Raw genomic sequence first — 72,089 nt, 5'->3', positions numbered from 1 at the left:
AACTTTTTCGAAACTTTTTCAATCTTCACGCAATACATGAGCGTGAGCCATGGATATAGCACTATAGGTGGAATAAAATGGTGGTTGTGGAGAGGATAAAAAGAGGGGAAGATAGTCTCACATCAACTAGGCGTATCAACGGGCTATGGAGATGCCCATCAATAGATATCAATGTGAGTGAGTAGGGATTGCCATGCAACGGATGCACTAGAGCTATAAATGTATGAAAGCTCAACAAAAGAAACTAGTGGGTGTGCATCCAACTTGCTTGCTCACGAAGACCTAGGGCAATTTGAGGAAGCCCGTCATTGGAATATACAAGCGAAGTTCTATAATGTAAAATTCCCAGTAGTATATGAAAGTGACTACATATGAGACTCTCTATATGAAGAACATGGTGCTACTTTGAAGCACAATATATGAGACTTGCTATATCATGGTGCTTGTCGGTGTCAAAACCGGCGGATCTCGGGTAGGGGGTCCCGAACTGTGCGTTTCGGCCGGATGGTAACAGGAGGCAGGGGACACGATGTTTTACCCAGGTTCGGGCCCTCTTGATGGAGGTAAAACCCTACGTCCTGCTTGATTAATATTGATGATATGGGTAGTACAAGAGTAGATCTACTACGAGATCAGAGAGACTAAACCCTAGAAGCTAGCCTATGGTATGATTGCATGTTATGGTTGTTGTTGTCCTACGGACTAAAACCCTCCGGTTTATATAGACACCGGAGAGGGTTAGGGTCACACATGGTCGGTTACAAAGGAGGAAATATCCATATTCGTATTGCCTAGCTTGCCTTCCACGCCAAGTAGAGTCCCATCCGGACACGAGACGAAGTCTTCAATCTTGTATCTTCATAGTCTAACAGTCCGGCCAATGGAGATAGTCCGGCTGTTCGGAGACCCCCTAATCCAGGACTCCCTCAGTGCTACTTTGAAGCACAAGTGTGGAAAAAAATATAGTAGCATTGCCCCTTTTTATTTATTTTCTTTTTTTGGGCCTTCTTTTTTCTTTGGCCTTTCTCTTTTTTTGGGGACAATGCTCTATTGAATGATGATCATCACACTTTTATTTATTTACAACTCAATTCTAAAACAAAGTATGACTCTATATGGATGCCTCCGGCGGTGTACCGGGATATGCAATGAATCAAGAGTGACAAGTATGAAGAAATTATGAACAGTGGATTTGCCACAAATACTATGTCGACTACATGATCATGCTAAGCAATATGACAATGATGAATGTGTCATGATGAACTAGATGGTGGAAAGTTGCATGGCAATATATCTCGGAATGGCTATGGAAATGCCATAATAGGTAGGTATGGTGGCTGTTTTGAGGAAGGTATATGGTAGGTGTATGATACCTGAGGGAGTCCTGGATTAGGGGGTGTTCGGGTAGCCGGACTATACCTTCAGCCGGACTCCTGGACTATGAACATACAAGATTGAAGACTTTGTCCCGTGTCCGGATGGGACTTTCCTTGGCGTGGAAGGCAAGCTTGGCGATGCGGATATTCAAGATCTCCTACCATTATAACCGACTTTATGTAACCCTAACCCTATCCGGTGTCTATATAAACTGGAGGGTTGTAGTCCGTAGGCAATCAACTCCATACACAACAATCATACCATAGGCTAGCTTCTAGGGTTTAGCCTCCTTGATCTCGTGGTAGATCTACTCTTGTACTACCCATATCATCAATATTAATCAAGTAGGACGTAGGGTTTTACCTCCATCAAGAGGGCCCGAACCTGGGTAAAACATCGTGTTCCCTACCTCCTGTTACCATCCTGCCTAGACGCACAGTTTGGGACCCACTACCCGAGATCCGCCGGATTTGACACCGACATTGGTGCTTTCATTGAGAGTTCCTCTGTGTCGTCGCCTTTAGGCCCGATGGCTCCTTTGATCATCAACAACGATGCGGTCCAGGGTGAGACTTCGCTCCCCGGACAGATCTTCGTCTTCGGCGGCTTCGATCTGCGGGCCAATTCGCTCGGCCACCTGGAGCAGATCGAAAGCTACGCCCCTGGCCATCAAGTCAGGTTTGGGAGCTTAAACTACACGGCTGACATCCGCGGAGACTTGATCTTCGACGGGCTCGAGCCACGGCCAAGTGCGCCGCACTATCTCGAGGGGCATGATCTAGCTCTGCCCCCGGACAGTGTCCTGGAGGCCGCACACGCATCGGTTCCGACCCTTAACTTGGAGCCTACTACGCCAATCGAGGATGAGCGGTTGGACGTCACCTCAGGGGCTGCGATCCCGAAAGCGATCGAGCCGAACGGTAGCCCCGCACTCTGCACGACCCGTGACTCCGAGGATCCGGACTCCTCCCCGGACTCCGAACCCCCCGCGCCCCTGCCAATCGAATCCGATTGGGCGCCGATAATGGAGTTCACCGCCGCAGACATCTTTCAGCATTCGCCTTTTGGCGACATCCTGAATTCTCTTAAGTCTCTCTCTTTATCAGGAGAGCCCTGGCCGGACTACGGTCAGCGAGGGTGGGATATGGACGGTGAGGAAATTCAAAGCCCACCCACCACCCACTTTGTAGCCACTGTCGACGATCTAACCGACATGCTTGACTTCAGCTCCGAAGACATCGACGGCATGGACGACGATGTAGGAGACGAACAGGAACCAGCACCTGTAGGGCGCTGGAAGGCCACCTCGTCATATGACATATATATGGTGGATACTCCAAAAGACGGAGATGGAGATGGAACAGTGGGGGATGACGCCCCCAAGAAACAGCCAAAGCGCCGGCGTCAGCGGCGCCACTCTAAATCCCGCCAAAACAAAAACGGTGATTCCGGCATGGGAGATAATACTACCCCGGATAGTGCCGAAGAACACCCACCTCAGCAAGATTCGGCACAAGAAGATGGAGAAGCCAGCCCTCAAGAGAGAGCGGCAGACTGAGTCGAGGATGATAACTATACGCCTCCCTCCGAAGACGAGGCAAGCCTCAATGACGACGAATTAGTCATACCATCAGACCCCGCCGAACAAGAGCGTTTTAAACGCAAGCTTTTAGCCACGGCAAGCAGCCTCAAGAAAAAGCAGCAACAGCTTAAGAGCTGCCCAAGATTTGCTAGCTGACAGATGGACTGAAGTCCTTGCGGCCGAAGAGTATAAACTCGAACGCCCCTCCAAGAGTTACCTGAAGCGCAGGCCGCTACCCCGATCAGAGGAGGAAGCACCTACATCACCAGCGCATGACATGGCAGACCGGCCACCTCGCGACCGCGACAGAGAGGCCTCTCGGCCCTCCACCCAAGCCATGCCCCGACGTCGCTCAACTAAGGCACGGGAAAATGCGCCCGACCTGCGAGACATACTGGAGGATAAGGCAAGACAAACAAGATCGATCTACGGATCGCGCAGGCGCCCTACGGCATGTGACAATGATCTTCACTCCGGATACAACAAATCCGGCCGGGCCGAACACAACAGACATAGCTCTTCCAAGCTGCGTCGTGATATAGCCCAGTACAGAGGCACCGCACACCCGCTATGCTTCACGAATAAAGTAATGGATCATAAAATCCCAGAGGGTTTCAAACCCGTAAACATCGAATCATACGATGGCACAACAGATCCGGCGGTATGGATCGAGGATTATCTCCTTCACATCCACATGGCACGCGGTGATGATCTACACGCCATCAAATACCTCCCGCTCAAACTTAAAGGACCGTCCCGGCATTGGCTTAACAGCTTGCCAGCAGACTCAATCGGTTCTTGGGAGGACCTGGAAGCCGCATTCCTCGACAACTTCCAGGGCACTTACGTGCGACCGCCGGATGCCGACGACTTAAGCCACATAATTCAGTAGCCAGAAGAATCGGCCAGACAATTCTGGACACGGTTCCTAACAAAGAAAAACCAGATAGTCGACTGTCCGGACGCAGAGGCCCTAGCAGCCTTCAAGCATAACATCCGCGACGAGTGGCTTGCCTGGCACCTAGGACAGGAAAAGCCGAAATCCATGGCAGCCCTCACGACACTCATGACCCGCTTTTGCGCGGGAGAAGACAGCTGGCTAGCTCGCAGTAACAACTTATCAAAGAACCCTGGTAATTCGGATACCAAGGAGAAAAGTGGCAGGACACGTCGGAATAAGCAAAAACGCCGCGTTAACAGCGACAACAATGAAGACACGGCAGTCAATGCCGGATTCAAAGGCTATAAATCCGGTCAGCGGAAAAAGCCATTCAAAAAGAATACTCAGGGCCCGTCCAGTTTGGACCGAATACTTGATCGCTTGTGCCAGATACATGGCACCCCCGAAAGGCCAGCCAATCACACTAATAGGGATTGTTGGGTGTTCAAGCAGGCAGGCAAGTTAAGGGCCGAAAACAAAGACAAGGGACTGCACAGCGACGACGAGGAGCCCAAGCCGCCGAACAACAATGGACAGAAGGGCTTTCCCCCACAAGTGCGGACGGTGAACATGATATACGCAACCCACATTCCCAAGCGGGAGCGGAAGCGTGCGCTACGGGACATATACGCGATGGAGCCAGTCGCCCCAAAGTTCAACCCATGGTCCTCCTGCCCAATCACTTTTGATCGAAGGGACCATCCTACTAGCCTCCGTCATGGCGGCTTTGCCGCATTGGTTCTCGACCCAATCATCGACGGATTTCATCTCACAAGAGTCCTCATGGACGGCGGCAGTAGCCTGAACCTGCTTTATCAGGATACAGTGCGGAAAATGGGCATAGATCCCTCAAGGATTAAGCCCACAAGAACGACCTTTAAAGGCGTTATACCAGGTGTAGAAGCCAACTGTACAGGCTCAGTAACACTTGACGTGGTCTTCGGATCCCCGGACAATTTCCGAAGCGAAGAGTTAATCTTCGATATAGTCCCGTTTCGCAGTGGCTATCACGGCCTGCTCGGACGAACCGCATTCGCAAAGTTCAATGCGGTGCCGCACTACGCATATCTCAAGCTCAAGATGCCAGGCCCTCGAGGAGTAATTACGGTCAACGGAAACACCGAACGCTCCCTCCTACGGAGGAGCATACGGCGGCTCTCGCAGCGGAGGTACAAAGTAGCCTTCTCAGGCAATTCTCCAGTCCGGCCATTAAAAAGCCAGACACTGCCAAGCGCGCCCGGAGTAACCCACAGCAGGACCGCCTGGCACACTCTGAGCAACCATAGCAATGCGGCCCCAACCCCAGCTTTCGCGACATAGCGAAACCAGTACCTCGCGTACATAACTGCGCCCTTGAAATACCATGGGCACAGGGGAAGGGTCACAATAATGGCACGCCCAAAATACGGCTTAAAACGTACTAGGGGCTGCCAGATTATTTTTTTAATTTTTTCTTACTTTCAGGACTCCATACTTCGGACGACCTGTTCGGCAATTCGACTGCCGCACAAACGATGCAAGATCCAGGGAGGCAGACAAGCTATGCCGCATTATGGAACTCCCAGGTGGTCTCTGTTACGAGCGGTATACCTGTTTTAAATACAATTCCGCGGCCTGCCCCTGGTCAGGACATACTGAATAGTCCAATATCTTTTGCTTACCGCACTATTTGTATCATTCGGCTTTGATAAATAGCCTCTCTATAAACAATGCTTAGCTTCTTGTCTATTTTTTGCATTATCTTCTTTTCACATATATGTTCATTAATGACATGTTGCACCCGTACACTATGGTACGGCAAGTACGCCAGGGGCTTCAGTACCCTTTAATATGGTGTGAGAAGTCCGTACACTTTCACAAGTGCGGCACCCCGAACTTATAGCACTATATGCATCGGCTCCGAATCATGATTTGGGTCAATAGTTGGGTTTGCCCGGCTCCTATGTTTTGGTGCCTTACGTTCCGCTATATCGGCTAAGGTAGCACTAGGAGAACCACTGCGATTGTGCCCCAGTTGAGCTGGGTTAAGCACCTCAGTGGAGAAAGCTAAAACTGACTGTCATGATGAGGCGAGAGACCGGTCGCTGTTCGAGAGGTTTTTCGAGTCCCTAAAGACTTATGCCGCTTCGAGCGAGGAGCCGGATTTGTCCGGCCAAGGCGTGGATAGCGCCCCGAACTCGGTCTTCCGAACTAGGGGCTTCGCCGAAATTTAAAATTATAAAGTTCTATGGATAAGTGAGAGTGTTCAAGCATTATAGTCCGATTGCCTGGTTCGTTGTGCTGAGCGCCTCCCTCGAAGGACCCAACTATGGGAAAAAGAGCGCTCAGGTTTATCCCGAACACCCCAGCACTAGTGGCATGGGGGCAGAAGCCGACGACTGGCCATCTCTCATTTTTTTGATAAACGGCCGCAAAATAATATTTTAAATTCAACAAGCATTGCTTAAGCGCCTATGAACAAGTTTTCAGCGCAAAGGATAAAAACGAGCGAGTTTATTCAAAAATTACATCCTTGGTACATTCATCCGCCAAAGGGCGGGCACCCGCAAGAACATCCTTGTAATAGTTCTCGGGCTTGCGATGCTCCTTCCCCGGCGGCTGCCCGTCCTTCACAAGCTTCTCACCGTCCATCTTACCCCAGTGCACCTTTGCACGGGCAAGGTCCCGACGGGCACCTTCGATGCAGACGGAGCGCTTGATGACCTCGAGCCTTGGACAGGCCTCCACCAGCCGCCGCACCAGCCCGAAGTAGCTCCCAGGCAGGGCCTCTCCGGGCCACAGCCGAACTATGAAGCCCTTCATGGCCTGTTCGGCCGCCTTGTGGAGCTCGACCAGCTGTTTCAGATGGTCGCTCAAGGGCACAGGGTGTCCGGCCTCAGCATACTGAGACCAGAACACCTTCTCCGTCGAGCTGCCCTCTTCAGCTCGGTAGAATGCGGCGGCGTTGGATACGCTGCGGGGATGATCTGCGAATGCCCCTGGAGAACTCCGGATTCGGGTAAGTAACAAGTAGTTTACTTTTATATTTCTGCTTTGCATAAAGAATGCCTTACCCGCTGCTATCTTCTTCATCTCCTCCAACTCTTGGAGGGCCTTTTGGGCTTCGGCCTTGGCAGACTTGGCAGTCTCAAGGGCCGCCGCGAGCTCGGACGCTTGGGTCTTTGACTCAAGCTCCAAACTCTCATGTTTTTTCATGAGAGCCTGAAGCTCTTGCTGCACCTCACCGACCTGAGCCCCAAGTTTCTCTCGCTTGGTGCGCTCCGCGGCCGTTTTCTTTTCGGCCTCGGACAGCACCTGCTTGAGGGTCGCCACCTCAGTCGTGGCCCCTATAATAAGCAGTGTAATCCTGTTATTTTTTGCAATCACGCCTCTCTATAGGCACTTTTTCTGTAAGGTATTTCCTACCTTCTTTTTCCTCGAGCTGCCGCTTGGCAAGGCCGACCTCTTGCTCGGTCCGCTTGAGGTCCTGCTTCAGGACACCCACCTCCGCAGTCAGTGCGGCGGTGGATAGCAGCGAAGCCTGCACACAGATATTGACTCTTTATTGTTAGACTCCTGCAAAATTTACTAGATCCTCTATTCGGCTTTTCTTTCCGAACGCCAAACAGAGCATCAGGGGCTACTGTCTATGCGGTACTATTTTTATATATTTTTACTTACCTCGAAGCCTGTTAGAAGGCTAGCGCAAGCTTCAGTCAGTCCGCTCTTGGCGGACTGAACCTTCTGGATCACCGTACTCATAATAGTACGGTGCTCCTCGTCGATGGAGGCGCCGTCAAGCACCTCAAGCAGATTGTCCGGCACCTCCAGTTGGACGGAGGCCACCGGCTCAGAAGGCTTGCTCCTCTTGGAAGGAGTTCGCCTACCGCGGTTTGGAACTGTTGAAGATTCCGGTGCGATGTCTGGCACAAAGCTGGACTTGGAGCCCTGGGGGGTCTTGTCCCCTTTACTCCTGGGGTCCGGGAGGTCGCCTTGCGGCTCCTCCAGGACCACCTCCTCCTGCCCCGGAGCTCGTTGCGATGCCACTTCGGTGTCATCCGCAGTGCGGGGGGAGACAGCGAGCGGAACTGAGTTCACGTCCGATGAATCCAGGGAGCCACTCGACGACTCATTGAGTGCGGCCCGGGGCGGGCTGCATAATTATGTTAGACATTAGGGAAAGCTGTGCGACAAAGGAATGTCATGAGTTACTCTGATATCCGAATACTTACGATTTCGCCGGACGCTTGGCCCTATCTGGCCACTCCTCTTCGTCCTCTTCGGCGTTGGGGGAGTAGTTCGGCGGAGGGGTCTTCCTCTTCCTGGACCCTTCGGCCTCCCCCGTTGGGGCGGCCTTCCTTTTCTTTCCTCCCCCCACTGGAGGGGGAGAGTTTTCTTCTTCCTCCTCGTTCTCACGGGAGGAGAGCGTCTCGGACTCGTCGGATGACGAGTCCGACACCACCACATTACGGGCACTCTTTCGAGTCCCCGTGGCCTTCTTCTTCTTGGCCTTCTTCTCCGGCACCACATAAGGCGCCGGAACCAGCAGCTTCACTAGGAGAGCAGGGGCTGGGTCTTCGGGCAAGGGAGCCGGACAGTTAATCGATCCGGACTTCGCCCGCCAAGCCTGTCAAAGGTAAGGGAGTTTAGATCCCGCATAGAGTCAAACTATGAAAAAACTTAAAATCCTGTAAAAGGTGAAAATAGCTTACCTTGCTAGCGTGACGCTGCGAGCTGTATCCGCGGTCCTCGGAAGCGGATGTGGGAGCCTCGGCGCCTTTGGTTAGCACCTTCCAGACGTCTTCATATGTCGTGTCGAAGAGCCGGTTAAGGGTTTGGTGCTGCGCTGGGTTGAACTCCCATAGATTAAAGCCCCGTTGTTGACACGGGAGGATCCGGCGGACGAGCATAACCTGGACTACATTGACGAGCTTGATCGGCTTGCTCACCAGGGACTGGAAGCATCTGCAGTCTGGTCACCTCTTTTTCGTCGCCCCACGACAGGCCCGTCTCTTTCCAGGACATAAGCCGCGTGGGGGGTCCGGATCAGAACTCGGGGGCTGCGATCCATTTCGGATCGCGCGGCTCGGTGATGTAAAACCACCACGATTGCCACCCCTTCAGGGTCTCCACGAAGGAGCCCTCGAGCCATAGGACGTTGGCCATCTTGCCCGCCATGGCGCCTCCGCACTCCGCCTGGCTGCCGCGCACCACCTTGGGCTTGACGTTGAAGGTCTTGAGCCAGAGGCCGAAATGGGGGCGGATGCGGAGGAAAGCCTCGCACACGACGATAAACGCCGAGATGTTGAGGACGAAGTTCGGGGCCAGATCGTGGAAATCCAGGCCATAGTAAAACATGAGCCCCCGGACAAATGGGTGGAGTGGAAAACCCGGTCCGCGGAGGAAGTGGGGAAGGAATACTACCCTCTCATGGGGCCTTGGGGTGGGGAGAAGCTGCCCCTCCTCGGGAAGCCGGTGCGTGATGTCTTTGGACAAGTATCCGGCCTTCCTTAGCTTTTTGACATGGCCCTCCGTGATGAAGGAGACCATCCACTTGCCTCCCGCTTCGGAAATTGCTGGAGAAGGTTGAGGTGGGAAGTGCGGGCTTGGGCGCTGGAGCTCGAGTGCGCAGGAGATGGATAGGCAAAGGAGGAAGAAGGCGTAGGTAAAAAAGTGGATCCTTATCCCTTTATATGGGCGGATGCGGTTGTGCGTTCCCACTAGCCTAGTAAAACTCACTTGCCTCCCAAGCGCCGTGATAAATGGCGCAGTTGGGTTATCCACGTCCGTATTGATGAGAATCCCGTAAAAGGGGGTACACGATCTCTGCTTTGACAAGACGTGCCAAGGAAACCGCCTCGCAAAACATGCTGAGGTGGAAAAATAAAAACGATTCGAGTAAAGGACTTGGCTGTAGTGTGACGACGCACTGCGGAATACGTCGGCAGATTTGATTTGTGTTAATATTATTGTCTCTATGGCAATATGTGGAAGCTTATTTTGTAGAACCGGACACTACTCTTGGTGTTTACAATCTTCTATGAAGGACTTGGAGGAGGAACCCGCCTTGCAATGCCGAAGACAATTTGCGCGCCGGACTCGTCGTCATTGAAGCCTGGTTCAGGGACTACTGAGGGAGTCCTGGATTAGGGGGTGTTCGGGTAGCCGGACTATACCTTCAGCCGGACTCCTGGACTATGAAGATACAAGATTGAAGACTTCGTCCCGTGTCCGGATGGGACTTTCCTTGGTGTGGAAGGCAAGCTTGGCGATGCGGATATTCAAGATCTCCTACCATTATAACCGACTTTATGTAACCCTAACCATATCCGGTGTCTATATAAACCGGAGGGTTGTAGTCCGTAGGCAATCAACTCCATACACAACAATCATACCATAGGCTAGCTTCTAGGGTTTAGCCTCCTTGATCTCGTGGTAGATCTACTCTTGTACTACCCATATCATCAATATTAATCAAGCAGGACGTAGGGTTTTACCTCCATCAAGAGGGCCCGAACCTGGGTAAAACATCGTGTTCCCTGCCTCCTGTTACCATCCAGCCTAGACGCACAGTTCGGGACCCACTACCCGAGATCCGCCGGTTTTGACACCGACAATACCAGCGAAAGGTGTGCGGTATTAGAGAGGCTAGCAGAGGTGGAAGGGTGAGAGTGCGTATAATCCATGGACTCAACATTAGTCATAAAGAACTCATATACTTATTGTAAAAATCAAGAAGTTATCAAAGCAAAGTACTAAGCGCATGCTCCTAGGGGGATAGATTGGTAGGAAAAGACCATCGCTCGTCCCCGACCGCCACTCATAAGGAAGACAATCAATAAATAAATCATGCTCCGACTTCGTTACATAACGGTTCACCATACGTGCATGCTACGGGAAGCACAAACCTTAACACAAGTATTCTTTAAATTCACAACTACTCAACTAGCATGACTTTAATATTATCACCTCCATATCTCAAAACAATTATCATGCTTCAATCTTTTCTTAGTATTCAACACACTCAAAAGAAAGTTTCACAAATCTTGAATACCAAGCATATTATTATTAAGCAAATTACCATGCTATTAAGAGACTCTCAAAATAATTTAAGTGAAGCATGAGAGATCAATAGTTTCTTTAAAACAAATCCACCACCGTGCTCTAAAAGATCTAAGTGAAGCACATACAGCAAAATTATAACGCTCAAAAGATATAAGTGAAGCACATAGAGCAAAATTATCTAGCTCAAAAGATATAAGTGAAGCACATAGAGAAAATCTATCTAGCTCAAAAGATATAAGTGAAGCACATAGAGCAAAACTACTTTGCTCAAAAGATATAAGTGAAGCACATAGAGTATTCTATCAAATTTTAGTTCATGTATGGCTCTCTCAAAAGGTGTGTACAGCAAGGATGATTGTGGCATACTAAGACACAAAGACACAAATAATACAAGATGCTCCAAGCAACACACATATCATGTTGGTGATAAAAATATAGCTCCAAGTAAATTACCGATGGAAGTGGACGAAAGAGGGGATGCCTTCCGGGGCATCCCCAAGCTTTGACTTCTTGGTGTCCTTGGATTATCTTGGGGGTGCCATGGGCATCCCCGAGCTTAGGCTCTTGCCACTCCTTGTTCCATGATCCATCAAAAGAATTCACCCAAAACTTGAAAACTTCACAACACAAAACTCAAAATAGAAAACTCGTGAGCTCCGTTAGCGAAAGAAAACAAAAGACCACTTCAAGGTACTGTAATGAACTCATTATTTATTTATATTGGTGTTAAACCTACTTTATTCCAACTTATATATGGATTATAAACTATTTTACTAGCCATAGATTCATCAAAATAAGCAAACAACACACGAAAAACAGAATCTGTCAAAAACAGAACAGTCTGTAGTAATCTGTAGCTAGCGCAAGATCTGGAACCCCAAAAATTCTAAAATAAATTGCTGGACGTGAGGAATTTGTCTATTAATCATCTGCAAAAATAATTAACTAAATAGAACTTCAAATAAAAATGACAGCAGTTCTCTTGAGCGCTAAAGTTTCTGTTTTTTACAGCAAGTTCAACAAGACTTTCCCCAAGTCTTCCCAACAGTTCTACTTGGCACAAACACTAATTAAACACAAAAAACACAAAAAAAACAGAGGCTAAATAATTTATTTATTACTAAGCAGGAGCAAAAAACAAGGAATAAAAATAAAATTGGTTTGCCTCCCAACAAGCGCTATCGTTTAAGGCCCCTAGCTAGGCATAAAAGCGAGGATAGATCTAGGTATTGCCATCTTTGGTAGGCAATACATAAGTGGCTCTCATGATAGTTTCATATAGTAATTTTATTTTCTTTCTTGGAAATTGTTCCATGCCCTTTTTTAATGGAAATTGAAATATAATATTCCCTTCCTTCATATCAATAATCGCACCAACCGTTCTAAGGAAAGGTCTACCAAGAATAATAGGGCAAGAAGGATTGCAATCTATATCAAGAACAATGAAATCTACGGACACATAATTCCTATTTGCAACAATAAGAACGTCATTAATCCTTCCCATAGGTTTCTTAATAGTGGAATCCGGAAGATGCAAGTTTAGAGAGCAATCATCAAAATTACGGAAATCTAGTAAATCACACAAAGTCTTGGGAATAGTAGAGACACTAGCACCCAAATCACACAAAGCATAAAAATCATGATCTTTAATTTTAATTTTAATAGTTGGTTCCCACTCATTATAGAGTTTTCTAGGGATAGAAACTTTCAACTCAAGTTTTTCTTCATAAGATTGCATCAAGGCATCAACAATATGTTCGATAAAGGCTTTATTTTGACTATAAGCATGTGGAGAATTTAGCACGGATTGCAACAAGGAAATACAATCAATTAAAAAACAACTCTCATAATTAAATTCCTTGAAATCCAATATAATGGGTTTAGCAACATCTAGATTTTTATTTCTTTCAATCCCACTTTCATCAATTTCATCATTAAGATCAAAATACTCCGAATTTTTAGAACGCCTTCTAGGTAAAGGAAGATCATATTCAGTTTCATCAAGATTCATATTGCAAAATAAAGATTTAATAGGAGACACATCAATAACTTTTAGATCTTAATCTTGATTTTCATAGGTATCCGGTTTAGCAGCCATCTTATTAACTAAGGTGGCTTGCATATCCAAAATTTCAGCAGTCATCTTTTCTAGACGAGCAATTTGGGATCTTATACCATCAAATTCTTTAGAAATATCATCTAGCTCTTTATTCATATAACTCATAAAACTTTTTTGTTCCTTAAGCTCGTTTCTAAAGAAATTATTATGCTCAAATTGCAAAACCATAAACTTCCTGACGTTGGTTTCAATCTCCTCTAACCTTTTAAGGTGAAGATCACCAAATCTCGGTTGAGCCATCGTGACAAACAAGCAATCTAACACACGGGCAAACAAAAGCAAACGGGCAAAAAGGGCAAATAGAGAGTGAGGATAGAGAGAGAGAGGGAGAATAAAACGGCAAGGGTGAATTGGGGGGAGAGGAAAACGAGAGGCAAATGGCAAATAATGTAATGCGACAGATAGGGATTGTGATGGGTACTTGGCATGTTGACTTTTTGCATAGACTCCCCGGCAACGGCGCCAGAAATCCTTCTTGCTACGTCTTGAGCTTGCGTTGGTTTTCCCCGAAGAGGAAGGGATGATGCAGCAGAGTAGCGTAAGTATTTCCCTCAGTTTTTGAGAACCAAGGTATCAATCCAGTAGGAGCCCACGCTCAAGTCCCTCGTACCTGCACAAAGCGGTAGCTACTCGCAACCAGCGCGATTAGGGGTTGTCAATCCCTTCATGGTCACTTACGAGAGTGAGATCTGATAGATATAATATTTTTGGTATTTTTGGTACAAAGACGCAAAGTAAAAAGTAAAAGCAAAGCAAGATTAAAGTGATGGAGATTGACATGATGAGAATAAACCCGGGGCCATAGGTTTCACTAGTGGCTTCTCTCAAGAGCATAAGTATTCTGTGGTGGGTGAACAAATTAATGTTGAGCAATTGACAGAATTGAGCATAGTTATGAGAATATCTAGGCATGATCATGTATATAGGCATCACGTCCAGGACAAGTAGATCGAAACGATTCTGCATCTACTACTATTACTCCACTCATCGACCACTATCCAGCATGCATCTAGAGTATTAAGTTAAAAACAGAGTAACGCCTTAAGCAGGATGACATGATGTAGAGAGATAAATTCATGCAATATGAAATAAACCCCATCTTGTTATCCTTGATGGCAACGATACAATACGTGCCTTGCTGCCCCTTCTATCACTGGGTAAGGACACCGCAAGATCGATCCAAAAGCTAAGCACTTCTCCTATGGCAAGAACTACCAATCTAGTTGGCCAAACCAAACGGATAATTCTAAGAGACTTGCAAAGATAACCAATCATACATAAAAGAATTCAAAGAAGATTCAAATATTATTCATAGATAGACTTGATCATAAACCCACAATTCATTGGTCTCACAAACACACCGCAAAAAGAAGATTACATCGAATAGATCTCCACAAGAGAGGGGGAGAACTTTGTATTGAGATTCAAAGAGAAAGAAGAAGCCATCTAGCTACTAACTATGGACCCGAAGGTCTTAGGTAAACTACTCACACTTCAGCGGAGGGGCTATGATGATGTAGAAGCCCTCCGTGATGATGGCCCTCTTCTGGCGGAGCTCCGGAACAGGCCCCAAGATGGGATCTCCCGAATACAGAAAGTTGCAGCGGTGGAATTAGGTTTTTGGCTCCTGTTCTGATAGTTTGGGGGTACGTGTGTATATATAGGAGGAAGAAGTACGACGGGGGAGCAACGAGGGGCCCACGAGGCAGGGGCGCGCCCTAGGGGGCGGCGCCCCCATCCTCGTGACCGCCTCTTTTGTTCCTTGGAGCAGGGTCCAAGTCTCCTGGATCACGTTCGGTGAGAAAATCACGTTCCCGAAGATTTTATTCCGTTTGGACTCCATTTGATATTCCGTTTTTTCGAAACACTGAAATAGGCAAAAAAACAGCAATTCTAGGCTGGGCCTCCAGTTAATAGGTTAGTCCCAAAAATAATGTAAAAGTGGAAAATAAAGCCCAATATAGTCTAAAACAGTAGATAATATAGCATGGAGCAATCAAAAATTATAGATACGTTGGAGACGTATCACCCGGCGCCGCCTGACATGCCCGTGCCGGGGCGATGGAGGCTCAACACCGTAGGCGTGCCCGTCCCCCCCCTCCCACAGCCGATCGACGCCGGCAACTTCTCCACAGCGAGATCGAGCACGTTTGGGCCTCCCTGTCGGAGGAGGTGCGGGGCCGCCCAGAGTACGCCGCCAGCAACCACGCGCACTGGGCGGCGTACTTCCAACGCCTCCATGAGGAGCAGCTCGCCTGCACCAACAACACGCCGGTGAGGATTCGCCACAATAGCGATGACTAGCGTCTGTGGTGGGGCAGTTGGGGAATGCAGTTTCAAAAAAAATCATACGCACACCCAAGATCTATCTAGGTGATGCATAGCAACGAGAGGGGAAGAGTGTTGTTCACGTACCCTCGTAGACTGTAAGCTGAAGCGTTATGACAACGCGGTTGATTAGTCGAACGTCTTCACAATCCGACCGATCCTAGCACCGAAGGTATGGCACCTCCGCGATCTGCACACATTCAGCTCGGTGACGTCCCACGAACTCTAGATCCAGCTGAGTGTCGAGGGAGAGTTTAGTCAGCACAACAGCGTAATGATGGTGATGATGAAGCTACCGGAACAGGGCTTCGCCTAAGCACCGCTACGATATGACCGAGGTGGATTATGGTGGAGGGGGCACCGCACACGGTTAAGACAATGATCAACTTGTGTGTCTATGGGGTTCCCCCCTCCCCGTATATAAAGGAGTGGAGGAGGGGAAGGGCCGGCCCTCTATGGCGCGTCCTAGGGGAGTCCTGCTCCCACTGGGAGTAGGATTCCCCCCTTCCAAGTAGTAGGAGTAGGAGAGAAGGAAGGGAAGGAGAGAGGGAAGGAAAGGGGGGTGGCCCCCACCCAATTCGCATTGGGGTAGGGGGGCGCGCCTCTCACCTTTTCCCTTCCTCTCCTCTATTCCACTAAGGCCGAATAAGGCCCATATACTCCTCGGGGGTTCCGGTAACCTCCCGATACTCCGGAAAATGTCTGAACTCATCCGGAACCATACTGATGTCCAAACATAGGCTTCCAATATATCAATCTCTATGTCTCGACCATTTCGAGACTCCTCGTCATGTCCGTGATCATATCCGGGACTCCGAACTACCTTCGGTACATCAAAACACATAAACTCATAATACCGATCATCACCAAACGTTAAGCGTTCGGACCCTATGGGTTCGAGAACTATGCATACATGACCGAGACTCATCTCCGGTCAATAACCAATAGCGGAACCTGGATGGTCATATTGGTTCCTACATATTCTATGAAGATCTTTATCGGCCAAACCACACAACAACATACGTTGTTCCCTTTGTCAACGGTATGTTACTTGCCCAAGATTTGATCATCATCAGTATCTCAATACCTAGTTCAATCTCGTTACCGGCAAGTCTCTTTACTCATTCTGTAATGCATCATCCCGCAACTAACTCATTAGTTATATTGCTTGCAAGGCTTATAGTGATGTGCATTACCGAGAGGGCCCATAGATACCTCTCCGATATTCGGAGTGACAAATCCTAATCTTGATCTATGCCAACTCGACAAACACCATCGGATACACCTATAGAGCATCTTTATAGTCACCCAGTTACGTTGTGATGTTTGATAGCACACTAAGTGTTCCTCCGGTATTTGGGAGTTGCATGATCTCATAGTCATAGGAACATGTATAAGTTATGGAGAAAGCAATAGCAACAAACTAAACAATCATCGCGCTAAGCTAACGGATGGGTCAAGTCAATCACATCATTCTCTAATGATGTGATCCCGTTAATCAAATGACAGCTCATGTATATGGCCAGGAAACATAACCATCATTGATTCAACGAGCTAGTCAAGTAGAGGCATACTAGTGACACTCTGTTTGTCTATGTATTCACACGTGTACTAAGTTTCCGGTTAGTACAATTCTAGCATGCATAATAAACATTTATCATGATATAAGGAAATATAAATAACAACTTTATTATTGCCTCTAGGGCATATTTCCTTCAGTCTCCCACTTGCACTAGAGTCAATAATCTAGATTACATTGTAATGATTCTAACACCCATGGAGTCTTGGTGCTGATCATGTTTTGCTTGTGAGATAGGCCTAGTCAATGGGTCTACAACATTCAGATCCGTATGTATCTTGCAAATATCTATGTATCCCTCCTTGACGTGGTCGCAGATGGAATTGAAGCATCTCTTGATGTGCTTGGTTCTCTTGTGAAATCTAGATTCCTTCGCCAAGGCAATTGCACCAGTATTGTCACAAAAGATTTTCATTGGACCCGATGCACTAGGTATGACACCTAGATCGGATATGAACTCCTTCATCCAGATTCCTTCATTTGCTGCTTCCGAAGCAGCTATGTACTCCGCTTCACACGTAGATCCCGCCACGACGACAGCTTCACCATTTAATAAAAATACGCATTCGGTTTGTGACTTAGAGTCATCCGGATCAGTGTCAAAGCTTGCATCGACGTAACCGTTTACGACGAGCTCTTTGTCACCTCCATAAACGAGAAACATATCCTTAGTCCTTTTCAGGTATTTCAGGATGTTCTTGACCGTTGTCCAGTGATCCACTCCTGGATTACTTTGGTACCTCCCTACTAAACTAATAACAACGCACACATCAGGTATGGTTCACATCATTGCATACATGATAGAACCTATGGCTGAAACATAGGGAATGACTTTCATTTTCTCTCTATCTTCTGTAGTGGTCGGGCATTGAGTCTGATTCAACTTCACACCTTGTAACACAGGCAAGAACCCTTTCTTTGCTTGATCCATTTTGAACTTCTTCAAAACTTTATCAAGGTATGTGCTTTGTGAAAGTCCAATTAAGCATCTTGATCTATCTCTACAGATCTTGATGCCCAATATATAAGCAGCTTCACCGAGGTCTTTCATTGAAAAATTCTTATTCAAGTATCCTTTTATGCTATCCAGAAATTCTATATCATTTCCGATGAACAACATGTCATCTACATATAATATCAGAAATGCTACAGATCTCCCACTCACTTTCTTGTAAATACAGGCTTCTCCAAAAGTTTGTATAAAACCATATGCTTTGATCACACTATCAAAGCATATATTCCAACTCCGAGAGGCTTGCACCAGTCCATAAATGGATCGCTGGAGCTTGCACACTTTGTTAGCACCTTTTGGATTGACAAAACCTTCTGGTTGCATCATATACAACTCTTCTTTAAGATATCCATTAAGGAATGCAGTTTTGACATCCATTTGCCAAATTTCATAATCATAAAATACGGCAATTGCTAACATGATTCGGATGGACTTAAGCATCGCTACGGGTGAGAAGGTCTCATCCTAGTCAACTCCTTGAACTTGTCGAAAACCTTTTGCAACAAGTCAAGCTTTGTAGACAGTAACATTACCGTCAGCGTCAGTCTTCTTCTTGAAGATCCATTTATTCTCCATGGCCTGTCGATCATCGAGCAAGTCAACCAAAGTCCACACTTTGTTCTCATACATGGATCCCATCTCAGATTTCACGGCCTCAAGCATTTTGTGGAATCTGGGCTCATCATTGCTTCCTCATAGTTCGTAGGTTCGTCATGGTCAAGTAACATGACCTCCAGAACAGGATTACCGTACCACTTTGGTGCGGATTTACTCTGGTTGACCTACGAGGTTCGGTAGTAACTTGATCAGAAGCTTCATGATCATCATCATTAGCTTCCTCGCTTACTGGTGTAGGAATCATTGGAACTGATTTCAGTGATGAACTACTTTCCAATAAGGGAGAAGGTACTCTTACCTCCGCAAGTTCTACTTTCCTCCCACTCACTTCTTTCGAGAGAAACTCCTTCTCTAGAAAGGATCCATTCTTAGCAATGAATATTTTCCCTTCGGATCTGTGATAGAAGGTGTACCCAACAGTCTCCTTTGGGTATCCTATGAAGACACATTTCTCCGATTTGGGTTTGAGATTATCAGGTTGAAGCTTTTTCACATAAGCATCGCAACCCCAAACTTTAAGAAATGACAACTTGGGTTTCTTGCCAAACCACAGTTCATAAGGTGTCGTCTCAATGGATTTTGATGGTGCCCTATTTAACATGAATGCAGCTGTCTCTAAAGCATAACCCCAAAACGATAGCAGTAAATAAGTGAGAGACATCATAGATCGCACCATATATCTAATAAAGTGCGGCTACGATGTTCTGACACACCATTACGTTGTGCTGTTCCAGGTCGCGTTAGTTGTGAAACTATTCCGAATTGTTTCAAATGAAGACCAAACTCATAACTCAAATATTCACCTCCACGATCATATCGTAGAAACTTGATTTTCTTGTTACGATGATTTTCCACTTCACTCTGAAATTCTTTGAACTTTTCAAATGTTTCAGACTTATGTTTCATCAAGTAGATATACCCATATCTTCTCAAATCATCTGTGAAGGTAAGAATATAACAATATCCGTCGCGAGCCTCAATGTTCATTGGACCACATACATCAGTATGTATGATTTCCAATAACTCTGTTGCTTTGCTCCATTGTTCCGGAGAATGGAGTTTTAGTCATCTTGCCCATGAGGCATGGTTCGCAAGTACCAAGTGATTCATAATCAAGTTATTCCAGAAGTCCATCAGAATGGAGTTTCTTCATGCGTTTTACACCAATATGACCCAAACGGCAGTGCCACAAATAAGTTGCACTATCATTATCAACTCTGCATCTTTTGGCTTCAATACTATGAACATGTGTATCACTCCTATCAAGATTTAGTAAAAATAGACCACTCATCAAGGGTGCATGACCATAAAAGATATTACTCATATAAATAGAACAACTGTTATTCTCTGATTTAAATGAATAACCGTCTCGCAACAAACAAGATCCAGATATAATGTTCATGCTCAACGCTGGCACCAAATAACAATTATTTAGGTCTAAAACTAATCCCGAAGGTAGATGTAGAGGTAGCGTGCCGACGACGATCACATCAACTTTGGAACCATTTCCCACGCGCATCATCACCTCGTCCTTACCCAATCTTCGCTTAATTTGTAGCCCTTGTTTCGAGTTGCAAATATTAGCAACAAAACCAGTATCAAATACCCAGGCGCTACTGCGAGCATTAGTAAGGTACACATCAATAACATGTGTACCTTACTCGTTGTTCTTCTTGAAGTTCCCCTTCTTCCCTTTACCCTTTTTCTTGAAACTAGTGGTCTTGTTGACCATCAACACTTGATGATCCTTCTTAATTTCTACCTCCACAGCCTTTAGCATTACGAAGAGCTCAGGAATAGTCTTATCCATCCCTTGCATATTATAGTTCATCACGAAGCTCTTGTAGCTTGGTGGCAGTGATTGAAGAACTCTGTCAATGACACTATCATCAGGAAGATTAACTCCCAGCTGAGTCAAGTGGTTGTGGTACCCAAACATTCTGATTATATGTTCACTGACAGAACTATTCTCTTCCATTTTGCAGCTGTAGAACTCATTGGAGACTTCATATCTCCCAATCCGGGCATTTGCTTGAAATATTAACTTCAACTCCCGGAACATCTCATATGCTCCATGACGTTCAAAACGTTGTTGAAGTCCCGGTTCTAAGCCATAAAGCATGGCACACTGAACTATCGAGTACTCATCTGCTTTGCTCTGCCAGGTGTTCACAACATCTGGCGTTGCTCCTGCAGCGGGTTTGTCACCTAGCGGTGCTTCCAGAACGTAATTCTTCTGTGCAGAAATGAGGATAATCCTCAAGTTACGGACCCAGTCCGTGTAGTTGCTACCATCATCTTTCAACTTAGCTTTCTCTAGGAACGCATTAAAATTCAACGGAACAACAACACGGGCCAACTATCTACAACAACATAGACATGCAAAATACTATCAGGTACTAAGTTCATGATAACTTAAAGTTCAATTAATCAAATTACTTAAGAACTCCCACTTAGATAGACATCTCTCTAATCATCTAAGTGATCACGTGATCCATATCAACTAAACCATGTCCGATCATCATGTGAGATGGAGTAGTTTTCAATGGTGAACATCAGTATGTTGATCATATCTACTATATGATTCATGCTCGACCTTTCGGTCTCAGTATTCCGAGGCCATATCTGCATATGCTAGGCTCGTCAAGTTTAACCTGAGTATTCTGTGTGTGCAAAACTGTCATGCACCCGTTGTATGTGAACGTAGAGCTTATCACACCCGATCATCACGTGGTGTCTCGGCACGACGGACTTTAGCAATGGTGCATACTAACGGAGAACACTTGTACCTTGAAATTTAGTGAGAGATCATCTTATAATGCTACCGCCGAACTAAGCAAAATAAGATGCATAAAGGATAAACATCACATGCAATCAATATAAGTGATATGATATGGCCATCACCATCTTGTGCCTTTGATCTCCATCTCCAAAGCATCATCATAATCACCATCGTCACCGGCTTGACACCTTGATCTCCATCGAAGCATCGTTGTTGTCTCGCCAGCTATTGCTTCTACGACTATCGCTACCGTTTAGTGATAAAGTAAAGCAATTACATGGCGATTGCATTTCATACCATAAAGCGACAACCATATGGCTCCTGACAGTTGCCGATAACTCTATTACATAACATGACCATCTCATACAATAAAATTTAGCATCATGTATTGACCATATCACATCACAACATGCCCTGGAAAAACAAGTTAACGTCCTCTACTTTGTTGTTGCAAGTTTTACGTGGCTGCTACGGTCTGAGCAAGAACCGTTCTTACCTACGCATCAAAAACCACAACGTGGTATAGTGATTGCTTTTTGATCTTCAGAAAGAACCCTATTCATTGAATCCGAGTCAACTAAAGTTGGAGAAACTGACACCCACCAACCACCTGTGTGCGAAGCACGTCTATAGAACCAGTCTCGCGCAAGCGTACATGTAATGTCGGTTTGGGCCACTTCATCTAACAATACCGCTGAATCAAGAATCAACTAGTGACGGCAAGCAATATGTATATACCCACGCCCATAACTCCTTTGTGTTCTACTCGTGCATATAACATCTACGGATAGACCTGGCTCGGATGCCACTGTTGGGGAACGCAGTAATTTCAAAAAAAATCCTACGCACACGAAGATCTATCTAGGTGAAGCATGGCAATGACAGGCGAAGACTGTTGTCCATGTACCCTCGTAGACTGTAAGCGGAAGCGTTATGACAACACGGTTGATGTAGTCGAACGTCTTCACGATCCGACTGATCCTAGCACCGAAGGTACGGCACCTCCGCGATCTGCACACATTCAACTCGGTGACGTCCCATGAACTCTTGATCTAGCTGAGTGTTGAGGGAGAGTTTCGTCAGCAAGACGGCGTGATGAAGCTACTGGAATAGGGTTTCGCCTAAGCACCGCTACAATATGACCGAGGTGGATTATGGTAGAGGGGGGCACCGCACACGGTTATGACAATGATCAACTTGTGTGTCTATGGTGTGCCCCTCCCCCGTATATAAAGGAGTGGAGGAGGGGGAGGGCCGGCCCTCTATGGCGCGCCCTAGGGGAGTCCTACTCCCATCAAGAGTAGGATTCCCCCTTCCAAGTAGTAGGAGTAGGAGAGAAGGAAGGGGAGGAGAGAGGGAAGGAAAGGGGGGCGGCCTGAAGGAAATATGCCCTAGAGGCAATAATAAAGTTATTATTTATTTCCTTATATCATGATAAATGTTTATTATTCAAGCTAGAATTGTATTAACCGGAAACATAATACATGTGTGAATACATAGACAAACAGAGTGTCACTAGTATGCCTCTACTTGACTGGCTCGTTGATCAAAGATGGTTATGTTTCCTAACCATAGACATGAGTTGTCATTTGATTAACGGGATCACATCATTAGAAGAATGATGTGATTGACTTGACCCATTCCGTTAGCTTAGCACTTGATCGTTTAGTTTGTTGCTATTGCTTTCTTCATGACCTATACATGTTCCTATGACTATGAGATTATGCAACTCCCGTTTACCGGAGGAATACTTTGTGTGCTACCAAACGTCTCCGAAGGTGCTCTACAGGTGTCTCCGAAGGTACTTGTTGGGTTGGCGTATTTCAAGATTAGGATTTGTCACTCCGATTGTCGGAGAGGAGTCTCTGGGCCCTCTCGGTAATGCACATCACCTAAGCCTTGCAAGCATTGCAACTAATGAGTTAGTTGCGAGATGATGTATTACGGAACAAGTAAAGAGACTTGCCGGTAACGAGATTGAACTAGGTATTGAGATGCCGGCGATCGAATCTCGGGCAAGTAACATACCGATGACAAAGGGAACAACGTATGTTGTTATGCGGTCTGACCGATAAAGATCTTCGTAGAATATGTGGGAGCCAATATGAGCATCTAGGTTCCGCTATTGGTTATTCACCGGAGACGTGTATCGGTCATGTCTACATAGTTCTCGAACCCGTAGGGTCCGCACGCTTAACGCTACGATGATAGTTATATTATGAGTTTATATGTTTTGATGTACCGAAGGAGTTCGGAGTCCCGGATGAGATCGGGGACATGACGAGGAGTCTCGAAATGGTTGAGACGTAAAGATCGATATATTGGACGACTATATTCGGACTTCGGAAAGGTTCTGAGTGATTCGGGTATTTTTCGGAGTACCGAAGAGTTACGGGAATTCGCCGGGGAGTATATGGGCCTTATTGGGCCATACGGGAATAGAGGAGAGAGGCCAAAAGGAAGGAGGCATGCGCCCCCCGCCCCTCTGGTCTGAATTGGACAAGGGGTGCAGCCCCCTTTTCCTTCTCCCTCTCCTCCTCTTTCCTTCACTCCTACTCCAACAAGGAAAGGAGGAGCCCTACTCCCGGTGGGAGTAGGACTCCCCCCTTGGCGCGCCCTCCTCCTAGGCCGGCCGCCTCCCCCCTTGCTCCTTTATATACAGGGGCAGGGGGGCACCTCTAGACACACAAGTTGATCAAGTTGATCATCTCTTAGCCGTGTGCGGTACCCCCCTCCACCATAGTCCACCTTGATAATATTGTAGCGGTGCTTAGGCGAAGCCCTGTGTCAGTAGAACATCATCATCGTCACCACGCCATCGTGCTGATGAAACTCTCCCTCAACACTCGGCTGGATTGGAGTTCGAGGGACATCATCGAGTTGAACGTGTGCAGAACTCGAAGGTGACGTGCGTTCGATACTTGATCGGTCGGATCGTGAAGACGTACGACTACATCAACCGTGTTGTGCTAACGCTTCCGCTTTCGGTCTACGAGGGTACATGGACAACACTCTCCCCTCTCGTTTCTATGCATCACCATGATCTTGCGTGTGCGTAGGATTTTTTTTTGAAATTACTGCGTTCCCCAACAGTGGTATCAGAGCCAGGTTTTATGCGTAGATGTCATATGCACGAGTAGAACACAAGTGAGTTGTGGGTGATATAAGTCATACTGCTTACCAGCATGTGATACTTTGGTTCGGCGGTATTGTTGGATGAAGCGGCCCGGACCAACATTACGCGTACGCTTATGCGAGACTGGTTTTACCGCCGTGTTATGCACACAGGTGACTAGCGGGTGGCAGTTTCTCCAACTTTAGTTGAACCGAGTGTGGCTATGCCCGGTCCTTGAGAAGGTTTAAATAGCACTAACTTGACAAACTATCGTTGTGGTTTTGATGCGTAGGTAAGAACGGTTCTTGCTCAGCCCGTAGCAGCCACATAAAACTTGCAACAACAAAGTAGAGGACGTCTAACTTGTTTTTGCAGGGCATGTTGTGATGTGATATGGTCAAGACGTGATGAGATATAAGTTGTTGTATAAGATGATCATGTTTTGTTGAAGTTATCGACAACTGGCAGAAGCCTTATGGTTGTCTCTTTATTGCATAAGATGCAAGCGCCAAATAATTGCTTTACTTTATCGCTATGCGATAGCAATAGTTGCAAGAGCAATAGTTGGCGAGACGACCATGTGACGACACATTGATATAGATCAAGATGATGGAGATCATGGTGTCATGCCGGTGACGATGGAAATCATGACGATGCTTTGGAGATGGAGATCAACGGCACAAGATGATGATGGCCATATCATGTCACATATTTTGATTGCATGTGATGTTTATCTTTTATACATCTTATTTTGCTTAGTTCGACGGTAGCTTTATAAGATGATCTCTCACTAATTATCAAGGTACAAGTGTTCTCCCTGAGTATGCACCATTGTGAAAGTTCTTCGTGCTGAGACACCACGTGATGATCGGGTGTGATAGGCTCTACGTTCAAATACAACGGGTGCAAAACAGTTGCACACGCGGAATACTCAGGTTAAACTTGACGAGCCTAGCATATAACAGATATGGCCTCGGAACACGGAGACCGAAAGGTCGAGCGTGAATCATATAGTAGATATGATCAACATAGTGATGTTCACCATTGAAACTACTCCATCTCACGTGATGATCGGACATGTTTTAGTTGATTTGGATCACGTGATCACTTAGAGGATTAGAGGGATGTCTATCTAAGTGGGAATTCTTAAGTAATATGATTAATTGAACTTTAATTTATCATGAACTTAGTCTAGGTAGTATTAGCATATCTATGTTGTAGATCAATAGCTCGCGTTTAGCTCCCCTGTTTTATTTTTGATATGTTCCTAGAGAAAACTAAGTTGAAAGATGTTAGTAGCAATGATGCGGATTGGATCCGTGATCTGAGGTTTGTCCTCATTGCTGAACAGAAGAATTATGTCTTTGATGCACCGCTAGGTGACAACCCTATTGCGGGAGCAGATGCAGATGTTATGAACATTTGGCTAGCTCAATATGATGACTACTTGATAGTTTAGTGCACCATGCTTAAACGGCTTAGAATCGGGACTTCAAAGACGTTTTGAACGTCATGGACCATATGAGATGTTCCAGGAGTTGAAGTTAATATTTCAAGCAAATACCTGAGTTGAGAGATATGAAGTCTCCAACAAGTTCTATAGCTAAAAGATGGAGGAGAATAGCTCAAGCAGTGAGCATGTGCTCAGATTGTCTGGGTACTACAATCGCTTGAATCAAGTGGGAGTTAATCTTCCAGATAAGATAGTGATTGACAGAATTCTCTAGTCACCATCACCAAGTTAGTAGAACTTCGTGATGAACTATGATATGCAAGGGATAACAGAAACGATTCCCAAGCTCTTCGTAATGCTGAAATCGACGAAGGTAGAAATCAAGAAAAATATCAAGTGTTGATGATAGACAAGACCACTAGTTTCAAGAAAAGGGCAAAGGGAAGAAGGGGAACTTCAATAAGAACCGCAAGCAAGTTGCTGCTCAAGTGAAGAAGCCCAAGTCTGGTCCTAAGCCTGAGACTAAGTGCTTCTACTTCAAAGGGACTGGTCACTGGAAGCGGAACTGCCCCAAGTATTTGGCGGATAAGAAGGATGGCAAAGTGAACAAAGTTATATTTGATATACAGATTATTGATGTGTATTTTACTAGTGTTCGTAGCAACCCCTCGGTATTTGATACTGGTTCAGTTGCTAAGAGTAGTAACTCGAAACGGGAGTGGCAGAATGAACATAGACTAGTTAAGGGTGAAGTGACGATGTGTGTGGTTCCAAGATTGATATGATCATCATCGCACACTCCTATACTTTTGGGATTAGTGTTGAACCTAAATAAGTGTTATTTGGTGTTTGCGTTGAGCATGAATATGATTTGATCATGTTTATTGCAATACGATTATTCATTTAAGTAAGAGAATAAATTGTTGTTCTGTTTACATGAATAAAACCTTATATGGTTACACACCCAATGAAAATGGTTCGTTGGATCTCGATCGTAGTAATACACATATTCATAATATGGAAACCAAAAGATGCAAAGTTAATAATGATAGTGCAACTTATTTGTGGCACTACCGTTTAGGTCATATTGGTGTAAAGCGCATGAAGAAAATCCATGCTGATGGACTATTGGAATCACTTGATTATGAATCAGTTGATGCTTGCGAACCATGCCTCATGGGCAAGATGACTAAGACTCCGTTCTCCGGAACAATGCAACAAGCAACAGATTTGTTGGAAATCATGCATACTGATGTATGTGGTCCGATGAATATTGAAGCTCGCGGCAGGTATCATTATTTTCTGATCTTCACAGATGATTTGAGCAGATTAGAGTATATCTACTTGATGAAACACAAGTCTGAAACATTTGAAAAGTTCAAAGAATTTCAGAGTGAAGTGGAGAATCATCGTAACAAAATAAAAGTTTCTACGATATGATCGCAGAAGTAAAATATTTGAGTTACGAGTTTGGCCTTCAGTTAAACAATGTGAAATAGTTTCACTACTCACGCCACCTGGAACACCACAGTGTAATGGTGTGTCCGAACGTCGTAACCGTGCTTTATTAGATATGGTGCGATCTATGACGTCTCTTGCTGATTTACCGCTATCATTTTGGGGTTATGCATTAGAGACAGCTACATTCACGTTAAATAGGGCACCATCTAAATCCGTTGAGATGACACCGTATGAACTATGGTTTGGCAAGAAACCTAAGCTGTCGTTTCTTAAAATTTAAGGTTGCAATGCTTATGTGAAAAAGTTCCAACCTGATAAGCTCAAACCCAAATCGGAGAAGTGCGTCTTCATAGGATACCCAAAAGAAAATGTTGGGTACACCTTCTATCACAGATCCGAAGGCAAGTTATTCGTTGCTGAGAATGGATCCTTTCTAGAGAAGGAGTTTCTCTCAAAAGAAGTGAGTGAGAGGAAAGTAGAACTTGATGAGGTAACTGTACCTGCTCCCTTATTGGAAAGTAGTTCATCACAGAAATCTGTTCCTGTGACTACTACACCAATTAGTGAGGAAGCTAATGATGATGATCATGTAACTTCAGATCAAGTTACTACCGAACCTCGTAGGTAAACCAGAGTGATATCCGCACCAGAGTGGTACGGTAATCCTGTTCTAGAGGTCATGTTACTTGACCATGGCGAGCCTACGAACTATGAGGAAGCGATGATGAGCTCAGATTCCGCGAAATGGCTAGAGGCCATGAAATCTGAGATGAGATCCATGTATGAGAACAAAGTATGGACTTTGATTGACTTGCCCATTGATCGGCGAGCCATTGATATTAAATGGATCTTCAAGAGGAAGACGGACGCTGATAGTAGTGTCACTATCTACAAAGCTAGAATTGTCGCAAAAAGGTTTTCGACAAGTTCAAGGTGTTGACTACGATGAGAGTTTCTCACTCGTATCTATGCTTAAGTCTGTCCGAATCATGTTAGCAATTGCCGCATTTTATGAAATCTGACAAGTGGATAAACAAAACTGCATTCCTTAATGGATTTGTTGAAGAAGAGTTGTATATGATGCAACCAGAAGGTTTTGTCAATCCTAAAGGTACTAACAAAATATGCAAGCTCCAGCGATCCATCTATGGACTGGTGCAAGCATCTCAGAGTTGGAATATACGCTTTGATAAGTTGATCAAAGCATATAGTTTATACAGACTTGCGGTGAAGCCTGTATTTACAAGAAAGTGAGTGGGAGCATTACAGCATTTCTGATAAGTATATGTGAATGACATATTGTTAATCGGAGATAATGTAGAATTATTCTGCAAAGCATAAAGGAATGTTTGAAAGGAGTTTTTCAAAGAAAGACCTCGGTGAAGCTGCTTACATATTGAGCATCAAGATCTATAGAGATAGATCAAGACACTTGATAAGTTTTTCAATGAGTACATACCTTGACAAGTTTTTGAAGTAGTTCAAAATGGAACAGTTAAAGAAAGAGTTCTTGCCTGTTTTACAAGGTGTGAAACTTAGTAAGACTCAAAGCCCGACCATGGCAGAAGATAGAAAGAGAATGAAAGTCATTCCCTATGCCTTGGCCATAGGTTCTATAAAGTATGTCATAATGTGTACCAGACCTATTGTATACCCTGCCCTGAGTTTGGCAAGGGAGTACAATAGTGATCTAGGAGTAGATCACTGGACATTGGTCAAAATTATCCTTAGTGGAATAAGGATATGTTTCTTGATTATGGAGGTGACAAAAGGTTCGTCGTAAAGGGTTACGTCGATGCAAGTTTTGACACTGATCCAGATGACTCTAAGTCTCAATCTGGATACATATTGAAAGTGGGAGCAATTAGCTAGAGTAGCTCCATGCAGAGCATTGTTGATATAGAAATTTGCAAAATACGTACGGATCTGAATGTGGCAGACCCGTTGACTAAACTTCTCTCACAAACAAAACATGATCACACCTTAGTACTCTTTGGGTGTTAATCACATAGCGATGTGAACTAGATTATTGACTCTAGTAAACCCTTTTGGTGTTGGTCACATGTCGATGTGAACTATGGGTGTTAATCACATGATTACGTGAACTATTGGTATTAAATCACATGGTGATGTGAACTAGATTATTGACTCTAGTGCAAGTGGGAGACTGAAGGAAATATGCCCTAGAGGCAATAATAAAGTTATTATTTATTTCCTTATATCATGATAAATGTTTATTATTCATGCTAGAATTGTATTAACCGGAAACATAATACATGTGTGAATACATAGACAAACAGAGTGTCACTAGTATGCCTCTACTTGACTAGCTCGTTGATCAAAGATGGTTATGTTTCCTAACCATAGATATGAGTTGTCATTTGATTAACGGGATCACATCATTAGAAGAATGATGTGATTGACTTGAACCATTCCGTTAGCTTAGCACTTGATCGTTTAGTTTGTTGTTATTGCTTTCTTCATGACTTATACATGTTCCTATGACTGAGATTATGCAACTCCCGTTTACCGGAGGAACGCTTTGTGTGCTACCAAACGTCACAACATAACTGGGTGATTATAAAGGTGCTCTACAGGTGTCTCCGAAGGTACTTGTTGGGTTCGCGTATTTCGAGATTAGGATTTGTCACTCTGATTGTCGGAGAGGTATCTCTGGGCCCTCTCGGTAATGCACATCACCTAAGCCTTGCAAGCATTGCAACTAATGAGTTAGTTGCGAGATGATGTATTACGGAACGAGTAAAGAGACTTGCCGGTAACGAGATTGAACTAGGTATTGAGATGCCGATGATCGAATCTCGGGCAAGTAACATACCGATGACAAAGGGATCAACGTATGTTGTTATGCGGTCTGACCGATAAAGATCTTCGTAGAATATGTGGGAGCCAATATGAGCATCCAGGTTCCGCTATTGGTTATTGACCGAAGACGTGTCTCGGTCATGTCTACATAGTTCTCGAACCCGTAGGGTCCGCACGCTTAACGCTACGATGATAGTTATATTATGAGTTTATATGTTTTGATGTACCGAAGGAGTTCGGAGTCCCGGATGAGATCGGGGACATGACGAGGAGTCTCGAAATGGTCGAGACGTAAAGATCGATATATTGGACGACTATATTCGGACTTCGGAAAGGTTCCGAGTGATTCGGGTATTTTTCGAAGTACCGGAGAGTTACGGGAATTCGTCGGGGAGTATATGGGCCTTATTGGGCCATACGGAAATAGAGGAGAGAGGCCAAAAGGAAGGAGGCATGCGCCCCCCCTCTGGTCCGAATTGGACAAGGGGTGCAGCCCCCTTTTCCTTCTCCCTCTCCTCCTCTTTCCTTCACTCCTACTTCAACAAGGAAAGGAGGAGTCCTACTCCCGGTGGGAGTAGGACTCCCCCCTTGGCGCGCCCTCCTCCTAGGCTGGCCGCCTCCCCCCTTGCTCCTTTATATACAGGGGCAGGGGGGGCACCTCTAGACACACAAGTTGATCAAGTTGATCGTCTCTTAGCCGTGTGTGGTGCCCCCCTCCACCATAGTCCACCTCGATAATACTGTAGCGGTGCTTAGGCGAAGCCCTGCGTTGATAGAACATCATCATCATCACCACGCCGTCGTGCTGACGAAACTCTCCCTCAACACTCGGCTGGATCGGAGTTCGAGGGACGTCATCGAGTTGAACGTGTGCAGAAGTCGAAGGTGCCGTGCATTCGGTACTTGATCGGTCGGATCATGAAGACGTACGACTACATCAACCGCGTTGTGCTAACGCTTCCGCTTTCGGTCTACGAGGGTACGTGGACAACACTCTCCCTTCTTGTTGCTATGCATCACCATGATCTTGCGTGTGCGTAGGAATTTTTTTTAAATTACTATGTTCCCCAACACGGCCCCCACCCAATTTGGATTGGGCTAGGGGGCACGCCTCCCACCTTTTCCCTTCCTCTCCTCTATTCCACTAAGGCCCAATAAGGCCCATATACTCCCCGGGGGGTTCTGGTAACCTCCCAGTACTCCGGAAATGCTCGAACTCGTCCGGAACCATTCCGATGTCCAAACATAGGCTTCCAATATATCGATCTTTATGTCTCGACCATTTCGAGACTCCTCGTCATGTCCGTGATCATATCCGGCACTCCGAACTACCTTCGGTACATCAAAACACATAAACTCATAATACCGATCGTCACCGAACGTTAAGCGTGCAGACCCTACGGGTTCGAGAACTGTAGCGACCAGACCTCAAACAGTCTGATCTCTGTGTATAAGTGTCATCCCTGGATCGGTAATGCTGACACACACAGTACTGAAGGATTTATAACAGAGTGGCAATCACACACTTATTACATCGAATGTCTCAAAAGAGAACTTATTACAATAAATATGGCTTAAGACCATCTAATACGATAACAGCGGAAGGCTTGGAAGATAAAGTGAGTCCATCAACTCCAACGGCATCACTGAGTGAAAGACCACGACCTAAGGCTCCTTACTCGTCATCTGAAAAGTCTGCAACATGGTACGTTTCAGCCCAAAAAACGGGTCAGCACATAGAATATGCTGGCAATGTAACACAAGAGAGTAATGAACGGAATAATGCTATCACTACATGCATATATGGTTTGGTGGAGGCTGTAAGGTTAAATGTTTTGTGAAAAGCCAATTTTTCCCTACTGCAAAGAAATAAATTTCATTTAACTATCATGGTGGTTGTTAAACATTGAGAAGGTTCACCCAACTCAATCCCAATTAAAAATAATCATCATTAAACCCAATCAAATTATATTAAGAGTGATGAGATGCACATGATAATCCAAGAACCAGATACTCAAGATGTCCATAACCGGGGACACGGCTAACCATGATTAGTTTGTACACTCTGGAGAGGTTTGTGCACTTTTCCCCACAAGACTCGATCTCCTTCGTTAGAGTTCTCGCACTACATGGTGTTTGAGAAACGGATGACCGAGACACAGTCTTTCCGAAGAGGTCTCCTTAACCGATAGATAGGCCGGTACACCTACAATCCCCTACATCTGCTAGCCCATCATGGAAAGGTTTCCCACAACTTACTCAACTATGCCAGAGCCCATAATGGCATGTGGCTGCACACGGAAGTTTTCAGTATGAATAATCTTATGATCCCTTTGAGCCTGGGTGGCGGTCCATAGGAGAATCACACGGTACCCCAGGATTTCCAAAAATATAGGCAATCACTGGGTTCCCCAGGTGCCTCAATCCACTCAGATGTATATTAAAGTTGCCACCTTAAGTAAACATTAATTTAGCAATCTCATATCTGTCATGAATACACTCAAACCCAATCCACGTCTACGAGCATAGCATGGCAATATAAGCAACGTAGAAGTAACTCCCAGGGTTTGATAATAAACAAGTGAATAGGTACTACCTCATCTACTTCCCAAACCCCACAATTTAATTCAGATCCTAACCATGCAATGTTTGAGGGTTGATCTAATGCAATGAAAACTGGGTAGTAAGAGGTATGATCAAAGTGTTACTTGCCTTGCTGATGATCCGCGAAACCTAGAGACTCGATGTAGCACGCTTCGCACTCCGGGTACTCTATCGCAATCAAACAAGCATACAATAAGAAATCAAGCAAAAGCATGGGTAAAACTCAAATAGGAGATCTAACTAGAAAGTTCAACTTAAGAACTCCGGTTTGCAAAAAGAATCGAATCAAACGAAGCAACAAAACTCAAACGGCGAGAGAAACAAGCTTCGTTTACTAATCTGGACTAAGGTCAAATTTTACAGTAGCAAAATTTTTTTTAAGTTGGTTAAATGGAAAGAGGGTTTCGAGACGAAACTCTAGGCGCTTGGATCGCCTGATTCCGATAAACGAGCGAAAAGTTATACTAGAACGAAAATCAGATCAGAAATTGCGATCGAAAATAATCGCGGAAAATCCGAGAAAAAAAAAAACTGACGAACATGCTAACGAACGAATGTTCGCTGTCTGCGGCTAAACGGTGAAAAACCGTTCGTAAAAACGAACGTACGGACGAACGTCCGCTAAATAACTAAACCGAAAAATATAAAACGGATCTAAAAAAATAAAAAAAACCACGGATCTAAAAAAACCATACGGTTTTCCAAAGAAAACCGGAAAACCAGCGGCGGCAGCGCTACCTCCTGCAAGTCCAGCGAGGGGCGGCGGGTGGGCGGCGGCGGCTTCGGCGAGGCGGCGTGGCGGCGGCTTAGGGTTAGGGTTTGGGGCGGGGCTGGTGGGCTGCGGGGGGTGCGGCTTTTAAGGGGCCGGCCCGAAGAGTCCTGGCCGAAAACAGCCCTAAGTCGGTTTGCCTTTTTTTTAAATAATTTCGACGTGCAGAAAAAAGAAAGAAAAGAAATACTAAACGGACTCCAAAAATCCCGAAATAAATTTTCCCCATCCTCTAAAAATAAGGCGGACAAGGTAAACATTTATTTGGGCCTAAAATGCAATTTTGAAAAACGCATATTTTTCCTAATTCAAATAAAATAGCGATAAAACTCCGAATAAAAATCTTATTTGATTTTAATATTAAATCTCTGATATTTCTTTATTTTGAGGAAGTCATTTTATCCTCTCTCTTTTATTTTTTTATAAAAGAAATATTTCAGAGAAAAATAATTAAAATCAAACGATCCTCTTTTCAAAATTCGAGAAGAACTCAAATATGAAAATGACGAAATCCCCAACTCTCTCCCTAGGTCCTTGAGTTGCCTAGAATTTCTAGGATCAACCAAAATGCAATAAAACATGATATGCAATGATGATCTAATGTATAACATTCCAAATTGAAAATTTGGGATGTTACAAGAACTATGTAGACATGACCAAGACTCATCACCGAACAATAACCAATAGTGGAACCTGGATGCTCATATTGGTTCCTACATATTCTACGAAGATCTTTATCGGTCAAACCGCACAACAACATACGTTGTTCCCTTTGTCATCTACTTGCCCGAGATTCGATCGTCGGTATCTCAATACCTAGTTCAATCTCGTTACCGGCAAGTCTCTTTACTCGTTCCGTAATGCATCATCCCGCAACTAACTCATTAGTTATATTGCTTGCAAGGCTTATAGTGATGTGCATTACCAAGAGGGGCCAGAGATACCTCTCCGATATTCGGAGTGACAAATCCTAATCTTGATCTATGCCAACTCAACAAACACCATTGGAGACACCTGTAGAGCATCTTTATAGTCACCCAGTTATGTTGTGACGTTTGATAGAACACTAAGTGTTCCTCCGGTATTTGGGAGTTGCATGATCTCATAGTCATAGGAACATGTATAGGTTATGGAGAAAGCAATAGCAACAAACTAAACGGTCAACGCGCTAAGCTAACGGATGGGTCAAGTCAATCACATCATTTTCTAATGATGTGATCTCGTTAATCAAATGACAACTCGTGTCTATGGTCAGGAAACATAACCATCATTGATTCAACGAGCTAGTCAAGTAGAGGCATACTAGTGACACTTTGTTTGTCTATGTATTCACACATGTACTAAGTTTCCAGTTAATACAATTCTAGCATGAATAATAAACATTTATCATGATATAAGGAAATATAAATAACAACTTTATTATTGCCTCTAGGGCATATTTCCTTCAGGGGCATCCCCGGGCGCACGCCCCACTTCGTCCTCGAGCGCCTCGAGGGTGGCAATGAGCCGACGCTCGAGTACCCGGCGGCCCCGGTGCCGGTCCCCCGCCGCAGTGGCAACCCTTGGCTAACGAGGCGCATGGAGGGAGGGTTCTCTTCCTCCTCCTGCTCCCGCTCCTCCGGTTTGTCGACGCTTGCCAGCGTCAAGGCCGAGCCCGTGGAGATGCCGCTCAGTCGGGGCACCCGCGGCGGCGCCCTGTCATCAACAAGGGTGGTCGTGCCTCCTCTGCTCTTTCCCCCCGCCTCGTCAAGCCAAAGACGGAGCTGGGCCTCGTCGCCATGAAGAGCGAGCATGAGGACATGGCCGCCGCCGACGAGGCTGCCATCAAGTGGGCACGTGAGGACTGGGCCCGGCTGGAGATGGAGTGCCAGCGTCACGCCCTAGAGGAGATCGCCTCTCGGCGCCCTGGCCGCGGCGAGGGCGATGTCATCGTCCTCAAGGACAGCGACGACGAGCCGCCGCCACCAAGGTGACCCCGGGTAGGGGTCCAGCAGGGACGGTGGCGACGTGAAGAAGGAGGAGGACGATGACGACGGAGGCGACTACAGCGCCTTCATCAAGCTCTTCGGCATGTATGCGGCGCGGCACGGCGGGCGCGGGCAGCGGTGGCGCGACAGTAGTAGTAGTAGTTTTTCTATTTTGTTTTAGATTTATGTTTTCAATATGTAAAAAACGATGGAACGCCTAATTTCGTGGAATCTGTGTCGTGTTTGGCCGAATTTCGGCCGAGTGTGTTTTTAAAACCTTTAAAAACAGCGCCTGGGGGTGACCTGGGGGCGGCGGCTGGGAACCCGATCGCCCCACGCCGTTTTTTCAGCCAGCGCGCCACCAGGGCGGCGCTATTTCAAGCCCCTGGGGGCGAACGACTGAAGATGCTCTAAGCCGCTAGTGTAGCTGTCACATCCATGCATTCTTGGAATGGGATGAATCCCGGAGAAGAGATGCAGTTAGCTCAGAATGGAAGGCCTGGTCAGCAAGTGTAGCAAGTGTGCAAAGGAACAAAAAGGTGACTAGCCCAAAATATAAAACCAACCACCTGACACCTAGCCAGCCCCCACATTTATTGGACCATAGGCCCAAACATGTAGGATACCCACTGCAGCCTTTTAAACTTGTGGTTATGCCTCTTTTCTCTCTTGTGCCGGTTGCTCTTCCTCTCCTGACCTTGGCGTGAATGCATCTCCACTTGTCAGGTTGCTAACATCCCCTCTTTCTTCAGAACTGTCTTGACCCTAAGGCGGAGCTTGTGGGAAACGACACTTTATATCTTCGAGGTCTCCCATGTTTCTTGTGTCGCCACTTCGTCTTGCTAGCGTATGAGGCCTTGTTCGCGAACCTTGCGTGCGCCGCGGCGCCAACGATGATCCAGGATCTCCACCGGAGTATTGGGCACACCCGAAACTGCAGGAAAATGAGATGACACATTTGTACCTAGGATCAAAGCCTGGCGGAGCTATGAAACGTGGAATATCGGGAAAATTGAGGACCCCCGGCAACTTGAGTTCGTAAGTGATTGCATTGATGCGCCTGATCACCGGGAAAGCTCCAAAGAACTTGAAGCTAAATTTGTGATTAGCCCGACCAGCCACTGATCTTTGGATATGTATGGTTGAAGCTTGAGAAAGGTTTGATCCCCCACTTGGAACTCGTGCTAGGAACTTTTCTTGTCAGCCTAATCTTTCATAATTTGCTTCGCAAAGTCAAATGTTGTTGTAGCACATCCTACATTTGTTGTCTCTTCTAACTATGCGTTTAGTTCAGGTATTTGTGTCTTCTATTCTGCTGTGATGCCCAACTGCCTCGGCTCCTTTCCATAAACCACCAAGAATGGTGTTTTGCCCAGAGTTGAACGGAAAGCCGTGCGATACCAGAATTCAGCTAGAGCCAACCAGTTGCTCCATTTTTTGGTCTGCTCTGAACAAAACATCTTAAATACGTCTCCAGGCACTAATTGACCTATTCCGTGTGCCCATCCGTTTGAGGATAGTATGCTGAACTCATTTTCAATTCTACTCCTTGCAAGGTGAAGATTGCTTGCCACACTTTGCTCATAAATATTGCAACCCTGTCAAAGACCAAGGCTTCTAGCATGCCATTACTTTTATATGTTCTCAATGTACAGTTGTGCCATCCGTTGAACTATATACGGATGTGAGATTGGCAGAAAGTGGGCATACTTGGAAAATGTGTCAACCACCACCAAGATACGGTTTGCTCTTCCAGAAATTGGTAATCCTTCGATGAAGTCAAGAGAGACCCCGTCCCAACAACATTAGCGACGGGTAGAGGATGAAGCAAACCTAGGTATAGTGATCGATCGGGTTTTGCCTGCTGGCAAATTTGGCACGTTTGCACATGTTCTTTGATGTGAGCTTTCATCCCCGACCATGCAAACAACTGCTTGTTCCTGCTATCTGTAGCCGGATACCCCTAGTGGGCGCCCACAAGCTATCATGCAGGGCACACATGATTTGATTTGGTAACTTCGGATTGTTGACTAACCACACTCATGCCTGAAACCTAAGCACTCCTTGGTGGAAGGTGAACTTGCCATTGGCTACTGGTGCTAAAGCCAATTAATTAATGAGTTGTTCTGATTTTGGTTCTTGTTTGTAACCTTGTGTGACCTCTAAGAGCCATGTTGGTCGACATACTGACATTGAGTTCAACTACTATGTTGCTTGCAAAGGTCTTCGAGACAATGCATCGGCAACACTGTTTTCAACACTTTTTTATATTGTATCTGATATTGTAGTCCGAACAACTTCGTGAAGGCTTTTTGTTGTCATGGAGTGTGTAGCCATTGCTCTTGTAGGTGAATTAGGCTTTTTTGGTCTGTCTTAATGATGAATTCAGAAAACCGCGGGTATGTTCTCCATTGACCCATGAATAGCACCATCGCTAGATACTCCTTTTCATATGGGGAAGGCCCTCTTGTTCTGGGACCTATGGCCTTACTGAGATAGGCAATATGATGTCCTTCCCGTTGTAGAACTGCTCCTACACTGTACACACGTGTCTATCTCTGCGATAAAGGGTTTCGTGAAGTCTGGCAATGCAAGAGTTGGAGCTGAGATTAGTGTAATTTTTGAAGCTTCAAACGCCTCTTGAGCAGCTGGGGTCCACTAAAACTGTTGATTCTTGCATAGCAGTGTACTCAATGGTAGACTGTCTCGTGCAAGGGATAAAGGAAGACCATGGTTCCAGACAGATCTGTATGTTCTTATGGAGGCTTTCTGAACACTCCCTACCCGCTGAAGATGTGAGAGCACACTGGAATATGACGACTACGAGCGTGTGCAGATTGTGTGGAGCTGAGGACTCTTGAAGGCACTCCTTGCTTGAATTCTTGATGGCCAGGTACGTGTGGGCACTTGTTGATGGAGAACTTGTAGATCATCTTTGTGGGACTACAGGACCAAGTGCCAAGCAATGGCTTTTTCCCATGATTGAGACTTTATCACATGAGGAATTTGTCTAGGTGGTAATGACGTTGTGAGTTGGTGGTCTAGGAGGAAAGCGGTCCATGAGGAAATCTTCCAAAGCCCTTCGACCACTCATCAGTTTATCTACAAGTCCATAATAGAGGTTGATGCCACTCCTAAAAAAGCTACACAAGCATAGGTCGCGCCAAGGGCTGCTCATACAATACCTAAAGCACCTCCCCATGGGTTATGCTAAAATCCATGTTGACGCCAGGACTGCGAGATCCACGAGAGGAGGATCGGTGGTTGCAGTCTCCCGGAATGAATTTGGAAAATTCTTGGGAAGCTCTTCCCTGGTGGTTCATGGTGTACTCGATGTGGCATGTTTGAAAGTTGTCGCATGCCGTGAAGCCTTATCCCTCGCTGAGGATCTTCAAGCTAATGGTGAATGACATCAGCAGAGGTACTCATGGAAGGTATGGCTCGATTATCAATGGGATCAAGATGAGCGTGGCAACGTTTAACTGCTAATTCACCTTTGAAGGACTAGCTGCCAATACAGATGCTGATAGGCTAGCCAAACTGTCTCATTCTCTTGATTAGGGGTGACATGTCTGGTTGGGCGAACCCCACGATCCTTTTTTAGGTAAATGCATCAGTGTTAAATGAAGTTGCACAGCATGTGCAGTTTGGTGCCACAAGTTAAAAATCCGAAAAATTGGTGTCGGAACTTGTCTCAAGGTGCATGCATGGTTCGATTCTCGTATGTAGCCATATATGCAGCTCGCGTGGCGTGACAGGGTGGCGCCGGGCCCATTGTCAATGACTGGGCGGAGCTGGAGTGATGCTTTTTTAAACACCCCTGAATTAATAACAAATCTTGTAAAAAGCCCAAGAAATGCCATTATACATCTCTATGACGGTTGGGCGTGAACAGTACGAAGGGAAAGTTCATATGTAAAAAAAATAGTGTCAACGCGGGTTCAAACCAGAGACCACATCAAAAAACCTGGTTGTGGTAGCAACCGAACCAATTCAAATTTAATGCCAATCTAAGATAAGTAGGCCTAATGTTCTATACACCAACACGCGCAAGGGGCTTAAATGGGCCGCAGTTACTACATCCCATTGTTCATATTATTTAATTTATAATTCATTTTTCAGGTAAAACGTTAATATTTTGTATAGTTACACGAGCATTCTTTCAAATAAGTTATTTTGTTTTGATTCGTATAACACACAAAAATTTTATCTTTATTTTTTACTCTCATTATAATTCACATATTTTCACCAAATTAAAAAAAATAAAAAAAAATGAAAAGGGCTAAAGTGACTGCAGCCTATTTAACTTGGTGTGTGTGTGTGTGTTGTTCTATAGGTCATTAAGCTTCGTTATCACGAGTGGACAACAAATTGAACGTGTCTTTGGCTTGCACAACCGCCTTTGTAGAAGGAGATCGCGGGTTCGAACCTCGTGCATGTTATTTTTGAGTAAAATGCATTATAAATCCTAAATCTATGGGAGATGTGTCAGTTTAGTCATATAACTTCGAAACTACAGCTTTGGATACTGAAAACTATTGAAGGTGTGTCAGTTTAGTTTTATAACTTCGAAACAACAGTTTTTCGTCCCATAACAATGTAAATTTGTTCATCTCAGGTTCTAAGTTTGCATGGCTAACATCTATGTTGCACGCTTTCAAAATGAGCCCTTTATATGTGTTGACTTTCCAAAAAGTGGTTTATACGCTTTCATATTGTAGTGCATGTTCCAATATGCCCGCCCACCACCTGTGTGGCCATGAGCCACAGGGCAGCCTCGCCGAGAGTTTTGGCGTGCTCGTCGGGGAGACCCCGAGCTAGTCAAAATGGAGGATGACATCCCTCTCCCTTAGTGCGTCCATCGGGAAGACCCCGAGCCAATCGGGATGGAGGAAGCCAACCCCCTCTCTCATGGCACCCTTGGCGTAGAGCTGGTCGTGAAGGTTGTTGTTTGGGCACGAGCATGGCCACGAGTCGGGAATTGTCGCCGCTGGTCGATAACACGAAGGAGTGCGCGGAAGCTGCAAAGTTGGCGCAAAGGTTCGCGAGAGTGACACAATCGTAACACGAGCCATCGGTGGGTAGCAATTGGATGTTGTGCGATCTGCTACTGCGGTGTGAGGCTGAGATGACCGTTCTGCAACAGTCCAAGCATCTCAAAGCGACACGTTGGCGGGTCAATGTTGGACATGCAAGTTTAGAACTTGAGATGGACAAACTTACATAGTTTTGGGACCCAAGACTGTAGTTTTGAAGTTATAGGACTAAACTGACACACCTCCAATAGTTTTAGAAAGTAAAACTACAATTTTAAAGTTATAGTACTAAACTGACACACCTTCGGTAGTTTTAGGACTTATGATGCATTGTACCCGTTATTTTTCATACTAATTTGCCCTTTGTGTTGTTTCCTGGTGGGTGGGGCCCAACCGTCATAGAGACATGTAGTGGCTTTTCATGTTTTTACAAGATTTGTTATTAATTCAGGGGTGTTTCTGCAAAAAAGCATCACTCCAGCTCAACCTACTCATTGACAAAGGGCCTGGTGTCACCCTGTCATGCCACGCGAGCACGATGGGCTAATCAACTCGCACAAGATCAACGAATATAGGATGCACATCACCAAAAGTGCGTTTACTCCGTGGCCACGGCGACGCGAGGGACGGCAACCACGACAAGGTCAGACCGGAGCCGTGCCGTGACACCAAACTCCTCCGTCATGTCCAGATCCTCGGCCGCCACCCCGCCTGGCAGCTCCCAGTCGAAATGGAACAGCAGCGCCGCCAGTGCGAGCTCCACGTGCGCCAGCCCGAAAGCCATGCCGGGGCATATCCTCCTCCCGCCGCCGAACGGCACGAACTCGAAGTCCGCCCCCTTGAAGTCCCTCCCGTTCTGCTCGAACCGCTCCGGCGCGAACTTCTCGGGCGCGTCCCAGTGCACCGGGTCCATGCCGATCGCCCACGCGTTCACGATCACCATGACCCCCTCCGGCACGTCCAGGCCCAGAACCTGACACGGGCTCCCGCACCTGCGTGGCAGCAGAAGTGGCGCCGGCGGGTGCATCCTCAGCGTCTCCTTGGTGACAAACCCAAGGTATCGCAGATCTGTCAGGTCGGCCTCCTTCACCTTGCCGTGCCCGGCGAGTTGCTGCCGGACCTCGTCTTGCGCCTTCCGCATAACCCGCGGGTTCCGTATCAGCTCCGCCATCGCCCACTGCAGCGTCGTCGCCGACGTCTCGCTGCCGGCGCCAAACATGTCCTAACAACGACATCAAGAAACAGAGGAGCTAATTGATCAAGGAGTTTCGGAGAGGAATTTCTAGCACGGCGATTTCGCAAAAGCGGGGCTTACCAGCATGACGGTCTTGATGTTGTCAGTGGTGAGTGGATACTGGGAGTCCGCTTCCTTTTGGAGTCTCAGGAGCACGTCGAGCAAGTCTTCTTTGTCGCCGTCACCGCCCGGGCCTCTGTTCTCCTGGTGCTCCTGGATGATGGTGTCCATGAACAGCTTCATGCCTTGGCTATGGCGCTGTATCCTGCCGGGGACGCTGCTAAGGAGCCGCACGAGGCGCGAGGAGGGGAAAATGTCGGGAAGGGTCATCCCGGGCACGATTTTGAGTCCCTCTTGCAGCATCTTCAGGTACGTGTCCCGCTGCTTGAACCGGCCGCCGACGATGGCGCGCACCGTAGAATCAGCGACGTACGCCGATATGCGCTCGCTCAGGTTCACCGGCGAAGACGAGGCAGAAGCCGCCGCGACGGAGCGGAGGAGGCGCCCGAGCTCCTCCTCGCGGGCGGGGCGGAAGGACTGGACGCGGCGGGAGCTGAGGATCTCGACGGTGCATATCTTGCGAAGCTGCCGCCACGCGTCGCCGTAGGGCGCGAAGATGAGGCCCTCGGCGTCGCCGTACGCCATCTGCTGCATGGAAGTCAGAGGTCTGGATGCGAAGGAGGCGTCGTGGGTCTTCATGATCTCGCGCGCGGCGTCAGGGGACGACGCGACCACGGCGTCGAGCTCGCCAAGGCGGAGCATCATCAGCGGGCCGTGGCGCCGCCCGAGGTCGCGCAAAGCACGGTGTGGGAGAGCGCCGGCGAGGTGGTGCAGGTGGCCGATGACCGGCAGCGCCCACGGCCCCGGCGGGAGCCGCACGGCCCTGCCGCCGGGGCCACGATGAGGCGCTGGGCGCCTGGATTTGAAGAGGGTGAGCGGGATGGCGAGGAGAAGAAAGAGAAGCAGGCAGATCGGGAGCACGGCGGCCATGGCAGCTTGGATCGATGTTGCTCGAATGGTTGGTAGGGGAATGTTTATGCTTTTCCACGATGATTACTTGTAAAGTCAATGGTCAAACTCATCTAGAATTTTTTTTATCTTTTTGAGAAAAAGCCAGCCACAAGTTATATTACTCACGGACTAGGATTACAATCCTCCATGAGGATATCTCTGAGGTTTGGAGGAACATTTCCGAAAGTAAAAAACTGTCATTGTCTCCTAGCGAGAGCGGCTAGCTCATGTGCCATCATGTTGCTGGACCTTTTAACTGCTTTGAAGCTTACTTCCTTGAACACTTTTGTCAGGTGCCTGATGTCCGTAACCGGGGGGAAAAGCGCAGACTGATTACAAGATGTGCTGTGCAGTAAAGATGGGACTGTAGCACAATCAGATTCCACACATACAGGACCATTGTAATATTTCTTCAGAACGCCGAGACCAAACAACATATCCTCATGGAGGGTCGTTGTCCACAAGCCAAAGCAACCACACCCCGGTGATCTCTAACAATAATTCCCGCCGAAGTATCCCCGGTGTCTTGGAAGGAAAGATGCGTCTGAATTCAGTTTCCAGATGCCCGCATCAGGTGGTTCCCACAGGCTCCCCGTTGTCTGTCTTTGTTCCTCCCTTGGCGCACCCGGATGGAATGCATGCCCAGCTACGTCAGCACTGTCCACACTGTCACACTTCATATTCTGCCCCCAAGGTAGCTTCCCTCTTATGATTTCCTCGCGCCTCGTGTCTATAACATGTGCGCCTTGGTCTCCCATCAGGTGGTATGTGTCGGAGTAAGGGTGGTTCACTGATCCACTAATTCCAATCTCTGTAGCATATTTAGCTAGGAACTGGACGGACTGTCCTATCGTTGCTTTGCCCTCCCCATGGATGCAATCATCACGGATGTCCTATCGTTGCTTTGCCCTCCCCATGAATGCAATCATCACGGAGCCACCAGGTCCTCCATAACAGGAGCATGGTTTTGCTACGTACATCGGCAGTATGTTTGCCCAGAAGATTCTGAAGCCAATCGTTTCCAGTAAAACGAAATTGATTCTCCGCCGGCAAGTTCCAATGCTTTCGCATTTCCTCTCTGATCGCTCGTGCTTTGGTGCACTTGATGACAACATGGAACTCATCTTCCTCTTCCCTCCCGCAGATCGTACAGACACTGTCAGTCTCAATAGTTCGTTTCCATTTATTCTTCTTTGTGGGGAGGGTTTCAATGGCCACCCGCCACACAAAGATCTTAACTTTTTCTGGGACTTTTGCTTTCCAGATCATGTCCCAAAAGCCTCTGTTGTCCGCTTCAGTTCCAGAGCTGGATGCCCTCATATTGCCGAGCTGTTTTATGTTAGCTCCCAGCTTGTAAGCACTCCGGACAGAGAAAATCCCCGTTCTTTCCTCATGCCAAGCAACACAATCATCCACCTCATTCCTTGGAGTTTTAATTTTGCAAATTTCTTCCGCATCATATCTATGGAATAATTGGTGGATCAAGTCCTCATCCCATTCATTTCCTCCTCTCTTCATTAGCTGATTCACCCACTGTAATCTTGATCGCCTCTTGAAAGTGGTAATCTTCAGCCCACTCTTCCTAGGAACCCATTGATCTCTTTGGATTGGATTTTCTTCCCATTTCCCACTCTCCAAATCAGGCCCTTCTTCAGCAGTTCTAGACCATGCTCTATACCTCTCCATGCTTGGGAAGCGTCAGAGGAGAAGACGGTATCCAGTAGATCACCTTTTGGATAGTATTTGGATTTCAAAACCCTCGCACACAAGCTGTCTGGATTCTGAATGAGGCGCCAACCTTGTCTCGCTAAGAGAGCTTGGTTGAAAATTTGCATGTCACGAAAGCCAATCCCTGCTGCTCTCTTCGGCTTAATCATATGTTCCCACGCCATCCAGTGAACTTTCCTTTGTCCCTCCTCCTCTCCCCACTAGAATTCCCTAATGAAACGCTCGTACTTCTCGCAGAAGCCCACTGAGAACTTGAAAACACCCATAGCAAAGGTTGGCAGCGCTTGAACAATTGCTTTGACGTGCACCTCTTTCGCAGCAAAAGACATATGTCTTCCATCCCAATCGCTACACCTTTTCAAGAATCTGTCCATTATAGGCTGGAACTTCTCATCTTTCATTCTACCCTCCGGGGTTGGGAGCCCCAGGTACTTGCTTTCGAACATAGAGGAGTCACAAGCTAGGATCGCCTTGATTTCATCTTGCAAAGCACTAGGGCAACTCTCACTGAATAAAATGGAACACTTGCTGCTGCTTAAGAGTTGGCCTGTACATCTCTGGAACATATTGAGGGTGCTTTTCACTATTCTGGCTTGGTCACAGGAAGCTTTAAAGAACACCAAATTATCATCCGCAAACAGTAAGTTTGATATCCCCGGGCTATTGCGAGCCACCTTCACCGAGACAAGTTCCCTCCTCGAACCTCATTATTATAAATGGTAGCAAGCCCATCAGCAACGAACAAAAATAAATAAGGGCTTAGTGGGTCACCTTGCCGGAGTCCTCTCGAGGGGATGAAAGGTTCGAGTACTTCTCCATTCATTTTCACTGAAAAACGGACTGATTTTACACATTTCATTACCCAACTTATCCAAAGCGCATTGAAACCCAACTTCTCCATAGCACCCTCCAAAAAGTCCCAATCCACCCTGTCATATGCTTTGGCGAGGTCTAATTTGTAGGCACAATGCGTGTCACGGGGATTTTTGCTATGCTGGATCTTGTGAAAACATTTGAAAGCTATGATGGCGTTGTCAGTGATCAGCCTCCCCGGAATGAAAGCGCTTTGGGTCTCCGAAATCAATCCATCTAACAGTGGTCGCAAGCGATTAACTAAGCATTTGGAAATAACCTTGTAAATTACGTTGCAGAGGCTTATTGGGCGGAAATCTTTTAGACATTGCGGATTCTTCCCCTTAGGAATAAGTACAATGGATGTGTCATTGATCCCTTCGGGCATGATCCCGTTTAAAAAAAAATCCGCACGGCCGTAATCACATCGTTCTTCATCACTTCCCAGTTTCGTTGGAAGAAAGGAGCCGGGAAGCTGTCCGGACCCGGTGCCTTGAGGGGCCCGATCTGAAAGAGGGCATCACTTATTTCCTTTTCAGTAAACTCTTGGGTCAACTTTTTGTTCATCTCATCCTGTACCCTCCGTGGTAGAAGTCCCAACAGCTCAAAAGGTGCAACACCCTTCTCTTTCGTATATAGTTCTTTGAAGAAGTCTGTGGCTAAGCTGTTTAGAGCCGTCTTATTTTCTATCCATACTCCATTTTCATCTTTTAACTTGGATATCCTGTTTTTCTTCTGTCGCCAAGTAGCTTTCCTATGAAAAAATTTGGTATTCTGGTCGCCTTCTCTGATCCAAGTTGCGCGTGACCGTTGCCGCCACATTACCTCTTCCCGGATCAGAAGTTCACCTAACTCACCCGACACTTTCTTTATCATCTTTGCATTTTCTCCCTGGTTCGGCCTTTCCAGCAGTTCCTTGAGACGTCTTCTTTTCTTTTTTTATGTTCCATGTAACTGAACCAAAGTCCTTCTTCGGCCATTGTGACAGTGAGTTTTGTATGCCCTTTAGTTTATGTGCGACATCAGCTAGAGAACAGCTCTCTCGTTCATTACCCCATGCTTCTCTCACAGTGGCCTCCAAATTCTGGGATCTCTCCCACATCATTTCATACTTGAAGTGCTTGATCCCGCTGGGTTGTTGTTCGATCATCAGTGACAGTAGCAAAGGAAAGTGATCTGATCTCGAAGTTACAATATGTTGAACTTGTGCCTGTGGAAACAGCTCAGACCATTGTGGTGAGGCTACTCCTCTGTCCAGTCGAGCCCTCACTTTCTTCCTGCCATCTTATTTGTTATCAAAAGTCCAGTCTGGACCCCTATATCCAAGGTCATGCAGATCACACCACCCCAAGACATCTCTGAAATTTCTCATATATCTCTCAGATCGTTTCGCTGCTGAAAAGTGTTCTCCTTGCCACATGGTCTCGTTAAAATCCCCAATCATCACCCATGGTTTCACTGAATTGTGTTTTATTCTTCTAAGTAAACTCCACATGTGATGCCTCTCATGGGCTTTCAGCTCGCCATACACAAAGGTACCTCACCAAAACAAGCCATTTGGATCATTTCGAATGTGCACATCAATGTAACACGGTCCATAAGAGAGCAAGTTTATTTCAACGCTATCGTCCCAAAATAGGGCGATGTCGGCACCTTTGCCAAAACCATCATGGGTGATACAGTGCTTGAGGCCTAGCCTCCCTCTTATTTTCATAACGCTCTCTTTACACTGTCGTGTCCCCGAGATGAACACGACAAAGGGGCGGTGTGTGCGCACTAGGCACACGAGTTCCCGAACTGTTCCGGGGTGGCCCAAACCCCGGCAGTTCCAGCAGAGTATCGTCATTCCTCCTGACGGGCGCTCACATTCGCGCCCGCCAGTTCCCCGGTAGCCCCATCACCGGTCGCTTCCTTACCACCTAACACCCCTGCCTCTCCCTCATCCTTTCCCTCCACAACACCTCTCTGCTTTTTACACATGTCCCATATTACAACAGACTCTCTAGTATTGACCAAAACTGGTGCAGCCATGTCGCCTGTAGCTCTCTTGCCAAGCACCGAGTCCATATCCCCCGATCCTTTCCTTCCCTTGAACTGACTAATGTACCTCTTTGCTTTTACCTTTAAACCTGTTGTAACGCCCTCGATGCGGCTATATCTCCCACGTGTCGAGGCACGACTTAGAGGCATAACCGCATTGAAAGCAATGTCGCAAGTTAGGCAATCATCACAACATCCCATATAATATATAGATAATAAAAGGGGAGATAACATAGTTGGCTTACACTCGCCACGTCAATCAAGTACATAAATAACATTACATCATCCAAACACTCATGGCCCGACTACGGTGCCAGAATAAAAGATAACCCAACAAGCGACACGGTCCCGATCACCCCAACTGGGCACCACTACTGATCATCAGGAAAGGAAACATAGTAACATTGAGAGTCCTCGTCGAACTCCCACTTGAGCTCAAGCGCGTCACCTGGAGCGGAATCATCAGGCCCTGCATCTGGTGTAATAGTAATCTGTGAGCCACAAGGACTCAGCAATCTCGCACCCTCGCGATCAAGACTATTTAAGCTCATAGGTAAGGCAAGGTAAATAAAAGTGGAGCTGCAGCAAGCAACTAGCATATATGGTGGCTATCCTGTTCGCAAAAGAGAGCGAGAAGAGGAGGCAAAGCGCGAGCAAGAAACTAGAGGGCAACCTGCGCAAGCATTACTCCAACACCGTGTCCACTTCCCGGACTCCGCCGAGAAGAGGCCATCACGGTAACACACTCAGTTGATTCATTTTAATTAAGTTAAGGTTTAAGTTATCTACAACCGGACATTAACAAATTCCCATCTGCCCATAACCGCGGGCACGGCTTTCGAAAGTTCAAATCCCTGCAGGGGAGTCCCAACTTAGCCCATGACAAGCTCTCGCGGTCAACGAAGGAATAGACCTCCTCCCGAGACGTTCCGATCAGACTCGTTATCCCGGTTCTTCAAGACAACTCCGACAATGGTAAAACAAGTCCAGCAACACCACCCGCTGTGCCGACAAATCCCGATAGGAGCTGCACATATCTCGTTCTCAGGGCACACCGGATAAGCTAAGCGTACGGGAGCCAACGTAACCCAAGTTGCCGAGGGACGGCCCCGCACGGTGCTCTAGGTTGGACCAACACTCAGAGGAGCACTGGCCCGGGGGGGTTTAAAATAAGATGACCCTTGAGTCCGCGAAACCCAAGGGAAAAGGCTAGGTGGCAAATGGTAAAACCAAGTTTGGGCATTGCTGGAGGAGTTTTATTCAAAACGGACTGTCAAGGTGTTCCCATTATAACCCAACCGCGTAAGGAATGCAAAATCCGGGAACATAACACCGATATGACGGAAACTAGGGCGGCAAGAGTGGAACAAAACACTAGGCGAGAGGCCGAGCCTTCCACCCTTTACCAAGTATATAGATGCATTAAGATAACAAGATAATATAATGGTATCCCAACAAGTAAATAATGTTCCAAAAAGGAACGGCCTCCAATCTTCACCTGCAACTAGCGACGCTATAAGAGGGGCTGAGCAAAGCGGTAACATAGCCAATCAACGGTTTGCTAGGACATGGTGGGTTAGAGGTTTGACATGGCAATTTGGGAGGCTTGAAAGCAAGTGGTAGGCATCGTAGCATTGGCATAGCAAAAGAGCGAGCATCTAGCAAAGCAAAGATAGTAGTGATTTCGAGGGTATGATCATCTTGCCTGCAAAGTTGTCAGAGTTGACTGGATCCTCGAAAGCAAACTCAACGGGCTCCTCGTTAGCGAACTCGTCTCCCGGCTCTACCCAAACAAGACAACCAAGCAACAAGGACACAATCAACCACGTGCAAGGATCAAACAATATGATGCAAGGATGGTATGCTATGCGGGATGCGATGCGGGATGCATATGCAAGATTTGACAAGGGATGCATGAACCTGGCCTCAACTTGGGAATCCAAGTGTGCCACTAGAAATATGAGATGAAATCGCTTGAAAACGATATAAAGAACGCCGGAATCGGAGTTACGGTTTGGAAATGGCAAGCAATTCAAATATGGCCACGTTCTACGATTTACAGCAAGTAGCCATTTAAATGCAACAAGATGAACATGCTACAGCACCCAAAGATGGCATCAAAATACATGGCAGGGATGCATTCAAGATGATTAACAAAAGTCTAGCACTGAGCTACGGCCAATTCACCATTAACATGTTCAAACAAGCATGGCAAAAATGCATATGGTAAACAGATTTCAGACTTAGTGAAATTTACACTTGTCTGGAATTTCAGATCAGGTAGCACACTTTGGGGAAACAAAACTATATGCTACAGGACCTAAACATGGCAAGGTAAAGCATGGCATGTAGCTACTCAAAGAGCGTAACAAAAGTCCCTTAGTGACCTTGAGCCAAAAGGGATCAGAAAATACAATTGCAAGCATGTGAACATGGCAAAAACATAATCAGTTCTCAGACTTGGTGAAAACTGGAGCATGCTGAAACAGATATCAAGTAGGCATGTTTACGAGCTCGATGCACTCACTACAGAGCAAGTCATGACAAGCTAAGCATACACCCATCAAGAATACACAAAATGCAAGCTAGACATGGCAAGAACAATAGCATAGCATGCACGGATCAACTACAACATCCTTGGCAAAATCGCTAACAAGTAGACAATCTGCCCAGATTCACGAAGTAATAAAAGTAGAGCTCGATTGACTCAAGCTAGGGTACTCCATAATTGCAAACAAAGACATGGATGGATAGAGCATTACAAGATTAACAAAACATCCTTACTGATCATCCTCAAAAGAGGCACGGATCACTAGGAAACAACATGAACATATGGCAACATGAGATAAACAAGTCAAGGACTTAGTGGAAATGCTAAGTCCCTGAAATCAGCATTACCAAGTGCCTCACTTTGCAAGCTTGTGCTAGTCACCACACACATCACAAAAATACATGGGTTGCACCTCTGGAAAGATGGCAAAACCCTTAACAAAACATATGTAGAGCTCATGGGCATATCATGCACACAATAATCATGGCAAAAATGACAAATAACTAAATGGAGCAGCAGGTTTGACAATTAACTCAAGTAGCTCTCTTCTAACAGCATTTCGGGCATCAAGATGAACTCGAATGAAAATGATGCAATGGAATGAAATGATGTACTCTCTGAGACGAACATTTTGATATGCTATATGCCCAAAACGGAGTTACGGATGCAAAGTTATAGCATGATGAACAAGGGCATATGAACTAGGGTTTTGGGGATAAAAGTCAACCCGAACGGATCTCAGATCCAGATCTACTGTAGTTGCACGGATGACGAGGATCGCCGGCCGGAGCTTCGAGCTCGCTGGACTCGCGGAAGGAGGGGGGCCGGCCGGATCTGAGGAGGGGGACGGCGACGACGCGGCCGGTCGGCGATGGGCGGCGCGGCGAGGGCGTCCGTGGCAGGGCGACGACAGGGGCGGCCGGGCGGCGCCGGAATCGGCCGGAGACGAAGCTGGCCGGCGAGGTGGTTGCTCGGGCGCGGGGGAGACGAAGCCGCGGGGCGGTGCACCGGCTTGGGCCGCGGGGGCCCGATCCGGGCTTCCCGGGCCGGCGGCGGAGGGAGGCGGCGATGGGCCACGTGGCACGAGCTGAGTGGTGGCGGCGGATCGGGCAGACGTGTCTGGCCCGATTCGGACACGTTCGGCGGCGAGGGGAGCTGATTCTAGGGTTTCGGGGAAGAAGGAGATCCGGATTTCAGAGGGGGTCTTTATATAGGCATAGGAGGAGCTAGGAGAGTCCAAATGAGGTGCGGTTTTCGGCCACGCGATCGTGATCGAACGCTCTAGATGATGGAGAGGGTTTAGGTAGGTTTTGGGCCAACTTGGAGGGGTGTTGGGCTGCAACACACACGAGGCCTATTCGGTCCCTCAGTTAACCGTTGGAGTATCAAACGAAGTCCAAATGATATGAAACTTGACAGGCGGTCTACCGGTAGTAAACCAAGGCCGCTTGGCAAGTCTCGGTCCAATCCGGAAATGTTTAATACCCACACACAAAAGAAAGGTAGAAATGACCACCGGAGGAGAACGGAGCGCCGGAATGCAAAACGGACAACGGGAAAAAAGCTCGAATGCATGAGATGAACACGTATGCAAATGCAAAGCACATGATGACATGATATGAGATGCATGACAACGACAACAACACACGGAGACAAAAACCTGAACCCGAGAAAATAAAATAACTTAAGGCCGGAAACGGCAAGAGTTGGAATACATATTGGGAAAGTCATATCCGGGGTGTTACACCTGTATCATGTGTCTTCTCAGTATCGCTGATCTGGACAGTCTCCTCTCTGTCTTGGACAGACAAGCCATCCACCTTGCCCGCTTCATATGAAACCTGCAGCTTCCCTGTCTTCGCCCCCGTGTCTCCTGGAATGACAACAACAACAGCGACGGGTGAGACCTTGACCGTGTTCGGTCCAAAACCTGGCGGATAAGGAGGGGTCGCTGCACCCGCAATGGTGTGAGCGAGCGGGGTTTTGTTGATGTCGCCCCCCGCCCCGGTAACCGGAGTTGTATATGGTGCAGTGTTCGCGCCAGCCCAGGCCATGGTTGGAGTAGAGGCTGTGGTCAGCACGGGTTGTGTCGGGGCCGTCGCGGTGTTCTCGCCGATGCTTGTTTTCCTTGCACCCTCCTGTCCGTGGCCTTCACTCACTCTAACAGCGCTCACCACGGCGATCGTCGCTTGTATAGCCGGGTCAAGCAATACATCATTAGAAATATCCCTGTACCTTACCATCTCCTGTGAGCGAGCGTGCACTACCCTCTTGTCCCTGCCAAGTTTCTCCCAGGCCAACTTGGCCGGTGCTGTCCATGCCTCCCCATCCAGCTCGGACCCAAAGTGCAAGAACCGTCTGGCACTGCACGCATCTGGTACCACGAATCCTCCCTTGTTCTTGCTTGATTTGTAGGGCGATGCTCTCATCGCACCTGTGAACCGCACTGTTTGATCATCTATTGGCAGCCTGCAATCCCTCTCCCCATGTCCTACATGCCCACAGTACATACAAAATCGGGGGGCTCTCTCATACTTGACCTCTAGGTCCATCTGTTTCTCCACCCCTAACTCTCTAGGACTGATCTCACGCAGGAGAGGAGTGTTTACATCATGTTCTACCCGTACACGGAGAAATTCAGAAATAATGTTCCCAAACTTATCAGCATCTACCCTCAACACTTTCCCCAAAAGGCCACCCAGCGCCCATCCGATCTCCTCCGAGAGCATGAGAGGTGGTATATCATAGATGCGTGCCCAGGTTGGCACGACGTTCACATGACGTTCACCGGCACGTCCGACGCCTTGCCCTGTCCATCAAAGGGAACAATGAGGAATGCATCCTTACGGTGTGTCCAAGGGCCGTTCTCCAGGACGTGCCGACGATCACCCTCATGCTCGAATTCGAGATGAAGCGATTGTTGCGGAGAGGCGTGTAGCTGAGCCATCCGCGCAGCCCCCACTTGCTCTTCAGTTCACCAAACAGGCCCGCCGTGCTGAAGGGGAGCGTCGGTGTCAAAACCGGCGGATCTCGGGTAGGGGATCCCGAACTGTGCGTCTAGGCTGGATGGTAACAGGAGGCAAGGGACACGAAGTTTTACCCAGGTTCGGGCCCTCTCGATGGAGGTAAAACCCTACGTCCTGCTTGATTAATATTGATGATATGGGTAGTACAAGAGTAGATCTACCACGAGATTGAGGAGGCTAAACCCTAGAAGCTAGCCTATGGTATGATTGTTGATGTGTATGTTGTCCTACGGACTAAAACCCTCCGGTTTATATAGACACCGGGTAGGGTTAGGGTTACATAGAGTCGGTTGCAATGGTAGGATATCTGCATATCCATACCGCCAAGCTTGCCTTCCACGCCAAGGAAAGTCCCTTCCGGACATGGGACGGAGTCTTCAATCTTGTATCTCCATAGTCTAGGAGTCCGGCTAAAGGTATAGTCTGGCTATCCGAACACCCCCTAATCCAGGACTCCCTCAGTAGCCCCGGAACCAGGCTTCAATGACGATGAGTCCGGCGCGCAGATTGTCTTCGGCATTGCAAGGCGGGTTCTCCTCCAAATTCCGTGTACCTGTTTGAATAAAGTCCGGTTTCTTGTAGATGTTGTGCTCCTTGGCTTCTACGCCCAATAATGGCCACTTCCCACGTGTCAAACGAATATGAAAAGTCTGAGTGTTTTTACATTCACACCCCTAGCCGCCTAAATGAGCTGCCCTATTTAAGGGGACGAGGATTTAGATCCAATCCACACCTTCTCCCCCCCGCAAGTGTTCATCAGAGCGCATCCGACAAAGGTCCATTCCACCATGGCCAGCCGTCGCAACTCCTCCCCTCGCCCTTCCAGCCCTAAGCCTGGATATTGGGGGAGATGTTCCACCCTGCATAGCGAGCTAGTGACGCTCCAGACCAAGGGATTTCTCCCCCCGGCCTATATGGTCCCGGTTCGAGCCGGTCTTGCCGTCTACAATGGCGGAGAGCAAGCAGAGAATGCCCCTAATCCCTCCAAAGGAGAGCGGGTGTGCCTTGTCCCTTACTTAATAAGGGGGCTCGGATTTCCAATCCACCCATTTCTCTGGGGGCTGCTGGAGTTCTACGGCCTCCAGCTACATCATCTCACGCCTGCCTCAGTATTGCATATCGCGGGCTTTGTAGCCCTCTGCGAGCTGTTCTTGGGTGTTGAAGCTCATTTCGGACTGTGGAAGGAGCTATTTTGTCTCGTGCCCCGTTCCAAGAAGGGGTCAATGTATCAAGTGGGCGGAGCCGAAGTGTGGCGCATCGCCGGGACCGGATATCTGTCCGAAACCCCAAAGAAGGCGTCCGAAGACTGGTCCTCGAAATGGTTCTATATAGAAGACGTCCCGCTGCCGGATCCTGTCCGGATCGGCCTCCCTGAATTCAACAGTGCTCCCTTAAAGAAGCCCCTAAGCAGGCGCCCACGGAGCCCTCAGAGGGAAAGTGACAGGGACATCATTTACCTGATGGGCCAAATAAGATTGTTAGCCCATTCCGGACTAACCATGATCGGGGTTATGGCCGAATGCATTATGCGGGGGGTGCAGCCGCTTCAGTATAGAAGCCACCCCATGTGGGACTTCAACGGGGAGGATGACGCCACCCGCTACAGTGGTAAGGGGCCGGATTCAGCTGCCGCTCTACTAAAGATCTTGTCCACTTTGTATAAGGGAGAAGAGGAGGAATTTCTCTACGTCAACCCTCAGGGTGGATTCTCCATGCACAATCCCCCGAGCTGGGTAAGCGGCCGTATTTACGGGTCCATCCACTTTGTATTCCCATTGTTAAATATTCAGTCTGACGACTTTAACGCAGGAACTGCGCCAGGCTGTTAAGGAAATAAGCAGCCCTCCTCCACAACCCGAGGACCCAGGACGGTCCCTCGACCCGGCCTCTCAAGAGGATCTGGACATATCTGTGGAGATGATTATGGAGTGTTCCATCAATTGAGCGAGGACAACGCATTGGTGGCTATTACGACCGATTACCCAGGGCTAATCCTGACGCCCCAGGTACCCGAGATCGAAGTCCCAGTACCCCGAATAGGTGTCCGCCCACTCGTGTTTAGTTTCCTGATTGCAACCGAACTTTACAGGGGAGGTTTTATGGCGGAAGGCCGAACCTGCGGCGACAAGCCAACGAGGGGCCGTAGGGCCCCGTGGGCCGAAAAGAAGTGCAGTCCGGACTGAGGCGTCAGTGCAAAGGTATGGCGCGCCCCCTTGTCCCAGGTGTTATACCTTCGAGGCACATTGACACTCGTGCTCTCTTCAGGAGAAAGAGACCTCGCCGGACTATACCCAGAGAGGCTGCCAATCGCGCCTCCACTAGCCAGGCTCCAAAGCCTGGTCCGGAGGCAGAGGTGAACGCAAGGCGCGCGCCAGACGCTCCTCCGACGGAGGATGTGGACGGGTTGTGTGCCACCAACTCTGAGGTGGAGAGTGCCATGAACCATAGGCGTCGCCGGACAATTCTTCGCGACGCTTGTTTCTCCCAAGGGGCGTTAGATTCCTTCAACTCGGGAGATGCGCACCTCCGTGCCGCTCAAAATGGTCTAGCCAGAGCCATGGAGCAATATGTGAAAGACATACGGGTAAGAAATTTTTGGTAATTATATATATAGCAGTAGCCCCCGAGACTTGAAATAGTTAGAATAACTGATTTAAGGATCATTTGATATGCAGGTTCTTACAGAAAAGAATTCCCTACTGTCCAAGGAGCTGGAAGAGTGCAAAGACCAACTGAAGGCTGCACTAGCCGCGGCAGGGGAGCCTAAGGAGCCCCCTCTGGTAATATACACTTCGAAAGATAAGTATTTTGCGAAGCACGGCTTTGGTGCGAATCTGACAAATGAAATTGCAGATGGCGCTGGATTGAATCTGGAAAGGCAACACCTCCTACGCCAGCTAAAGGCTGGTGAGAGGGTGCTATTAAAGGTGATGGGGGAGAAGAACGATCTCCAAGATGCCAACACCCGCCTGGGCGTCGAGCTGAAAGATGTTCGTGCCCAGCTATCAGACTTCATGAAGGAGAATCAGCGGCTTCGGCGCGGCATATTTAGTAAGTGCTTGAACGAACCTTTCGAAAGAAAGTTCGGCGAGGAAGTCGACTAACAGAGCAATGTCTGTAGGTGTGCTAACAGGTCGTCCTATAGAGGAGATGCCCGGTTCTACGGGTGACCTTCTTCCCGAGCTCTCGCAACTGCTCGATCGAGTTCGGCAGGCGATGCAAGGCGTCGCCCAGGCCCTGTGGCCATCCGTCTCCATGCCCGAAGGTCTTGGAGAGCTTGCAGAGAAGCTAAAGGGAGCACGGCGGCGCTTCCGATTGTGGAAGATATCAGCCTGCCGTCAAGGTGCTAGGGAGGCCTGGGCCATGGTGAAGACGCGGTACGCAAAGGCTGACCCCAACCACATGGCTGAGGTCGGTCCTGTAGGGCCCGATGGGAAGGAGATCCCTGTAAGCTTAGTATACGGCCAAGTAGAGTTGGCCGCAAAGTATTCCCAGCAGGACTGTAAATTAGACAGCCTGTTAGATGGTATTGAAGAGGAATACAACCAGTCAAAATGACTATGTAATTTAATTGACATTTATAATGCCTTCTAGCTGGATTGTAGATCATTTGTCATGGCCGACCTTTTCGCTTCAGCCTCGGGACCTGACGGTCCAGAGTGTGTCCGAATTCCCATGCGGTTATATAGGAACCGTGGAATGCATGGAGACCAGGCGTAGGGGTCATTAGGGCGTGAACAGACAAGTTCCCGACTAGGTATATTATATTACATGGTTAGTAAGAAACATCTTCCAGGGAGAATAGTTCCATTAGGGGTTCCTTTCCCTGGGAGGCATGCCCTAAGGTGCATGTCCATGCCGCGGAAAGAAACGCAGGAAAAAAATCTGGGGGCGGATAGATAAAAAAAAGATCATCTTTAGTTCACAGACCGAATATTCCCTTAAGAACGCTAGCTTTCGGCTTCACCCAGTCTGAGGTACACGTCCGGCTGACCCGGCAGTAACAATCGCAGAGGTGCTCCCTTTACCACCTAGCCGAACAATCAGGAACGTAGGGGTAAGCACAGGAGCCAGGCAACCCAGCTTGGCCAAAACTTAAGTCATATCGATGCATATAATGGTGAATAAAAGGTACATGCGGAAGTGTGACACATGTGTTGGGCATGAAGCCCGCATGAATAAGCTTCTATTTAAAGAAGCCCCCAGGTTTAATGAGCGCGGATAGCGCGTTACTTTATGAGCCTTTAGAGGCTATAAGAGAGAGAGAGAGAGAGAGAGAGAAGAAGAGAAATGTAAGACAGAAAATATAAAAAATGGACAGAGGAAGGAGACGAACACAGAGTCCGACGCTAGGCATAGAATCTTCAGAGACGGGCTGTGTTCCATGGGTTTGGCTCGAGTCGGTTATCCGATGCATCCCGCAGGCGGTACGCTCCACCAGTCAGGACTTGGTCAATTATGAAGGGACCTTCCCACTTGGGCTTGAGTTTGTCCTTTTTCTTGTCCGGTAGTCGTAGAACTAATTCGCCAACGTTGTAATTTTTGGCCCGTACTTCTCTGCTTTGGTATCTTCGAGCCTGCTGTTGATAGAATGCGGAACGGGCTTTTGCCACGTCACGCTCCTCCTCCAATGCGTCCAAGCTTTCCTGCCGATCGAGCTCGGCTTCTCTTTCTTCGTACATGCACACTCGAGGTGAGTCATGAATGATGTCGCAAGGCAAAACTGCCTCAGCGCCGTACACCATAAAGAATGGTGTGTATCCGGTGGTGCGATTCGGCGTGGTCCGCAGCCCCCAGAGTACGAAGTCAAGCTCCTCTACCCAGTGCGTGTTAGATTCCTTGAGGGACCGCACTAATCTGGGTTTGATGCCGCTCATGATAAGACCATTTGCACGTTCGACCTGGCCGTTAGTTTGTGGGTGATAGACGGAAGCATAATCGAGCTTGATGCCCATGTTTTTGCACCAGAGTTTTACCTCGTCGGCCGTGAAGTTCGTGCCGTTATCAGTGATGATGCTGTGGGGGACGCCGTAACGGTGTACAACCCCGGATATAAAGTCTATCACCGGTCCGAATTTGGCCGTCTTAACAGGCTTGGCTTCTATCCATTTGGTGAACTTATCCACCATGAATAGTAAGTATTTTTGCTTGTGGGTTCCGCCTTTAAGGGGTCCAACCATGTCAAGCCCCCAGACCGCGAAGGGCCAAGTAATGGGGATGGTTTGGAGGGCGGTGGGTGGCATATGGCTTTGGTTTGCAAAGAGCTGGCAACCGGTGCATCGTTGGACCAAGTCCCGAGCGTCTGCCCGGGCCGTCGGCCAATAAAAGCCTGTACGGAAGGCCTTGCTTACAAGGGACCGGGCTGCAGCGTGATGACCGCCGAGTCCGGCATGAATTTCAGCCAGGAGATTCCGCCCCTCCTCTTCGGAGATGCACCTTTGAAGGACTCCGGTAGTGCTTTTCTTATAAAGCTCTCCCTCGTGGACTCTGTAGGCTTTGGATCGCCGCACTATGCAGCGTGCCTCATTTTGGTCCTCGGGGAGTTCCTGCCTAGTAAGATAGGCGAGGAATGGTTCTGTCCACGGGGCGATGATGGCCATTATTACGTGGGCTGAAGGTGTTATTTCATTGGCAGAGCCTCTGATTGTGTCAGAATGTTCAGTGTCGGGCAGTGCGGTTGGGTCCGGGCTGTTATTGTTCGGCTCCCCTTCCCATGCTACGGATGGCTTGAACAACCTTTCCAAGAAGATGTTGGGGGGGACTACATCGCGTTTTGCACCGATGCGTGCCGGGACATCTGCCGCCTGATTATTTTCCCGGGCTATATGGTGAAATTCAAGCCCCTCGAACCGAGCTGACATTTTTAGGACGGCGTTGCGGTAAGCTGCCATTTTTGGATCCTTGGCATCGAAGTCTCCATTTATTTGGGATATTGCGAGGTTCGAGTCCCCGCGCACCTCTAGGCGTTGGATGACCATGGATACTGCCATCCGGAGACCATGTAAAAGGGCCTCATATTCGGCTGCATTGTTGGAGTCCGTGTACATAATCTGTAGTACGTATTGAACTGTGTCTCCTGTGGGGGACGTCAAAACGACGCCAGCCCCCAATCCGGCCAACATCTTGGAGCCGTCAAAATGCATGATCCAATTTGAATATGTGCCATACTATTTAGGGAGTTCGACCTCCGTCTATTCTGCGACGAAGTCGGCCAAGACTTGTGACTTGATGGCTCGTCGTGGCTTATAAGTTATGTCGAACGGGAGGAGCTCGATGGCCTATTTTGCAATCCGGCCCGTTGCGTCACGGTTGTTTATAATATCGTTAAGTGGTACTTCCGAGGCTACTGTTATTGAACACTCTTGAAAGTAGTGTCATAGCTTCCGGGATGCCATGAATACCGCGTACGCAATCTTTTGATAATGCGGGTACCGTGATTTGCAGGGAGTGAGGACAGTGGACACATAATAGACCGGCTTTTGAAGGGGGAATTTGTGTCCGTCCGCTTCTCGTTCGACGACGAGCACTGCGCTTACAACCTGATGTGTTGCTGCAATATATAATAGCATTGGTTCGCCAATGTTTGGCGCGGCCAGGACTGGGTTTGTTGCCAGTATGGCTTTTATTTCGTCGAGTCCGGCCATGGCTGCGTCCGTCCATTTGAAGTGTTCGGTGCGCCGAAGGAGGCGGTAAAGGGGTAAGGCCTTTTCTCCCAAGCGGGAGATGAAGCGGCTTAGAGCCGCCACGCATCCGGTTAACTTTTGTATTTGTTTGAGGTCCTTTGGGATATCCAGTTGCGACAGAGCTCGGATCTTGGCTGGATTTGCTTCAATTCCTCTACCAGATACAATGAAGCCCAAGAGCTTTCCGGCTGGAACGTCGAAAACGCATTTTTCCGGGTTGAGCTTGATGTCGTATGTTCGGAGGTTATCAAATGTGAGCCTCAAGTCGTCTACTAGAGATTCAACATGTCTTGTTTTGATGACCACATCATCTACATATGCCTCTACTGTTTTGCCGATCTGGCTTGCCAGACATGTCTGAATCATGCGCTGATATGTTGTGCCGGCGTTTTTGAGCCCGAAGGGCATTGTGTTGAAGCAGAATGGTCCGTATGGTGTGATAAATGCCGTTGCGGCTTGGTCTGGTTCTGCCATCTTGATTTGATGGTAGCCAGAATATGCGTCGAGGAAACACAACGAATCGTGTCCTGCGGTAGCATCGATAATTTGATCGATGCGGGGGAGGGGGAAAGGATCCTTTGGGCAAGCCTTGTTAAGGTCTTTAAAATCAACACACAGGCGCCAGGATTTGTCCTTCTTTGGTACCATCACCAGGTTTGCTAGCCAGTCCGGATGTTTTATATCTCTGATGAATCCGGCCTCCAATAGCTTTGCTAGCTCCTCTCCCATGGCCTGTCTCTTAGGTTCGGAAAAACGCCGAAGAGCCTGTTTGACAGGTTTGAATCCGGTTTGGATATTTAAGCTGTGCTCGGCCAGCCTGCGTGGGATTCCTGACATGTCTGAAGGGTGCCAGGCGAAAATGTCCCAGTTCTCTCGTAGGAACTCTCGCAATGCGGCGTCGACATCAGGGTTTAACTATGCCCCGATGGAAGCTGTTTTATTGGGGTCCGTTGGATGGACTTGGAATTTGACTATTTCGTCCGCCGGTTTAAAGGAGGTGGACTTGGATCTTTTGTCGAGTACCACATCGTCCCTATTTACCGTAGAGCGTAGCGCAGTCAGCTCCTCGGCCGCTAGGGCTTCGGATAGTGCCTCGAGGGCCAGTGCGGCTGTCTTGTTTTCGGCGCGGAGTGCTATGTCCGGATCACTAGCGAGAGTGATGATCCCGTTAGGCCCGGGCATCTTGAGCTTCATGTACCCGTAATGGGGTATTGCTTGGAAGATTGTAAACGCTTCCCGCCCTAGCAGAGCGTGATAACCGCTGCTGAACGGAGCCACCTAGAACGTGACCTCTTCGGATCTGTAATTATCCGGCGTGCCGAACACCACATCTAGTGTGATTTTTCCTGTACAGCGCGCTTCCCGACTGGGGATTATTCCTCTAAAGGTTGTGCTGCTTCGCTCAATGCGGTTCCAGTCTATTTCCATTTTTTGAAGAGTCTCCTCGCAAATGAGGTTCAATCCGCTGCCTCCGTCCATGAGTACCTTGGTAAGATGAAAGCCGTCCACTATTGGACCGAGGACCAATGCGGCTGGTGCTCGGGCTGTTCGGAATTTAGGTTCATCACTGGCGTTAAAGGTAATAGCTGTGTCACTCCATGGGTTTATTGTTGCTACTTGGTAGACTTCGGCAAGGCTGCGGAGTGTCCTTTTTCGCATATTATTTGATGCGAAAGTCTCGAGGACTGTTGATACCGTATTGGTGTCTCTGGGGTGGCTTTCTGTGGCCTCCGGAATTAGGAGATTTTCGCCAATTTTGGCCACCTGCCGGAGTATCCAACATGCTTTGAGGCTGTGAGTTGGTGTGGCGTCCGCTGTACTGTGAATTTTACTGGGTCCATTAAGCCACCCTTCCAGTATGGTTCCATGCCCTATAGAGGGTTTTTGCCTTTTAGTGCTTGACCCGGGTGACTGGTGATGATGCACCCTTTTATTTCGGACTGGGTTTGTATTCAGGGCCGGATTGTCCCAAAATTTTATTTCGGTTTTCCAGGCGCTTTCCATCACACAGTACTTTCGTACAATGGACGCCAAGTCAGCGAAGCGTGTAATATCATGGCGACTTATGGCGTTGAGTATTCCCTTGTCCGTGTAGTTATTGCAGAAAATTGAGATTGCGTCTTCCTCGCGGCAGTCCCTTAGCCTATTCTTAACCAGGAGGAATCTGGCCCAGTAATGATGTACTGTTTCGTCGGGTTCTTGCCTGATTTTGGATAGATCGCTTATGTTGGGGTGGGTGGGTGGAATTATATCCGAAGCCTCACCCCATCTAAGGCTCAGAGGCCGATGAATTTCTGAACTCGAAAATTTGGATTCCTGGACGTTGTCTAATGAATCCAGCCCGTCGCCTGACTCTAAGTTCAGGTCTTGAGTGATATCCTCCCCTCCGCGGGTATCCGGCTTGGAGGGATCAGGAATCCGGACGTAGCGAGTCCTTAAGATAGATGAAGGGTCGCCGCACTGTCCCTCTACCACGACAACATGATGGGTGACTTGGGGAGAGTTAATCTCTCTCAGATCGGTTTTAGGCCCAATCTGGTCGTAATCCGTAGCGACTCCCAGGGCGGCGAAGCGATCCAAGAGCTCGTTTATAGAGGAAAGCTCTATTGGATCTAACTGCTCGGCGAGTTCCGAGTTGACATGAAGATTGCTTTCGATGGCTCGAGAGGTCATCGTCGGTGCAGAAGCCAAACAGGTGGTCATAAGAAAGCCACCTAACCGGAGGGTTTGGCCGACAGCCAAAGCTCCCTTAGCAATGGTGCCATCTTTAAAGACGGGGCGAGGCATCCTTCCTGATGGCGACGGCACAGAGGAACTCTCAATGAAAGCACCAATGTCGGTGTCAAAACCGGCGGATCTCGGGTAGGGGGTCCCGAACTGTGCGTGTAGGCCGGATGGTAACAGGAGGCAAGGGACACGAAGTTTTACCCAGGTTCGGGCCCTCTCGATGGAGGTAAAACCCTACGTCCTGCTTGATTAATATTGATGATATGGGTAGTACAAGAGTGGATCTACCACGAGATCGAGGAGGCTAAACCCTAGAAGCTAGCCTATGGTATGATTGTTGATGTGTACGTTGTCCTATGGACTAAAACCCTCCGGTTTATATAGACACCGGGTAGGGTTAGGGTTACATAGAGTCTGTTACAATGGTAGGAGATCTGCATATCCATACCGCCAAGCTTGCCTTCCACGCCAAGGAAAGTCCCTTCCGGACACGGGACGGAGTCTTCAATCTTGTATCTTCATAGTCCAGGAGTCCGGATGAAGGTATAGTCCGGCTATCCGAACACCCCCTAATCCAGGACTCCCTCAGGGAGCATAGAAAAGAATTACCCCACAGCAAGCCAGCGGGTACTCATGGCAGCCCTTGCCCTTGTCAGGTCGAGTTCGATCATTGGCGCACCACACCTTGCCACCGGCACCGCTGCCAGGCCAGGGGGAGGATCCGGCAGAGCACTGCCCCCTGCCCGCCATGCGAGGAGGAGCCCTGCTCCATTCTCCTACCCCCGTGCTCACCGCCGTTCGAAGGGACGACCTCAAGCCTGCTCTCGGTGGCCTGCTTCTTCATCTTGCGATCGTTGGTGTTTTCCATCCCGTGCTCAAGGGTAGGTGTATGGTGTTCTTGCGGTTGTGATGTGGAGTCTCCCCGTATTGTGCAGGCCTTTATATACACACAGCCATGGTTCTCACAAGGAATAAGATCCTTTTTGATTGATTTCGTCCTTACACACATGTATGGAGGATCCCCGGTTTGGGTGAATTTGATGTGTTTCTGAAACAATAGGCACATGGTCCCTCCCAAATCATCCACCTGGCTCCCTATAATTGTTTCCTCGGGCTCAAGATCCTCTAGAATTGTTAGATAATAATCCAAATACATGCCTAAATCATCGTTTTTCAGCAGTATCGAAATGACTGTTTTCTCAACTTGAAGAAAAAGAAATAACTATTTTCTCCGGAGCATTTCACCTAGCTTCCCATTGATCCCTCCCATGACATCTACTACAAGGAGCGTCTCTCCCACAAAACATCACGATCGCGGTGTCTTGACCACTTTTACCATTTAATATGGTGTCGAATACTAAATCCTAACGAATTAAAAGTAAAAGATGTTGCCAATGGATGAGGCTAGCTGATGGTGGGCATTCTTCATGGCTACACAACCATTCAAAGTTCTTGTATGGAACGTCAGGGGGCTCAACTCTCCGGCGAGACGGAGTGCCATCTATCAAGCAGTAACAAATGCGAATCCGGCAGTAGTATGTTTTCAGGAGATGAAGCTCCAAGTTGTATCGCCCAAAATAGTGAATCATTGCCTGGGTAATAGATTTGCAAAGTTTGACTACCTACTAGCTGTGGGAACCCATGGTAAAATTCTAATTGCATGGGATGCCACTATGGCATCGGTCTCAAGCCCGCACCGCACCACGAACACACTCACGGGGCTGGGCAGGCCACCAAGCGGAGGCCAATGGTGGCTAACTGGGGTATATGGGCCCCAGGGCAATGAGGACAAGATTGAGTTCCTTCAAGAGCTAGTCGACATCCAAGACTTACATGTGGAGCCCTGGCTAGTGGCGGGAGACTTCAACTTAGTGGTTAACCCAGATGACAAGAATAACAGCGTGGTGAATCACCGTATGATGGCTCGATTTTGAGACAAGCTAAACAGACTGGAGCTTCGTGAGCTATATCTAAACGGGAGGAAATACACATGGTCCAATGAAAGGTTGAGGCCGACCTTAGAGAAGATTGACCACACCTTTGCTTCGAGCTGCTGGGAAGATCTCTACCCGACGTGCCTCCTTACCGCCTTGGGGTCGGCAATCTCTGATCATTGCCCCCTCATGCTAGATCTCAACACAGATATCACGATGGGAAAGCGTTTCCGCTTTGAGGCATTCTAGCCTAAGGCGGATGGGTTCCAGGACACGGTTGCGGCAGCCTGGCAGTCAGCCCCCTTGCACAATAGTGCATTCCTGACCCTGGATAACAAGCTGCGCGCCATGGCTAAAGCGCTCCAAAGGTGGAATGACCGCTGGATTGGGAATGTCAGGCTACAGAACCTCAATGCACTGGAGGTGATCACACTGCAAGAGGAGATCATGGACTCCATGGCGCTCTCCCCGGACGAGCATGCGTTGCGTAAGTTGCTCAAACGGAAATTACTTGGGTTGGCGTCACTGCAGAGGACAATAGCGCAGCAAAGATCAAGGATGCTACAACTCCGAGACGGCGATGCCAACATGGCATACTTCCATCGCCAAGCCTGCCATCGCCAGTGCTAGAATGCCATTCTATCCTTGCAGCACAATGGGCACACATTCATGAATCAAGAGGAGATTGCAGCCGCGGTGGACGAGTTCTACACGGGTTTGCTCGGATCTTCTCTCGAGCGCAAGCACACGCTTCAACTGGATGCTCTAGACTTGCTGTCGAGGAACCTAGCACATCTCGAGGCCCCATGGACGAAAGCGGAGCTGGAGCACATTGTCGAGAATATGCCAATGGATAAGGCCCCGGGACCGGATGGGTTCACGGGACGCTTTTATGCCTCATGTTGGAGCATCATCAAGGATGACCTGATGGGTGCAATGGATCAATTCTTCAGAGCTGACATGCACGGCCTCCCGGTGATAAGCAAGGCCATTGTCGTCCTGTTGCTGAAGAAGGCAGGAGCTGTTGAAATCTCGGACTTCAGGCTGGTCAGTCTTGTGCATGGGGCACTCAAGATCTTTGATAAGGCATTAGCAACGAGGCTTGCAGGAGAGTTGCCGCACCTTGTGGGAAACCATTAGAGCGCATTTGTAGCTAGGATATCCTTGCATGACAATTACATGCTCATGCAGTGCACGGCCCGCCGACTACACGCGTTGCGTGACCCTACAGTCATGATGAAACTTGACATAACCAAGGCATTCGATTCAATCCAATGGCTGTTTCTACTTGAGGTGCTGAGGCAAATGGGCTTCGCGCAGAGATGGGTCACCTGGATATGCGGGCTGCTATCAATATCCACCACCAGAGTCATGGTCAATGGGAGGCCAGGTGAAGTGATCTTCAATTGTCGCGGGCTGAGGCAAGAGGGGCTGATCTCCCCTATGCTCTTCATCTTATGCATGGAGCCTCTCCATCGGCTATTTGTGAGAGCCACAGATGATGGCTTACTTGCCCCCCTAGCGCGCTTTGGCCTCAAGCAAAGGCTCTCCATGTTTACGGACGATGTAATGATCTTCCTCAAGCCAAAATCATAGGAGCTCTCCGCGTGCTCATCGATCCTTGGCATGTTCGGGCATGCATCTGGGCTACATGTGAACCTCGCCAAGACTGCAGCCCTTCCTATCCAGTGCACCCATGAGGAAATGCAGCTCGTGCGTGATATACTTGGATGCTCGACTGCCGAGTTCCCGTGCAAATACCTAGGTCTTCCCCTCACTATCAGGAAGCAAACAACGGCACAATTTCGAGGGCTCGTGGACCAACTAGCCGGGTAACTGCCGCACTGGAAGGCAACGACATTACCGAAGAGCAGAAGACTCCTCCTTATCCAATATTTCCTCATGGAGATCCATATTCACTCGATGTGGGTGCTGGGTCTACCACCAAAAACGCTCACAGCAATGACAAAAAAACTGCAGCAGCTTTCTTTGGAGCGTCAAGGCGGAGGCAGGAGGAGGCGCGTGTGCCGTAGCCTGGGACGTCGTCTGCCGACCAAGGTAGGCCGACGGCGTTGGTGTTCTTGACATGTAATGGATGAATGTGGCATTGCAAACTAAATGGATATGGCTCCAAAAAACAGACAACTTCGGGCCTTGGGCAATTCAACATCCGCGTACCCAAAGAATCAAAGAAGCTCTTTCAAGCGTCAGCGCGAGTTCAACTAGGAGATGGCAAGAGCACATTATTTTGGGAGGACTAATGGCTTCATGGATCTCGAATCCAAGAACTTGCACCATGCCTGTATGAGCGCATCTCTACATGGGCGAGGAACTCCAAAATGGTCTACGATGCCATAACTTCGGATGCATGCGCGCGTGACCTCGGGCCATCCATCGATCATGCCTCCTTGGAGCAATTCATGGCCCTGTGGCCCATGGTGGCGGCCACCCAATTACAGGAGTACGGTAGTGAAGTCACCACTAGGGCCTGGAGCAAGGAAGGGTAATTCTCGGCCAACTCGGCCTACCAGGCCAAATTTTGGGGACTTGAGATTTCACCCACGGCCGCATTCACCTGGGACTCGCGGGCACCACTAAGGTGCAGGTTCTTCTCCTGGTTGGCTGCCAAGGAGAGATGCTGGACCTCAGACCGGTTGGTGCGGAGAGGATTGCCGCACCAGGCAGCCTACCCACTTTGTGATCATCATGAGGAGACGATAAACCATCTACTCCTACATTGCGTCTTTGTACGACAAGTGTGGGTTCAGGTCTTGCCCGCGATAGACATGGGACATGCGGAGCCACGCCTAGAGGAGTCACTAACGGAATGGTGCACGCACAATGGGATCGATAGGCTGTCGAAACAAAGAGCGAGGATGATACGAGCCACCTGCCTGCTAGTCATTTGGGAGTTATGGAAACACCGAAATGGTGTTGTTTTGATGGCAAGGCCCCTTGCCTAAGGGATGCGCTATGAAAGATAGCTAGCGAATGTGTACTATGGAGGGATGCAGGACTACTGCGAGGTGATGAGGACATGCATCGGGCATTAGAGGTAGCACTAGGGTGGGCGCAGGGCGAGTAGTCGTGTAGCATAGTGGGTGGAGTTGGGTGTGGGTCTCATGTAACCTTACCTTGTAAAAACCGCAGCGGGGCTCTTTCCCCCTTCCTTCTTTAATAGATAATACGCACACTCGTGCGTATTTGAGATTTTTTTTTGCAGAAGTCCAGACTTTCACCTCGCTAACCAAAAACCACCACGAACAATGCGTGCACGATGTGTTGTGCCGTTTGGCGAAAAACGGTTGCTATTTGATAGATAGTGGGTTCAATTTAGCAGAAAATGATCTCTATTAGCAGAAAGTGGTTGGACTCTGATTTCAGGCCAATTAGCTTAGTTCACTCCATAGCTAAGCTGATCACCAAAGTCCTCTCCATGCGGCTACCAATGTCATCGACACCATCATCTCACCAGCACAGTCTGCCTTCCTAGCAAAGAAGAGCACACATGATAGCTATCTCTACGTCCAAAATGCAGTTAGATCTCTACACCGAAGAAAATCACCTGCGCTCCTGCTCAAACTCGACATAGCTAAAGCTTTCGACAATGTTTCGTGGGAGTACCTCCTCCAACTCCTCCAAGCCCTAGGATTCCCAGCTAGATGGCGTGACTGGATCGCTATGCTACTGACGACATCGACCTCCTCCTTCTTGCTAAATGGCGCGGCGGGGAAGAAAATTATGCACTACCGAGGGCTCAGACGGGGCGACCCCCTGTCCCCACTCCTCTTCATCATCGCCATAGACCCGATGTAGGATCCAAAGTATGTCTAGAGGGGGGGTGATTAGACTACTTAACCAAATAAAAATCTATCCTTTTCCCCATTTTAGTCTTTGGCAGATTTTAGCTATCTTAGCACAAGTCAAGCAATCATAACACAATTCAAGCAAGCATGCAAAGAGTCTATGAGCAGCGGAAAATAAAGCATGCAACTTGCAAGAATGTAAAGGGAAGGGTTTGGAGAATTCAAACGCAATTGGAGACACAGATGTTTTTGTCGTGGTTCTGATAGGTGGTGCTATCGTACATCCATGTTGATGGAGACTTCAACCCACGGAGGGTAACGGTTGCGCGAGTCCACGGAGGGCTCCACCCACGAAGGGTCCACGAAGAAGCAATCTTGTCTATCCCATCATGGCCATCACCCACGAAGGACTTGCCTCACTAGCGGTAGATCTTCACGAAGTAGGAGATCTCCTTGCCCTTACAAACTCCTTGGTTCAACTCCACAATCTTTGTCAGAGGCTCCCAAGTGACACCTAGCCAATCTAGGAGACACCACTCTCCAAGAAGTAACAAATGGTGTGTTGATGATGAACTCCTTGCTCTTGTGCTTCAAATGATAGTCTCCCCAACACTCAACTCTCTCTCACAGGATATGGATTTGGTGGAAAGAAGATTTGAGTGGAAAGCAACTTGGGAAGGCTAGAGATCAAGATTCATATGATATGAATGGAATATCTTGGCCTCAACACATGAGTAGGTGGTTCTCTCTCAGAAAATGTGCATTGGAAGTGTAGGTATGTTCTGATGGCTCTCTCCACGAATGAAGAGTGGGTGGAGGGGTATATATAGCCTCCACACAAAAAGTAACCATTACACACAATTTACCAATCTCGGTGAGACCGAAGTGAGAGACTCGGTCGGACCGATTTAGCAAACCTAGTGACCATTAGGATTTTCGGTGGGACTGAGATGCAACTCGGTAGGACCAATATGTTTAGGGTTAGGGTATAACGTAATCTCGGTGTAACCAATTACAGAAACTCGGCGGGACCGATTTTGGTAATAAGCTAACCAAAGAGTTGGTCAGTTAAACTCGGTGGGACCGATCGCTCATTTCGGTGGGACCGAAATGTTACGAAAGAGAAACAGAGAGTTTACATTGCAATCTCGGTGGGACCGATCGCTCATCTCGGTAGGACCGAAACGTTACGAAGGGAAACAGAGAGATTACAACCCCATCTCGGTGTGACCGAGATCCCTATCGGTGAGACCGATTTGCCTAGGGTTTGTGGCAGTGGCTATGACATTTGAAACTCGGTGGCGCCAGATAGAAAGAATCGGTAGGGCCGAGTTTGACTTTTGGTTTAGGTCATATTGGATGTGGGAAGGTAGTTGAGGGTTTTGGAGAATATCACTAAGCACTATGAAGCAAGAACCTCATTAAACAACACCTCATCCCTCCTTTATAGTATTGGCTTTTCCTATAGACTCAATGTGATCTTTGATCATTAAAATATAAAATGTAGAGTCTTGAGCTTTGAGCTTGAGCCAATCTTTTTGTCCTTAGTATTTTGAGGGGTCCACTTTCCTCATCCATGCCATGCCATTCATTGAGCTTTTCCTGAAATGTTAATCTTGGAATAGCATTAGCTCAATGAGCTATATGTTGTTAGGAATTACCAAAACCACCTAGGGATAGTTGCACTTTCAATCTCCCCCTTTTTGGTAATTGATGACAGCATATAGATAAAAGCTTCGACAAATGACAATAAGAGTGAAAAACATTGTCGCTTTGAGAAGTATGTGAAAAGTAAGAGCTCCCCCTAAATTTGTGCATAGTTTATGATTTGCTTTGGACTGCAAATGCATAGAGAATTAGGCTCATGGGTTACTCTTCCATGTTACATACATCTTGGTGGAGCGCTCAAAATGATAGTAATTAAATACATGCACTAATCACCAAGCAAAGTGAATGATCATATAGGGATAAAATGATAATATCATCCAACAAGCATTAAGGTAGCATATGATCAAACACATGATCATCCAAGTATCACATAGACAAAAGGTATCTCAAACAAGCAAAGCAAATAAAGTTCAACCACCAAAGCAAGAGAGAATAAAAAGCAACGCTCTCTCTCGAAGCCTATGATCTATACATTTTTATCCCCCTTTGGCAACAAGTTACCAAAAAGTTCCTAGAAAATGCATAGCACTAAATAGTCTCTCAGGCTTGGTCTTCAGGTGGTGGTGTCCGGATAACTCCAAGAATGAAGGCTTCAGTCGAAGTAGATGGAGCTGATGGAGTAGGTGCTGGAGCTGGTGGCACTGAAGCTGTAGCTGGTGTAGATGAAGTGGCTCTGGTGTCTGGAACAGGCACTGCAGCGGACCTCTGAGCTCTAGGCACTCTGGCGAATGCATAAGTGGTTGTCTTGCCCTTTCTCTCCTGCATATCATCCTAAAGTTGCTCCACAACAGATTGGATCTCAGTTACCTTCACATCCAAGTCATAGAACTTTTGCTCCATGATTCTTTCCAAGCTCTCCTGTTTTTGAGTCAGGGTGGCCAGTCCCTTCTCAATCCTCAGAGTGGATGCAATCAGGTAGCCAAGCTGATCTTGCTTGCTCTTCAGAAGATACTGAGATGCTTCTTCAGTAGTTGGCATCCTTGCAGCTTTCTCAGCCTTTGCCTTCTCCTTCTTGGCTTGTGCGTGCATAGAAGATGGTTCATCCTCATTCATAACCACACTGTTGTCCTCGAAGTCTGGATAGATAGGCATGTGCTCCTTGTCCAGTAGATATGTACCAGTGCCCATCTTGGAGTTGATCAGCTCTTGGATCTATGGGGCATATCCACAACTCCTCTTTTGATCTGCAACTGTCCTCTTGATAGTTTCAACTATAAGGCTCATGACTTTGAACTTCTGTGGGACATCAAAGATATGAAGCAAGTTTATTGCATGGCCTCTGATCATCTTGTGATCACCTGACTTTGGCAAGAGAGTGTGCCTGAGGATCCAGTTGATGGTTGGCAAGCCTGACAGAAGGTAATGTACAGATCCAAACTTATGTATCTCAAGAGCAGCATCTGGGATCTCCTTGTACATGTGTGCCATGGTGTTGTGATCCTTTTTCTTGTTGGCATAGACATCCAAGTCATCTTCACTCTCTTTTGGGGCATTGATCAACTTCGCCCATTCAGCAACCGTGGACTGGTACCTCGTACCTTCAGACATGCAGACAATCCTTCCATCTGGGTACAAATGAGCTGTGGAGTAAAACTGCATGATGAGCTCATCATTCCATTTTGTGAGCCAATGAGCCACAAACTCATCGACTCCACAAGCCTTGAAACTGTCATGTACACCTGGATAGTGATCCTCATTCTCCTTGATGTAGTCCCAGTCGACCCATCTCATGTCACACACTATGGGCTTTTTGTCAAGCAACACTGTCTCATAGAAGTCCTGTTGTTCCTTTGTATGGAACCTGTAGTCCACAGAAGTCCTTCTCCTGGTGGCATATGGATCTGACTCTCTCCATAGCCTCAGACCCGAGTCCTTCCTGATCTTCATGTTCTCAGAAACTGGATGAGCACCGTTGTGATCTGGGATCTTTGGCTTTAGCTTCCTCAAAACATGTGACTCATGATCTTCTTCTTCCATTTCAGCTTCAGGCATTAGGGCCTTGTTCTTTTCCTCAGCAGGGATGTTCCTGGTGCTCCTCTTCGGTTTTGGCTTTGGAGCTGGAGCAGCAGCGTTTGGAGCAGTCTTAGGCTTAGATGGAACAGCCCCTGCCCTGATGGCATCACCCATAAGCTTCTGAGCTTTGGGTACTGGTGCAGCATCTTCTTCCTCTTCCTCTTCAGAATCTCTCATGATTGAGGATCTCCCAAGCACTCTAGTAGT

At 47.6% G+C, this 72,089-nt stretch overlaps 1 protein-coding gene across 1 annotated transcript; it reads right to left on the bottom strand.

The window, feature by feature from the left end:
• Positions 1 to 41,021: 41,021 nt before the first annotated feature.
• LOC125512195 (premnaspirodiene oxygenase-like) lies at positions 41,022 to 42,902 on the bottom strand. The gene is made up of 2 exons (XM_048677277.1): positions 41,925 to 42,902; positions 41,022 to 41,831 (listed from the first exon to the last, which is right to left on the bottom strand). The coding sequence occupies exons 1-2, from the start codon at positions 42,831 to 42,833 to the stop codon at positions 41,208 to 41,210; spliced, it is 1,533 nt and encodes a 510-aa protein (XP_048533234.1). The 5' UTR covers positions 42,834 to 42,902; the 3' UTR covers positions 41,022 to 41,207.
• Between the last annotated feature and the right edge of the window lie 29,187 nt (positions 42,903 to 72,089).

Source organism: Triticum urartu, chromosome 6 (genome assembly GCF_003073215.2).
Source record: "Triticum urartu cultivar G1812 chromosome 6, Tu2.1, whole genome shotgun sequence".
NCBI classification, from domain to species: Eukaryota; Viridiplantae; Streptophyta; class Magnoliopsida; order Poales; family Poaceae; genus Triticum; species Triticum urartu.
This window is presented reverse-complemented; position numbering and strand designations above follow the sequence as displayed.

Bases quoted from the DNA above. Each gene is read 5' to 3' on its own strand.
- LOC125512195 (XM_048677277.1), bottom strand. From the start codon at position 42,833: ATGGCCGCCGTGCTCCCGATCTGCCTGCTTCTCTTTCTTCTCCTCGCC. The intron at 41,832-41,924 runs GTAAGCCCCGCT...TGTCGTTGTTAG, and splicing joins ACATCAAGACCGTCATGCTG to GACATGTTTGGCGCCGGCAG.